Below are 72089 nucleotides of genomic sequence, written 5' to 3'. Positions count from 1 at the left end.
GTAATCAGAGATCACAAATGCAATTATCCACTTCTTACATACACATTATTTCCACTTGCTGTAGTGAAAAGAAAGAAATAATAATTTGGAGATTCAAAGCACTTCTAATACTCAAATGTTCTCTTTTAATTCAATACACTTAGTCCCTACTACAAACCTGTATAATGAAAGTTGGCCAAGAATTTATATAGTAAAGCTTTATTTTTTGCCAATAAAGTGGTACATTATATATTTTAATTTGCATTTCTAGAATTTATCTAATACTTTTTATTAAAATGCTTTCCTATTTTATTATGTGTCCATATTTTCTTCATAAGAATTACCTATTCATTTACTTTTCCTATTTTTCTGTTTTTCTAGAGCTTAATAGGATATATATATTTCCTATGTTTATACATATTTCCTATGTATAACATATATTTATATATTTTTTCCACATACATTTGTGGAAAATATACATAATATATTTGTGCAAAATCCTTGGAGAAGAAAAAGTGAAAAGATTCCAAAGCTATTCTTTGTCAATAGAAGCCTGAAAATTCAGAAGTAGACATTTTATCCCTTTTTTTCTGTGTGTCATCTTCTGAATGTTATCCCTTTATGGTTTTACCTGAAGAATAATATGGTACCACAGGTAAATGAATTATTAGTGACTTATTCATTATTTTTCTTGACACAGTTACTTTTTAATTTCTATATTTCTATACATAACTATCTGCTATTTAAATGTGACTCTATTAATTCACTGTTTAACTATTTTAATGCAATTCAATTCTTGCTCTGCTTAAGGTATAAAAGCAAATATAATTACCCTATATATATATGTATATGTATGCATATATATTCTCTTTTTCATATATATGCTACTATCTATTATAAAATTATTTAAGCTTTGTTATTTATTTTGTGTTTTTTGAAGTCTATCAAAGTTTTAAATATATTCTAATCTTTCTTCTCTTTTGGTAAATTTTTTAAAATTCACATTTGTACATATACCCACATAATAATTAATGTTCTCTTGATAGTATGAAGTGAGAAGCAATTTTATGGTTCCATGTGGATAACTATTATAGCACTTTTTATTCAATTAGTTATCAACTATCTCTTTCAATCTTTCATTTAACCAGCATCTTTCAAACACTGCTGTTCTGCCAGGCAACCTAGTAGAAAAAGTTTAGAGCAGTGGAGAGAATATGGCCCATGCTCCCCAGGAGTGCTGTGGGAATGAGAGGACAGAGTTGTACAGCTCAGTTCTTTAGACTGGACTTAGAGGAGAAACTAAGTTAAAGCCTTAGTTGTTTTGTTGTTGCTGTTATTTTATAAAATTGATAACTTAACTGGCTTTTTGAAAATTCCCTGAGGTGTGTTGTATGTTCTTCTTAAAGGGGATCACACACTCATTCAGCCTGGAGCTTTCATGGATTTTTAGCAGCTCTGATGGCTCAGGAAGGAGCATAATGATGTAGAATTGGGCGATGCCCTTTCCTTCCCCTTAAAAGTACCTTTGGGAAGACATTGCCTTGATGGTAAACAGATCACAAGGAATTCTGATATTCAGGAAAGGCAAAAAAAGCTGAGCACATAGATTTACTAAAAGAATTTAATTTTTCCTTCCCATAGTGAAGAAAATAACCTTGGGGTAAGCTCTCTGCTACCAGCTCCCTACCTTACCATTATTTCCAATGTCAAATTGTGCTGAAAACCATTATGCTTAAATTTTAAAATATTTTGTCTTTTGTATCATCAAACAATGATTTATTTTAAAATTTCAAGTTCTGTTAAGATAAAGTTCTAGTAGAATTAAAAGAACACTCTGTAGTTAGTAATAAGTTCATAAGAACAAGTATGGGAAAACATGTACTTTTGTTTTACACATGGGACCCATACCAAACATTTTTTCAAGTACATTTTTTCTAATTATGTGTTTATAGATCTTTTTTGTAAATTTCTAACTTTTTATGAGTCACCCTGAACTAAACTTCTATGGTACTTTTATTATGGATAAGAAATTGGAAGTTGTGGAATTTTTAAAATACACTACCTTTCTTGTGTGAAAGTTATATTCTTTCCTGTGGTTTGTGGTGCATAACCTCTTGCTTGTTTCTCGATAACATCATGGTTTGTGCTCAGTTCTCAGTGTTCATGTAAGTGCTCAGGATGCCAGATTAAGGTTACCAGTGAGGCCTGTGGCTAGAGAAGCAGCACAACTGGCTGAATGAACAGATAACACTGACTGACAAGTAATAGCTATAAATTAATGTGCTAACTTGTCAGAATCATCTAACTTCTACTCAAGAAAAAAGCCTTCTGTAAAGAAGGCTTTTATATATATATATTTTTTTTTGCAAAAAGATGTCTGAAGTTTCAAACCTGAAACTCATAAAGTAAGTTCCAGATGGTAATGAGGATTTCAGAAGAAAGCTTCATAAAGCCTCAATAGTATATAATGTGAGAATCAGTGCATGCCTGAGAATAAATGTTCCCTTTTTCATAAAATGATTTTTATTATCCCAGTCTTCTACATTCAATCTATAAGAAAAATCACTTCTTAAAATATTTAATGCCTAAAATATTAGAGTGAAAGTGAATTAATCTGACATTTATGGTCTTGCTGTCATAGTTTAATTCCTTCCTGGTTTTATTGAACTGATTGAATTGTGACTCTTGGGGTATTGAACTTTGATGCTTTCCCATCAATATGTATAGGGCTGTAAAAACTGTGGTGAGAATTAGACAGCAGCATTCAGCAATAATGGAAAAATCTTAATATTTTCACAAAAAAAGATTGATCCGTGCTGAATCACAGATATTCTATAATGTTTTTAAGTTGATAGAGTGGAACTGTACAAATCAAGTCTACATATTGATTTTCAGACTTTACATCTGAAAGTGATATTATAGACATACAATAAGATCTTTATTTCTTAGAGGGAAGAAAAGTATATTTGGAGTAGAAATAATTTTTTGAAATACATTATGGTATTATTAGATTTGGAATTAGAACCTTAAATAAAAAGCTATAAAACCCTATTCACTATCCAAAGAACCTTATTCCTGAATGGGTTCCTTTACTCAAAATACAGGGTGCAGCAGATGTAAGGCCTGCTGGAGTGTGGCTAGTAGGGTAATAATACAGGTGTGATAATTTATAGTTTTCATTTGAACATTTTACCTAAAATGTCATATGGTTTGCTTAAGTGTGATATTGTTATGTTATAGAATTACAGGCTTATAATTTTGTAATAAAAAAGGGGGCATTATATGTACCATGCCTTGTATACTTTAAGCAAGCACAAGTTCTACAAATAACCTCTGTGGTTCAAATAAGATAGTGTTCCCTCTATGCCATACTTACTTTTTTAAGATTTATAGTTCTTCTTTGTGTATAAAAGGTTTGGGAAGATTTGTGATGGATAATTTTATACACATTTTAAAGGTATATTTTAATTGTTTCCTAAAATTAGTTCATCAGTAAGGAGAAAACTGTTGTATCTGACAGTGGAAAGTTAAATGAGAAAAAAACTTAAGTATTCATTATTAATTGAACATAATTTCTAATATTTAGTCCCTTTGTCTAACTCAAACTTGGGTGGCCCTACCACCTCTATTGATAGAAATTAGGCCCCATGCTCATTGTTTCTGAAACACAATTTTAAAAAATGATCCAGCAAATGTTTGTTGTTTTACCTTCTTGCCTAATCCTCTCATGACTACTCTCATGCCCCTGATAATAAATAAATAGCAAGAAAATCAACTTGATTAAAAAGTTGGTAGAGGATATGAACAGACAAATTTTCCAAGAAAGACATACAGATAGGGAACAGGTATAAGAAAAAATGTTCAACATCACTAATTATGAGGATAATGAAGATCAAAATCACAAGGAATGTCACCTTTTACCTGTCAGAATGATTATTTTCAAGAAGTTAGAAAGGACAAATGCTGGAGAAGATGCAGAAAAGAGAGAACCCTCATATACTGTCAGTGGGATTATAAATTAGTACAGGCACTATGGAAAACAGCATGGAAGTGCCCCCCAAAATTAAAAATAGAACTACCATACGACCCACCAATTCCACTTCTGAATATTTATCTGAAAATTATTGTGCTGTGACTGTTCAAGGCTGGACAGGTCCACTCTAGATTCAGGCAGATAGAAGAATATTCATGGAGCTGTGGGGATGTCTGACATGCCTGTATTCAAGAGTGGGTGAGCTATGCATGCTGCAAGCTGCATGAGCCCTGCATGTCCCCGAATGACACCTGTCCCCAGGGCACCCAGCAGGGAGCTCCTGCCCCCTTAAGTACTGGATACAAACAAAGACAGCAAGATGCCAACAGATATTATGCAACAGAGCTTCATTCTACTCATGTGAGCCCACTCAAGGCTATGGGAACAGTTTATCAAAGCCGGTCTCAAGGCTATGAGAACACTACTTATCAGGCCCACTCTCAAGGTTATGGGAAATTGCTTCCTTTAGTTGCCCAGACATCTGGGTGGGGAAGCCAGACTGCCTCTGTTGACCTTACAATTAGGAAAATACTAATTCAAAAAAGATATATGCACCCCTATGTTTATTGCAGCATTATTTACAATAGTCAAAATATGGAAACAGTCTAAGTGTTCACTAATAGATAAATGGATAAAGAAGATGTGATAAACACACACAGAACAGAATACTACTCAGCCATAAAAATTGAAACAATGCCATTTGCAAAGCATGGATCAACCTTGAAGGTGTTATGCTAAATGAAATGTCAGATGAAAAAGAAAAAATATGATGTCATTCACATGTGGACTATAAAACAAACAAATAAGCACAATAAAACAAAAACAAACTCCTGGATACAGGCAACAGATTGTTGATTGTCAGAGGGTAAGGAGGGTGAGGGACAGTAAGATGGGTAAAGGGAGTCAAATATCTGATGATGGGTTAAAAGTAGATTTTGGTGGTGACATGCTATAGAGTACACAGATATCAAAGTATAATGTTGTACACCTGAAACATACAATGTTATTAATCAACATTACCTCAATTAAACAAATGTCATGAGGCAGATGTTGTGCTGACTGTGGCAATCCTTGCCTCTCTCCTGCCAGTGCCTGTTTCACCTCCACAATAGGAGACCAAAGGTGTTCTCTGTATAATCTTTGCCTTACCCACAGGCACAGGCTATTCCTAACTATCTCGGTTAATGTCCAGACCTACAGAGAAGAGAAAGTTATTTCCTAAATTGTTTCAAATTCTATTCCTCGGTTCTTATTTTCTGCCCCAGAACTTATCCTTTTTCTGGATTAATGGCAATTTTGATATACAGTCAATTTACAGAAACATCCTAAACAAGTCTAAAATATTCCTAATTTATTTTATAATATGTGAAACGAAAATGCCATGGTGCTTTCTCCCACCTGACATCACAGATTACATATAGCCTGACTTAAATGTTTTCTTTATCAGGAAAGGTGTCCCCTTATTTTCCACATGCTCCATTTATACTTAACCACCAGTGAAGCTCAATTGCAAGCTCCTTTACTGCTTTATGAAGATGTCCACAAATCTCCTTCACAGAGAAGTAATCTGGCTTATGCCCCAAAATATGCATATATATTTATTAAATAGTTTCTTAATCACTGATTTTTACTGATCTTTAGTTGAATTAATGTAGTGTGGGTTTTGTCACCTAGAGTATATGATACTTAGGGTGAGGAGCATGTCTTTGTGATTACAGTAAAAAGCACAGATAACGTAATTAAATAAACCCGAAATAAAACTCTGCCTCCAAAGTTATATAGCTATGAGACTTTGAAATTGTCTTCATGTTTTATATTAACAAATACTCAAAATACATAAAACAGGAAAAACTAATCTGAACAAGTGTTAAAAATATCTTTTTACATTTAACTACAAGTGTAGAAAGCAAAACATATCTTTTTAAAAAGATTTTATTTATTTATTTTTAGAGAGAGGGAAAGGAGAAAGAGAGGGAGAGAAACATCAATATATGGTTGCCTCTTGTGCACCTCAGTGCTCTGCACCAGGGAACATGGCCCACAACCCAAGCATGTGCCCTGAGTGGGAGTCAAACCCATGACCCTTTGGTTTGCAGGCAGGCACTCAGTCCACTGAGCCAGACTAGCCACGGTGCAAGACATATCAATAAAGGGAAAAATTAGTTACCACTGGCAAGTTTGTGGTATTCATTTTAAAAATAATTTTTATGATCAAACAAACATCTCTATGAAAATCTTTTTTCCCCAATTTAAAAAAGGATCTTGGAAAAAGTATTTTCTTACAGCAATACTTAGTTACCTGATACAAAAATTGTGTATCAGGTTTAACTAAAAATCTTCAATGGAACAGTCTGAGTGGCAGTAAGGAATGGAAAGTCAGGGAAACTTATTTTTCATTCTATTTAATTCATGGTTCAGTATTTGTACCATTTCAGGTCTGCACTCAAGACAAAAATATAGTTACTTAAAATGCTGTGTTTAAAGAAATTCTAGTGTTCTGTATCATTAAATTATTTGCCTAAAAAAATCATGCATTGATGTATTCCACAATAGGCTTTAAGAAATACATATGTTTGTGAGCCCTGACTGGTTCGGCTCTGTAGATTAAGTGCTGGCCTCTGAACCAAAGGGTTACTGGTTCGATTCCCAGTCAGAACACATGCCTGGGCTGTGTGCCAGGTCCCCACTTGCGGGTGTGCGAGAAGCAAAGACACATTGATGTTTCTCTCCATATCTTTCTCCCTCCTTTCCCCTCTCTAAAAATAAATAAATAAAATCTTTTAAAAAAGAAATAAATGTTTGAGTATATGTGTACAAAATTATGGACATACTCACACACTACAGAATAATAAGAGAGATTAGCACAGGGTTTCCTGCCAATGTTCCACATAAAACTGAATGTATATTCTTGCATGGAATGAAACCTCGGTAAATGTTTTGAATGAATGACGATGGCTTTCTTCCTTAGGCTTTAGGATAGGTCAGTAGCACTACATATACTATCATCCTTATCACTAGTGGTGAGAATTTATAAGATAGATGACCAGGATTGTACTATTAATATTTTATTGTGCAACTATGTGAGACAGAAAATAATTCAGGAAAGTCATTAAGATCTACCTCATAAACCCCACATTCCCATTATGTAACTAACCAAGCCAGAATACAAACTGCAGTGACCCAGGGATTTCATATGTATTTCAACTAGGCTCAAACCATTTACACAATAAAAACACAATGAAACCCTAATTTCTGAGATTCTACAAAAGATGGTGCTGTCTACACAGGCTTGGTTAATTACTTTTTACAATGTATCTGTGTTTGTTTATTTTTTCCTGAAAAAGCAATGTTTACTTAACATAATTTAATTGCCCGTTTCCAAGATTAATATTATAGGACATTTCACTTGAAAGTCTGCATATGTCTTGAGTGTATTTTTTGTGATATAGTCTTTCCTACAAGACAGTCTTTAATTTCTGTTTGGGTCATCTGATACCAGCCTCAATAACTGAAAAATCCAAACCACCTATACACAACCATCCATCCTACAGTGGTACAGAAAATAACAGGGAACCAACACAGGTGCCTATGTTATTTACTTAGCTTTTATTAATGTAGATTCAATTCAAATCCATACTAACATAATAACAATAATAATCACTCAGAAACAATCAGTAATAATGTCATACAAGAGAATTGGGGAATAACAAACCTAAGTCCCAAGAGTCCAGACCAGGTCTGGCTCTGAGAGGCAACAGGACTGCGTGGTCAACATCTTGCAAGGCAGAGTCAGAAGGACAGAAGTACAGCAGAACTCTTTCTCTCCTGAGGCAGACTGTGTGGGAAGTCTCAGAGTGACTTGCTCTTTGGATGCAGATGCATTGTCCATGGTCCTCTGCTTTTATGTTTCTTTGGTGGCAAGGTCATGCTGATTTTGCACAATTTCTCATAAACATGTTTTTCTTATTTCGGATAAAGTACACGCTTCTTTCCTCAGTCCTGATAGGCACGTGTTTACATCAGTTCTGATAGACATATGTTGTTTTAGGCAAACTCTATAGATACATGGGTTTTATGTTGCTCTACTGCACAAGCTCTGAGAAGGTGGTGTTACCCTTCAGATAAACACGTGTGTCTGCCACACTGTACTGTGCATGCTGAGGGGCTGCATCATCCCCCTTAGTCACTGCTCTACTGCACATGCTCTAAACACAGCTTCAGATCCTGCTCTCCACAGCATATCTTTAAGACTCATACTGTAAATACAGGAACTAATCTGTCAAAAGTTATTTGGTCAATCAACTGACTAAATAGTATTTATTTTTAATTTTGATATGATTTGTGTTTTTAAATCTTTTAAAATTGAGTTTACTTAGATGAATTTATATAACAGTAAGAATAAAGATATGATAAATTTTTAAAATATCAACCCAACTTTACTCCTAGGCAAAATACTGATGTCCTTCTTTCCAACTGTGTCATTGACTCAGAGGATAGTTATCTCATGCTCTGTTGCAAAATTTTTACTACAGTTGGTCTTTCTTCACATTACTATTCAAAAAAAAAAAGGAAAAAAATGCTAAAACATCTCCAATCCATTCTTTCGAACATCAGACTTCTCTTGAACAATACTCATCTTCCCATCATGCACCTAAACACACTTTTGCTAGCAAGTTATCTCACTAACACATTATTTTATATATATGGTCTGTCAACAAGGTACCCAGCCATGTAGTATGAAAAATATAGACATATATTGAAGAAGATACAAGTTACAAGAAACAGTTTACATAGGACAATGATGCCTCAGTCCACTTCAAAGTAAGCACTTTGGGACCTCACATAGTTCTCCCAATTGCCATCAGTTGTCCTGTTCAATTTTCCTGAATGTCACTGATAGTCTGAAATATCTTCTTTTTCTAAGGTGATTTTAGTTTTGGGAAAGGCCAGAAGTCACACGGTGCTGATGTGGACTATAGGGGAGCTGACTCACCTAGGTGATTTGATATTTTGCCCAAAACTCTGCAGACCACATGATGCATGAATGGGTGTGTTGTCATGATGAAGCTGCCAATCACCAGTGGCCCATAGCTGCAGCCTTCTGAGTCATCTGAATAGTTTCCATGGAGGAATGGTCAAGCTTAATGCAAAGTTTGATGAGATTCATTTCTCTACATGCTCAGTCATTTTGAATGCAATGGCCACATGGTACACATGCTTATTCAAATTGTCATTGTTCACACATGCAAATTCCAGTCCACTCTCCTTGGCCACCAGGTTACACGGTGTCTCCCAAACCATTCTCATTGTATTAGCAATGGTTGGAGTTTTTCCAGAGAGACCTTGTATGTGTATGTGTATATGTATACACAGGGAGATTAAAATAATAACCTGAATATTTTTAATATCCATTTCATAAATATAAATAGTATTCTATAATATTTTACAGTATATTCATTATACTCTTATTTAAAGAATTGTAGAAAATTGGCAGTGAGATTTACATTATTAGATTCCGTTGAAGGAAAATACACATGGCTCTAAATCCGGAGGTGACATAAATACATGGCTTACAGCAACTTTAAAATGACCATCCTTGAGGTATAATTTATAAAGAACAAATTTCATCTATTTTATATGTACAGTTTTATATTTTTGACAAATACACATATCTACATAACCTTCACTATAATCAAAATATGATATATTGCCATCTTCCCCAAAGTTCTGTTGATTCCCTTTCCCATCCATCCTTATGTATAAATAACCCAGACAACAAAATGTCTACTTTTACTAATAAAAAATTTTATTTTTCTAAAGTTTTATACAAATGGTACTATACAATATAATCTCTTTTTTTGTTTGTTCACATTCATTCATACTATTGTATATATCAGAGGTTTGTTCTCTATTATTACTAGGTAGTATTTTATTCATAGTTTATTTAAAAGTTAAAATATAACTACTATTTAACCCAGTCATTTTACTCTAAGGTATTTACATGAGAGAAATGGCATCATATATCCACACAAAAACTTATATTTAAGTGAATGTCCATAACAGCCTTATTGTTAATATATAAAAGGAGAACTAACATAAATGGTCATCAGCTGGACAATTGATAAAATTAGTGTAGTTTATCTATACAAGGGAATACTATTCAGCAATAAAAAAGAATGAATTACAGATGACAAAAAACACGTATAAACACTTTAGTCAACAGGTCACCATATTCAAGATGAGAATCTATAATAATACACTTTTATATTTAACTGTAGACTATTGTCTGAATCTTAAAGAGATTACTTCAATAATTTACACACTAATTAAAAATATATTTTCAGGCACATTGTCAAACATTCTAAATGAACACAAGAATAAAAATTTGCTATACTAGAACTGAATTTAGTTCACTGAAAATTGACCAGTCTCTGTTTCTGACACATAACAAATTAGGAAAGGTAATTTGATTTATAGTTGTTAAATCATCTTTGGCATAGTCTAATATTTTATTGTACATAAGAATTTTCTACGTTGTAATTAAAGATACATAAGACTGTATTGGTCCTATGCTAGGAAAGAAAATGTACTGTGCTTATTGGAAGCTTGAGACTATGACACAGTGCATGTATATGAGTATGGAGTCCACTTCTTGGCAAGGGATAAAAATACTTGGGTAATGTTGAACTTACCTCGAAATGTTCAGGAAGTCACAATCATCAATCTGTAGTTAGAAGCCTTGCAAAAAATGTGGAATGCTGAACCTTAGAGCAGTCTAATTTATGTCCAGCACTGAAACAGAGGGCTGCTAGTACCCCTTCTCACACATGTATTTTCAAGAAAATAATAATTTATCAATTGTGTAGAAATGATGTAAATTCACAAAAATTTTCCAAACTCTGCAGAGAAGTATAAAATACGGATACAAAAATATAATCTTAAAACCCCCAAATAAACATCATTCCAGGTATTTTATATATATTTATAAAAACAAAATGATACTTAAATGTATATATAAAATATATATACATATATAATTTAATAAAACTTTCCTTATGGTAATTTGACTAACATGTATTAAATTTGATTTGAATTTAACAAAAAAATAAATTTCACTGAAGTTGAAGAAATAGATGAACTTCAATGATGCATTTTCTCACTACATATGATATTTCTTAAAAATTCTTTCAGCAGGCATTTACACCTCTGCTCCTCCTTCATTTCATTATTTTCATTTCTGTAGTCTTATGGTTGTATAATTATTACAGTGGTAGCCTTACTTCTAAGCATTAGTGAGTCCTTTGCTCAGTTTAGAATGGCTTCTTCCTTTCTCTCTACTTTGATTATTTCCTTGGTTGATTAGATTTCACCATCATCTTATTTTCAAGAAGGTCAAATGGATTCTGTATGCTCTTCATGGTTTGTAGGATGTATTATCAATTCTACTCTTAAAAAATTACAACCCACTAGGGAAAAATGAAGGAAATTGTGCTCATTTGTGTATGAATATACCTAGAACATCCTCTACCATTTGGCAAATACATCTGGGAAATATACTTGAATTTTTTGATTTCTGGCAGAATTTTTGACTTTTGGGCTCTGGCAGAACCCAAGCAAATCTGAATATAATTCGAGCATGTACTTTCTGGAGAAATCAAAGCACACACATGCATGCATGTATAAGTTTTCAATGTTAAGTACAGTGAGATCTATTATGGAGAATGTTCTTAAGCAAATAAACTTTTGCAGAGAGATATCTGCATTTCTCTGTTTAAAAGTGTAATATATACCTCACCAGGTGGCTCATTTGATTGGAACATTGTACACCAAAAGTGTGGGTTTGATCCCTGGTTCAGGCACAGTCAGGAGGCCACCAATGGATGTTTCCTCTCCCACATCTCTCTGTCTCTCTCTTTCCCTTCTTTTGTCTCCAGAATCAATAACCATATACTTGGATGAGGATTAAAAAGAAGTATAATATATAAGTATGTGTATATATATATGTGTGTGTATATATATATATATATATAAAATCTCCACTGCACCTCAAAAACAATTGGAAACCATATCCAATTAAAATTTAATTTCCACAACATTGTTAACTTAAGGGTTATTTAAATAATTTAGCATACATAAATAATGAATTTGTAACTAATTAGTAGCTCCTACATTACCTTCTCATCTTTTTTCTCAAACATTTAGGAAAATTTAAAATTGTAGACTTACTGAGGGAGGGTAGAAAAGATAGCAAATTAATGAGATTCATTGTAGCTGACACTAAGGATTCTTGAAACATTTTATTTGACAGAATACAAATATTTATTCTCAAGCCAATTATATGAATTGTTTATAAATTACAATAAATCTCCCCTTCCTTCATTTTCCCAGGAGGGTCACTTTTGCACTGGAACAATGGTGAGATTCTGGTAGGTCTATAAACTCTTTAACTAAATCAAGAAAGTCAGAACTAGGGTAGATGATATATACAAAGTATCAGTTAATCTATTATTCTACAACATTTAGCATTATATTATCTGAGCTAAGAAAAGAAACCTGGAAATGGATTTGACATTGTACTTTATTTTATATTAATAATGCTAATGAGCCTCGGGGCAGGTTAGGAGAATATGATCTGTATGTAGTAACAGTTTGTAGCCCTTCCTGGGACCAGTGATCTGTTCACCAAACTGAGGCTGCAACCATTTTCCAACAGAGACAACTCATACTCCTGATACATATCATTATACTGAAATATAATTAGTTTCAGAGAAAAATATGGTCTATAGAGCCAATATTTATCTAATGGAGTAACTGAACTTACAATACCAGAAAAATGAACATTTACTCCAACCATGCGATGTCATTGAAAAAGCATAAAAATTCATCACCTGTCTTTCATGTCACATCTAAATGTGTGGTAAAGAGCATAAACACAATAAGATTTAGAAAAGGAAAACAATCATTATGGGCAAAATTCTGGAGAAGATTTTTTTTTCTGAGAAGTGAGACTTCAAGGACACAGATGGTTTGGATACATGGAAAGAAGGAGAATGTCCTCTAAATAGTGCTGGTCTTTAAATCCTTGCTTCAACAAAGGCTAAGTTTGTTTCCGACATATTAATTACCTTTGCATTTAAAGCTTTCAGATATCTCACCTTTGTCTTCTTTTCTGTCCTATTCTGAAAATGCCTAAGCCAACCAGAAATGACAACCAATAAGTAGTGTGCAAGTACACTAATATCTACATTTTATCATGATGGTATTCCTTTCATAAAACTGCTTACAAAACTACAGAAGACTTTAATTCTGTTTGCAGTGTGTATCTATCCACCAGAAGGAAGTGGTCTTTGCAAATAATGAGCACTTGCATCTACATATATATGTTTCTGATATAACAAAGTGCTATAATGGTTTATCAATACCTTGTAAACTTGGCTATTATGAAATAGTGTATCTTCAAGGTTCTATAATCTTATGTTTAGCTGATAAAATTTAGTTTGTAGTGAGACATTACATAACTTGAATACACCAAAGGCTGGATAACAAATGAAACTTGACCCATGAAAGCAAGCTTTTTTCTCTGATCATATTCTCCCACATTCTTTGACAATTAGATTAAGGGCAGTGCTTTCCCATGTTGTAGTTACTACAGATCCCAGAGTCATGGACTCTCTTCATTTATTGATTTCCTCTTGATTTGTGGTCATTCTCCTCAATGCTGCCTATGCCACTGCTGCCAGCGAGGTGTTTTTAGATCCACCTAGATGATCCTTCCACTTTCCTGACCCATCAATTCCTTAGCCTCTTTTTTTTCCCCCAAAGACGTATGTTTAACCATCCTCCAACCACTCAACACCATGATTATAATCTAGATTCTAGCCATATCACTAATTAAAGGCCTTCCAAATCTCAATTTGAAGCAAGCCATTCTTTTACTATCACCACCATCCCATTTTTCAGCTGAATAACTCAAGTACACTGACTTAATATTGAATTTTCTTTCTGTTTTCTCATTTTGTTATAATTACATGGGAAAGCAATCTGGAATCCAACTTTTCATCTCTTCCCTACATATGCCTGCACAGCTTATCAGAGTATGAGAAAAACACCACTTAATACTTTTTTTAAATTGCTATAAAAATGACTGTTTATCTCATCAAGGGGTACTATGTGCTATGTGGTAATTATATAGTTAGCTTTACCCATACTTGACTTAGTTTCCTAAAGGGGTGTTTCAAACCTTTTTCTATGTCCTCAAACCTCCAGCACCACATCACTCATCCTCACTGTTATTGGGTGGCCTTATTTTTCTGGTGGGAAAAATGAGATACAAAGGCCCATAGTTCCCAGCACCACACACATCCTCCTTGTGACTTTATACTATATTATCTTCCTCTGCTACTCTAGATCAGAACTCAGGTCCTAGATAAAATCAAATTGGCATGGTGCACTGCACTTTGTCTTCTTGCTGACCAATACACCTCTTTCTCTCTTGTCCCTTACTAACAAATCATTTTGATAATCAGAAAGTATGCAGTTATGTTTTCCATTTTCAAAAGGAAAGATTCTCAACATAACTCTCATTTTCAACATTGGCTTGTTTTTCTTTTCCTTCTAGTAAAATTACATAAAGTTTGTTCAAATTGTTTATTTTCTACCTTTGAAGTATATCAAAATTACAAAATTTTTTTGTAACCTTCACTGCTAATAATTGTGAAATTCATCAACATATTTCCATTAAATTATTGGTGCATCCTCTTTAACAGTCTCCCTTTTCCTTCTTTTGTTTCTCTACCACCTGACATCTGCTTTCAATACAAAATCAATAATAATCCTGTGTAATAACCTGACCTAAACCCAACTGTGTCATGTTTCTATTCACTGGAATCCTCTGATGTCTTCTCAGTTCATGCAGAATAAAAGCCAAAGTCCAGCCCTGGCTCATGTGACTCAGTGGATTGAGATGTGACCTGTGAACTGCAAGTTAGCCAGGTCAATTCCCAGTCAGGCACATGCCTGGGTAGTGGGCCAGGTCCCCAGGTGGGGGCATGTGAAGGCCAACTGTTTTTCTCTCACACAACAATGTTTCTCTCCCTTTCTGTCTCCTTCCCTTCTCCTCTCTCTAAAAGTAAAAAATAAAATACTTAAAAATTGATAAGGACCCCAGCTCGTGGGGTCCACCCCACTGTGGATGAGGCATGAGAAATTCACATGGGCTACTGAGTCCTGTGGAGGAAAAGAGACAGCATGGCTTTTCTCTCAGGAGGAGAAAAAGCTTTAGCCCTTGCCTTGACAGGCCTTTATTTCTTTTCTGGGCACATTACATGATGGTCCTTATTTACTATACACAGGTTTGCTTTAGGTGGTTACCTTTTACAGATGATGCTGCTAATCACATCACAGAAGAGGGATATTTGCAAATGAAAAGGGAAAAGTGGTTGAACCTGTTACACTCCATACTGGGGAGGTTTAACACAGACTTTAGGAAGTTACAGTAAGCACTTGTCACCTCAATTCAGGGTGAGGGAGCTTTAGGAAAAAGAAGTCTCAAAGTAGCCTAGATACATTGCAGGCCTGATTCCCCATAGGAAAACCTATCCGTTGGCATGGGTCCTGTCTGGGCCCACACCACGCAGAACGGTCTCCTATAAAAAATAAATAAATAAAAACCAAAGTCCATATAATATTATATAAAACTCTAATCTTCTGGAATATTACCCTCCATTTTTACCTATTAATGTCTTCTCTTTTAACTCTGCTTCAGGCTCATTATTCTCTTTAATGTTGCTCAAGAACATTTGGCTTCCTTCTACTCAGGATTTTATCTGGGTAGAAGAAATTTTCCATAAGTTAATTTTATACTTCCTTTAGAAGCTCATCTTATTTCAATCTTTGTAAAAATCTCAGTTTAACAGTGAGACTTCTGTGTTACTCCAATAAATTTAATAAAAATGAATGAACGAGTAAATAAATACATACATAATAAATTAAAAATGAGGCTTCAGACTTTGCTATTTGAAATTGACCTCTCTGATGAATGTGTTAACGAACCTTATTTGGCAACAATTTCTCAATATATTTGTGTATCATATCATCATGTTTTTCACCCTAAACTTACACAATGTTGTATGTTAATTACATCTTAATTAAAACAAGGAAAGAATAAATATTGACCTATCCCACACACACTGACATTCTCTATAATTTCTTTCTATTTTATCTTTCTTTAAGTCTTACCAGCATCTCTGAGTGTGTGTGTCTGTGCTTACATAATATAATATATATAATATATAATATAATGTATATATATAACTTACATATCTTGTTTATTGCCTATTATTACTCCCCCTCAATAAATTGTTCCAGGAAGATAAGTATGTGTATTTTTCTTTATCACTGTTTCTCTAGCACCTATAATAATCTTTCACCAAAAATAGGTACTTAATAAATAACTGTTGAAAAAACAAATAGCCCCAAGTTGATGGAAAGCACATTGAAACCAGTGAATTTGCTGAGCTTGATTTCATTGTTTCACTTTATTACCAGTAAAATTTGTTACTTGGGCAGAAGCAATGCTGTGTGGAATTTCCTGTGACAAATGTATTTGTTATCTATTGCTATATAACACATTGTGATAAACTTAGTGGCTCAAAATAACAAAAATTTGGTTCTGGAGATCAAGTATGGCTTTACTATATCATCTGCATTGAAAAATTAGCAAAAAAATTAAATACATTGATCTTTTGACATTGGTAAAGACCTAAACCATTAATTCACACTGTAATGAAATACTTCAGGGAAAAAAGTTAAGATTTCATCTGTAAGTTACTGAAAGTATGTGTATCTAACATATTTTTTCTTTATCAAATAAGAACTCAAATGCTGCTGAAAAATGTTTCCTCTATGAAAACCAATGGTCCAGAGAAATGGATTCTCTGGGAAATTTAACTTTGGTGTCTTATTTAATATAAATAACTCACTGAAACAATGGAAATGTTTTCTTTTTCTTTTAAAAGAAACAGGAAAACAGTGATTTTGTGACATTCAAAAATTTAGTGCCCACAATTTTTTCTGTTTCTTCATACAATAATGTACAATTGTTACAGAACACACAACAAGGGAGGCCTGGGATGATATACTATTATTGAAAGAAGGCCCCGGGTCCGTTATGTCCGCCGCCAGGGGAAAGACGTCTCTCAATGCCAGAGATTCATGAAAAGGAAAGGAAACGTTTATTTAATGCTATACAAACTTAAAGTAGTGACCTAATGTCTTCACCAAAATCCCAAAGTCCCTTAAAACACCCACAAACACACAGTCCTTCCTTCCTTCCCCCTTTGCCCAGTCCAGAGTACAGTATCTCAGGAAAGGAAATAGAAGTCCATGGCTCAGGTAGTCTTCTGGTTCTTTCCAGTTAGTACTCCCTCTCGACTGGGAGACCTCCCTGGGTTCCCAGCACCCTCGGCTGAGTCGCCGGGATCTCTGCTAAAACCAGGTGGTGGTTCCCCCTTCTAAAGCTGCGGGGGTCCCCACTCTGCCAGGCCGCGTGGTTCTCTCCTCCAGGGCTGCTGCATGGTTCTCCCTCTCTCAGGGCTGCAGGGGTCTCCACTCCGTCAAGTCTGTGTGGTTCTCCTCCTCAAGCAGCACGGTTCTCCTCCCTAAAGCAGCATGCTTCTCCTCTCAGGGCTGCACATGGTTCTCCTCCTCAGGGCTGTGCATGGTTTCACATCCTCTGGGCTGTGCATGGCCCTTCACTCCATCGAGTCTGCGTGGTTCTTCTCCCCAATGGCCGCCAAATCTGGGTTTTAAATCCCTGAGGCCAATCTTCCTCTGCAGCCCCATTTCCGACTCCTCCCACACTCGGCTTCACATGCCGGAACTCGTATCCTTCCAGCTTTACTGGGCTGCCATCATGAGTCTGGGCAGGCGTGGCCCCATGTCCTGGAGCCAATCCTCTCTGAGCTCCCATGCAGGCGCTGTAACGCAGGGGACCTGCCCTCCCCAGTCTGGGTGGGGAAGTTACTTCCATTCCCCTGTCTTAGAGCTGATCACAGCTACTTAACATATCTATGCAACCAGCCAAAGGCTATAGATATGTTAAATGACCACCCCAGAGCTTAGCTGCAAGGCTGTTGCTATGCAAAACAGCTTTCAATGGCCCTGCTTCATTTGTCCCTTCCCCCAACCCACACCCTGGGCAGGGGATGGAGACATCTTAAAATCTCCTGGACACCTTAAGTTCTGGACCCCATTTCAAATGCCTATTTGCCGCCCCCCCCGCTGGCTGCACCCTGTAACACAATCACAACAAAATGGAAAATTGAAACTTCGTGTGAGTATTCATTTATTTTAACTTAAACTACATTTCTTAAAAAAACAATGGATGATTGCTACCCTTTGGGTTTACTTTCAGCTTTTGTTTAAAGAGTGACTCAAAGACCCTGGCTGCTGTGGCTTAGTGGGTTGGGCATCATCCACAAACCTGAAAGTTTGCAGGCTCTTTTCTAGGTAGGGCACTTACTTGCCTGGGCTGCTGTTTCAGTCCCAGGTTCAGTCTGCAGTGAGGTTCACACAAAAGACAACCAATTCATTCTCTCTTACACCTATGTTTCTCACCCTCTCTTTGTCCCTCTCTTTCCCTCTCTCTAAAATCAATAAGCATGCCCTCCAGAGAGGATTTAAAAATGACTCAAAGATATAATAAAAAGTTTTTTCCCTTGCTCCAGGAATTGTTTGAAATGACAATAGAGGAGTCTGGAAGTAAAGATAATGCAGTTATATGGTAGGGATATAATATAATCAGCAATATAAAATTATCTCCATTAGCTGTCTTTTCCAATTGTTTCACAGAAACTAGTTACTATTGTTAGCAAACCTGGGCTGTGAAGATTTTTTAACCAGTCAAAACGGCCTTCATGAAAATTGATCAATAATAATATTTGAGACATTTAACAGGCTATTTTCATTTTTAAGGAAGCTGGCTTTTTTCACCTGATATCCTTTATTCCATAATTTGAAAACTGGGAAAGTACTGAATTCAAGTAATCTATAAATGCCTAAGGGCTCTTACAAATTAGATCAGTCAAGAGGTTTTTATTAGTCAATCTTCAATATCCTGTAGTGATTTGCTTTTCTCACAGTTTGTTTTTAGTTGCTTGTTTTTCTCCAATGAAATGATTAAGAAGGTTGTCTTTGCCTCTCATCTCCTGAGACCTATTTTTTAAGCCTGCAAATCTTTAAGAAACAAGCAAATTATTTTGTACCCCTGTACCATAGACCCAGACATTTAAACCATCACTTAGGAAACTTCACTGAAGAACTGAACTGTACTGCATTATATTAAAGAGCACAGAACCATAGTTTGGAATATCTTGATTCTGTTTTGTGCAACAACATAGAATTGTCTTCAGATAGATTACAGGGTCCTAAAGAACAGAAAAAGAAGAGAAGACATAAACAACTCAATAATCTTTAACAAATTATGAGCATTTTTGATAGTGAAGGAAAATATAAAGAAACATTGAAATAAAACCGGCATTCAAATAGAAAATTATAAATATTTTAAGGACACACTGGCTCATATGGGAATTCAAAAACCTAGAGGCTAGCATAATACTCCAAATACAATAGAATTTTCATATCTGTTTATCTCTAATATGTTAAAATTATTGGTAATTTTTTTCATGAAACCAAAAATATTGAGTCCCTTTCATATTTTTCTTTAAAAAAGTGTTTCCAGGATGTCTGTGCTATTGTTTAAAAATAAAACTGCTGATCGACATTATCTGTGCATTCATAAAGTTTTCTTGAAAAATCAAAAATGTATAACATAATTTTTACAGTGATTTCAAGTTTGAAGTATATCTTGTGTTTTATATAACTCATGTTATCAGTATTTAGGGCTTTCCTGTGGTCTGAATTGCATTATGTAATGACAGATGTAAATTGATTTTATTTATCAATATAAAATGGAAAAAAATATTTGAGTTAAAAAATCATATTGGATGACTCTTTAATTCTATTTGGTATAGTTCTCTGAGCATTATTTAAATGGTGGTGGCCTAACAGTAAATGCTTTCATAAACAGTAATTTCTCTTTATTTTCTAGAATTAGGCACTATAATAAACATATATTTGCATGAATTTGACAGAATTACATTTTGGTGAGCATTCTACAGTCTTGTTTTAAAGTATTTTGACTTCATCTCTTTAATATGTGATGAATAATCTCTATGTAAGATGGCTTGTGTCAGTGGGGGAACAATCAAGCATTATCCAATTTTCAGGAGAGAGGGCTGCCAAATGAACTGAAATCAATCATGAAAAATTTTAAGGCAAAAATAGGTTCTGCATTTAGTACACATAATAGACATATCATATGAGTCCTCCAAGAATCATTATTTCTATGGGGAAACAAGTATCTAATTATATTTATCTTCTCATCCCACCTCATAAATGTCTTCACTTACCTACATTAGATACATTTATACAAAACTGGAAAAATACCTGAACTGAAAGAGGACAGCAAAATGTTACAATGAAAGATTTGATTAGTTTTTTTTTCATCTTTAATTTTTTTATTATTGTTGAAGTATAGCTGTCTTCATTTCCCCCCACCACTCCCCTCCAATCCAGCCATCCCCACCTCCCACCGTCAATCTTACACCCCTTTGGCTTTGTCCCTGTGTCCTTTATATATGTTCCTGACAACCCTTCCCACTTTTTCTTCCATTATTCTCTCCCACCTCCCATCTGGTTACTTTCTTTGTTTCAGTGTCTCTGGTTATAATTTGCATGCCTGTTTGTTTTGTTGATTAGGTTCCACTTATAGGTGAGATCATATGATATTTGTCTTTCACTGCCTGGCTTATTTCACTTAGCATAATGCTCTCCAGATTCAGCCATGCTGTTGAGAAGTGTAGGAGCTCCTTCTTTCTTTCTGCTGCAAAGTATTCCATTGTATAAATGTACCACAGTTTTAATAATTCATATTAATGACTGTTAACTTGTTCGAGTTCTCTTTTAACCAATTAAACTGCCTCCCTTTAGAAGATAAAAGAGTCTGTGTGATTTTTAAACACCTTTGAGTTTATGGTTTTAAAGGATAAAATTCATAGCAATTATATGTAGTGGATAATTGTTATGCCATCAGAAACTGAATAGAGCTACAAGATATAGATAGTATCATGAGTATTAATATTTTTTTAATTCTATAATTTTGATATCTTTATTTGGATGACTCTTATACCTAAATGTCACTTGACCATAATTATCTCAAAACTTTGTTAAATGTGCCATCAATGTATCATATTCCTGTCATAATGGATACAAAGGTGCACTGAAGAAGTCATATGGCTGTATAAAGAGAAAAATGTGGTTGCTTCTGTCACTTGCTAAGGTGCTGGTAGATGCAGGAAGTAATTTGCACACTAGATAGAAGATTTGCATATATTAAGCTATGAATTACTTCATTTGAGTAAATTCTCAGTTTCCCTTTGCCAATAACAATGTGAGGTCTGGTGCCACAAAGGCACAGCACACAGACATCAACTGAACTTGCTCCAGCTTCACAGGGACCTTAAAGGTCAAGTGTGAGAAGGCACGGAAGGAGTGCACTCAGTTTTTTCATGCCCTTTATACCCACAAAAATATCATGCATGGGATCAGAGTTGGGGTTAAAAATCTTCCCACAATGGTTCCAATCTAACATTGTTTCTCTATACCTTGTGTAGGGTTTCATAAGCATTTCCTCCAGCACCCAATTTGGAGTACTTGTTAACAATTTCATGCATGGTTTATGGAAGCTTCTTTATCCTTTGAAAGAAGTAAATAGAAACATTTTTTTGTATTTCAGTAAAAAATATTATTTCTACATTTTTTGTTATTAAATGCAAAATAAGTACGTTAAACCATCGTTGGTATTTGGATCAGATCTAAAGACATCTGGTGGATTGATTTGCTCCAAATGTGAGAGTCACAATTATCTCCCTTCTGCTTCTATTTTCAGTTCATCAGCTCACAACCCATTGTGGGAAGTGCATACTGCTGCGGCCCATCCCAAAACACTGACGCATCTGTGGGCGCCTTTCCATGACCAGTCAGTCGTCCAGCACTTGAGAGTCTGGAAACTTCAGCAGAGCACTTGCTGTTGGGACAGGTGACTGGAATCCTTGTTTTCAGCTGCATAAAATTGCAGGTGTGAATACGGAATTATCTGATAAAAATGCCTCAATTTAGTGATTATTAAGAATAAAGTTAGGTTTTGAGAAGAAAAAAGTTGAATATCTCTACTTACTGTAAAACATGATGCTTTTCTTCATCTTTTCATCCATGTAAACAAAAAACATGAAAATATGCAAACCTGTATTTGTCTCAACTGTTAGATTCAGTCCTGTTCAGTATCACATTGGTTAACCTGTTTTCCTAAATGTCTCCACAATACATTTAAGACTTCTTATAGTATACACTATATATTTTATTCCTTCCTTTCCTCATACATTTTTATATTTTTTTAGTGGGGGTGGTTGTACTGCTGGCTCATTTGCTAAAATTGAGACTAGAGAACTTGCCTATTATCTTTTACAGAATAAGTAAATATTTTCAATTTTATATATATATATAATTTTATAATTTGATACTAATATATATGTAATTTGGCTTTAGGCCATCTTCACTTCTATATGCCATTTCCCAGTTGCCAAATAATTGTCAAATGCTTTCTTCTCCTGGATTTAGTTGACTGATTGATCTAGTTTATAGTAAATCCACATGTACCCCTGAAATTTTTAGAATTATTTTTACATCATTTGAGCTGTTTTATAAAATTTCTCATATATCTTTAGAAACTCTGAATTGTTTAAATGTCTAGCTTATTTACCTAAATACCCTCAAGTCAATGGTAACCACTGGACATTTGATATTTGAAATACTAGTCTTCTCATAGAGGAGAAAAGATAAAAAAATTCATACTAAAGTTACTAAAAATATATCAAATCTAATGTATTAGTTTGTTTTAGTGAAGTATTTTTCAATGATTGCTAATAAGATAGAGAAAATAGATTATTGGACAAATATTCCACAAACCTAAAAACCAAAATTTGCATTATTTGTGTCTCGGTCCAAAGCCACAGAACTAGTAAGTGGTGGGTTGTGCTTAAAGCGCTATGTGGACCACAAATCCCTCCACTGAATTCTAATTCCACGGAACTTCTGTATTAGTTATCAAAACATTTGTTATTTTGCCAGAGGGAAAATTTTGCCATTTTTAAAAATGGAGAAAAAAATTAAAATAGTCATAGGAATACAGTATTAAACGGAATTTCATGGTGAAACTTTGATGTTCAAAGGACCCATAAGCAAGACACATTCTAGCATAAATAATCTCCATAAGCATAGAATTTGAAAAGAGGGTTTGAATCCAAGTGCAACTTCTCAGTAGCTTTGTGACCTTTACCAAATTTGCTACTTTCTCTGAAAGTTAAGTAACATAAGTATATTGGAACATAAATTTTTTGTTAGATTAAATGATAATATTAAAAATGATAGGTCTAGTGTCTGTACATATGAGATTCATTAAGAGGATTATAGAAACAAATCACTCTCTTTCAACTACTGTCATTTTTAGATTAAAACTGAAAGCTGAAAACGAGATGTTAGACAGAAAAAGACAACTGTATGATATCATTTATATGTGAAATCTGAAAAAGCTAATTTTTAATTTTTTAATTTTGATTTATTCAATTTGTTATTGTTGTTAAATTACAGTTGTCTCAGTTTTTCTCCCATTGTTCTCCACTGCTTCACCCACCCCCGTTGTTCCCTCAGTCAGTCCCCACCCCATTGAGTCCTTTATACATGTTCCTTAAAGAGACCCTTCCCTTTCTTTCCCCCACTTCCCCTCTCCCCAGTCACCTCTGGTCAGTTTGTTCTTTGTTTCCATGTCTCTGGCTCTATTTTGCTCATTTGTTTGTTTTGTTGATTAGGTTCCACTTATAGGTGAGATCATCTGGTATTTGTCTTTCACCACTTGGCTTATTTCACTTATCATTTCACTCTCCAGTCCCACACATGTTGCACAAGGATAGGAGCTCCTTCTTTCTTTCTGCTGTGTGGTAGTCCATTACTGTGTAAATGCACCAGTTTTTTTCATCCATTCATTTATTGGTGGGCACTTAGACTGTTTCCAGCATTTGTCTATTGTAAATAATGCTGCTATGAACATTAGGGTGATTGGTTTCATTTGAATAGGTAGTTCAGGATTCTTAGGGTATAACCCAGCAATGGGATCACTGGGTTTAAAGGCAGTCCCATGTTTGTTTTTTTTTGAGGAAATTCCATACTGTTTTTCACCAGACTTCATTCCCACCAACAGTGCACTTTAAAAGACAGTGAAATGGTGGTTACCAGTGGCTTGAGGGTGTGGCAATATTGGAGCTGCTTCAAAGTACAGATTTTTAGCTAGTAAATAAATAAGTATCGGACTTCTAATGCACAGCACAGTGGACATAGGTGACAATATTGTATTATAATCATCAAACTTACTAGAAGACTACATCTTAATCACTCTCACCAGGAAAAATAAATGCTATTTATGTGATGAGATGGTGGTGCTATCACTACAATGTCAATTATATTGTTATATAAGTGTGTATCAAATCATGTTATACACCTTAAATCTACACAATATTTTATGTGAACTATATTTCAATTAAAAAATAATTAAAAACCAGTGAATCAACTCTGCTCTGAATTAATCCCTTGGGACAGTTACTGTCATTTTATCTATCCTTAAATCTTCCAAGAAGTGTTATTAACCTAAAAAGTTACTACAAGGGTCTCCAGTAACAAACCCATTGATGCTACTATAAGAAATATTAATGTGAACTGTGCATATCACTTATAAATTTAGTTTTGTCTGAAATTTTGCAGCTGGTCTGTGGAATTTCCATGCTTCTTTTTGAGGTGCCTGAAACCATGGTACAGACCCTTGACCAAGATTAGAATAAAATGTATTTTCCTGCAATTTATAATATATTGTTTAAAGTTTAAAAGTTGCCTGGAGTATTCCTTTACTAGGTTGTCTACATTATTTATAGAAAATCTATAGATTGATGGTTTTCATCTGCTTCAACAGGTTACACAGAGCTTGGTGTTTAATACAGGAGCAGTAGGCTGTAAAGATGTCTCGGGAATCCTGTGCTTTGCCTCTTCTCACATGTATCACTTAGGTTCACAATACAAATACACAATGTATCTTTGACAACTACAAAAATCCCCTGGGGAACTGTGCCTGAAGTCTAGAACCTGTATTTGCCTTCAATTTCTCCTAATGTATCAAATCATTTATCCTTCTTGAGGCATCAGAATCTCCAGTTCTTTGAATTTCGGACTCTATATAATTGTAAGTTTCAAATAAAAGTTATGTAGATTTAACACATGCTTTATGTAAAGCCAATAGGCCATGTGTTTCCCCTTCGTTAAAATGCAGAAAACTTTATTTTTAAGTGACAATAGATTTTGCATTGCTTGAGGAAGTAAACACTTAATTTTTACCTTTCCTTATGTTGTATTCTTATCTAAAATCTGATTGAAGAGAAGTCAAAATACTCATAGCAAAAGAAAATGTAGACAAATAAATTAATCACTATGGTGGATATTTACATTTAAACTCAATAAATGAATTGTTTTTGCATTATGAAAATTATATCCCTGGAACAAAAATGTTCAAAATAGATACTGCTTAGTTGTTTAAGGAGGACTTCAAAGAAAAAATTTTATATTTGTGCAAGATATATTTAAAACCAAGTGATACAAAATTAAGATTTCAAGATTGGAAAGAAGGGCAGAACAGTACTTTAAAGCAGCGATCCTCAGTCTTTTTGCACCAGGGGCAAGTTTTTCCATGGTGCGGGGGGAGGGGAAGCTGCAGCAGACAGAGCTCAGGTGAGCTTCCCTTGCTGCCTGGTTCCTAACAGGTCACAGGCTCGTATAGGTATAGGAAGGGATGGGGACCCCTGCTCTAAAGGCAGAAGTAGCAAGAGAAAAGAAGAGAGTTACCAACAAAGGAGTTCCCATAAGACTATCAGCTGATTTCTCAGAAGAAATCTTGCATGAAAGAAGGGACTAGCAAGAAGTATTCAAAGAAATAAAAAACAAGGACCTACATCCAAGACTACTCTATCCAGCAAAGTTATCTTTTAGAATGGAAGCGCAGATAAAGTGCTTTCCAGGCAAGGTAAAGCTAAAAGACTTCTTCATCACTAAACCCTTATATGAAATGTTAAAGGGACTTACCTAAGAAAAAGAAGAAAAACAAAACTATGAACAGTAAAATGACAACAAACTCAAAAATATCACCAATGGAATCTAAAAAAAAAAAACAAAACAAACTAAGCAAACAACTAGAACAGGAACAAACCCATAATTATGGAGATCACATGGAGGATTATCAGTAGGGAGGTGGAAGGGGAAAAATGAGGGAAAAGGTACAGGGAATAAGAAGCAATTGGTAGGCACAAAATATATGGGAATGACAGATGGGGAGGTTAAGAATACTGTGGGAAATGGAGAAGCCAAAGAACTCACAGATATGACCATGAACATGAACTAAGTGGAGGATTGCTGGAGGGAATGGGGATGCCGGGCAGAGATAGGAGCAAAAGGGAAAAATGGGACAACTGTAATAGCATAATCAATAAAATATACTTAATTAAAAAATAAAAGAAAAGCAGCAGTGTTTGGAATATGAGCCTGTCTGTGGTGAAGATAATGAGCACTTGAAGTGCTGCCGGTAAGAGATGAGGACAGGACTGCAGGTGTGCATTCAGGGCACTGTGGTGAAAGCTGAAGCACTGATATTGCAGCTGAAATTGGATGAGGCACATATGTTTTCTTCCAATATTTTGGGGCATTACTTAGGTATTCCTCAAAGTCTTTGATAAAATAAAAAGGTTAAAGTTTGTTTTGTTTTGCAGAAATAAATGTAACTTAGTACTCTTGGTAAGAAAGGAAAAGTATGACAGATTATTTTTTTCAACCAAGTTACAATAAAAAAATGTGAATCATAGAGTTTGGCATCTTTTAAAATTTTTTTATTGTTATTCTACTACAGTTGTCCCAATTTTTGCCCTCTTTGCCTTCCTCTTCCCAGCCCACCCCCTGCTCCCACAGTCAATCCACACACTGTTGTCCATGCCTGCATGACATTTGTACATGTTCTTTGTCTAGCCCCTTCCCCTTCTTTCCACCATTACGCCCCTCCCCCATCCCCTCTGGCCACTGTCAGTTTGTTCCATGTTTCCATTCCCCTGGTTCTATTTTGCTCATTAGTTTATTCTGTTCATTAGATTCTTCTATAAATGAGATTACATGGTATTTGTGTTTTACCCATTGGCTCATTTCATTTAGCATAATAGTCTCCAGTTCCAACCATGCTGTTCAAAAGGTAGGAATTCCTTCTTTCTTTCTACAGCATAGTATTCCATTGTATAAATGTACCATAGTTTTTGATACACTCATTTACTGATGGGGCCTTGGGCTGTTTTCAGCACCTGGCTGTTGTAAATAACACTGCTCTGAACACAGAGGGTGCATAAGTTCTTCTGAATTGATATGATAGGATTCTTAGAATATATCCCCGGCAGTGGAATTGCTGGGTCAAAAGGCAGCTCTGTTATGGCTGGGTAGAGAGAGAGCAGTCAGGAGGCTTTCCTTTTCCATGTCAGTTCTTGTCTTGCTGCAAGAGATGAATTCAAGGGAGAGACCAACGTATATAGCAGAAATGAGACAACAAGTTTATGAAACGTACACAAACAAAAAGCTGCAAGCAGACACCAGCTAGTCTAAATGCCCCCTGTATAGAGAAAATAAAGTTGTTAGTAAGTTTCTTATTATGTTTGTTCTATATACTTGAGCCAAGTCTACAAGTGGGTACTTAGCTAATATAAGTACACAGTTCAGGGGTTAGATACCTAAGATGGTTTCTAGGTTCCCTCCCTTCTCTTTGGCAATAATGTACAGCTACAAGCCTTTTTTTCTCTGTTAATACAAGTTCTTTGCCTTAGTGAAATTTTTACACAGGCCCCCTGTCCCAGCATAGGCCATATCTTCTTTCTCTTGTGCAATTCTAGCTTCTGATGTTCAGAACACCCAGCAATCTTAGTAAGATTGTTACAGAAGCCTCCCTTTCTCAGCACAGTCTCAAGGGCTCCCCTTCTCCTGTGCTATTTTTGCTTGTAATACTTAGGAAACCTGGCAATCTTATCAAACCAAGCTCAGGACCACTGAGTTAATTGGTGAGACATGTTTTCTTTTTGCTTCTGGTCTTCTGTATTAAGTACTTTGTTAGATTGTTATGATGGGGGCCTTGCCTTTATTTCCCCTCTAGCTGCTTATTCTTAGCTGCTAGCTAACAGTTCCATTTTTAATTTTTTGAGGAAAATTCATACTATTTCCCACAGTGGCTATGCCAGTAAGTATTCCCACCAACAGTGCGCTAGGGTTCCCTTTTCTCCACATCTTCACCAGCACTTGCTGTTTTGTTGATTTGTTGATAGACATTTGGACTGGTATGAGGCTGATATCTTATTGTGGTTTTAATTTACATCTCTCTGATGGCTAGAGATGTTGAACACATTTTCATTGTCTGTATGTCCTCCTTGGAGAAGTGTCTATTTTATTTATTTATTTTTTAAAGAGGGAAGGGAGTGAGAGAGAGAGAGAGACAGAGACATCAATGTGCAATTGCTGGGGGCTGTGGCCTGCAACCCAGGCATGTGCCCTGACTGGGAATCAAACCTGTGACACTTTGGTTTGCAGGGGTTGTTTGTTTTTAATGTGTTTAGTTTTATAAGTACTTTGTAAACTTTGGGTATTAACCCCTTATCAGATTTTTCAGCAAATATTTTCTCCAATCCTGTGCATTGTCTTTTTATTGTGTCAATTTCCTTTTCTGTACAAAATCTTTTTCATTTGCTGTAGCCCCATCTGTTTATTTTTCCTTTGGTTTCACTTGCCTGTGGAGATACATCAGAAAAAAAAATATTTCTATGATCATTGGCCAAGATTTTACTGCCCATGTTTTCTTCCAGGATTTTTTATGGTTTCCCATCTAATATTTAGGTCTGTGATCTATTTTGAATTTATTCTTGTGTGTGGTGTAAGAAGGTGGTTTAGTTTCATTTTTCTGTGTGTATCTGTCCAGTTTTGCCAACACTGTTCATTTCATAAACTATCTTTAGCCCATTGTTTGTGCTTGTTTTTCCCTTGTCAAATATTAATTGACTATAAAGGTGTGGGTTTATTCCTGAGCTTTCTATTCTGTTTCATTGATCTATTTGTCTGTTTTTAAGTCAGTACCATGTTTTTTGGATCACTATGGTCTTATAGTATAGTGTAATACTATGTAGTGTGATTCCTCCAACTGTGTTGTTCTTTCTCATGATCACTATTGTTATGTGGGCCTTTTATGGTTCTACATCAATTTTTGAAATATTTGCTCTAGTTCTGTGAAATATGTCATTGGAATCTTGATAGGAATTGCATTGACTATATAGATTGCTTTAAGTAGTATGAACTTTTTAATGATATTAATTCTTCCTATCTATGAACATGGTATGTGCTTCCACTTATTTGTATCTTCTTCAATCTCTTTCTTCAGTGTCTTTTAATTTTCTATGTACAGGTCTTTTACATCCTTGGTTAGGTTTATTTGTAGGTATTTTTTTTTTTGAAGCAATTGTAAATGGTATCGTTTTCTTGATTTCCCTTTCTGTGAGTTTGTTATTGGCATATAAAATGCAACACACTTCTAGATGTTAATTTTGTATCCTGCTACTTTGCTGAATTCATTGATCAGTTCTAGCAGTTTCTTGGTTGAATCTTTGGGGTTCTATATACAGAATCATATCATCTGTGAATAGAAACAGTTTTACTTCTTCCTTTCTAATTTGGATGCCTTTTACTTTTTCTTCTTGTCTGATAGCTGTGGCTGGTACTTCCAATAATATGTTGAATAAGAGAGGTGAAAGCAGACATTCCTGTCTTATCGCCAATCTTAAGGTTAACACTTATAGTTTTTGCCCATTGAGTATGATGCTGGCAGTGGGTTTATCATACATGGCCTTTATTATGCTTAAGTATGATCCCTCTATTTCCACTTTGCTGAGAGTTTTTATCATAAATAGGTGTTGGGTTTTATCAAATGCTTTTTCTGCATCTACTGATATAATAATGTGGCTTCTAGCTCTCACTTTTTTATTTGGTGAATCATATTTACTGATTTGTGAATGTTGTACCAACTTTGTATTCCCAGAATAAATCCCACTTTATCATGGTGTATGATATTTTTGATGCATTGCTGTATTTCATTTTCTACTCTTTTAGAACCTTTAACATTTGTTAATAATATCAACCACATGTAAAATGTCTCTATGATTGTGAGTGAAGACTAGAATTCACCCTTATACATAGAAAAACCCAGTTCATAGATGTGACTGTAAGTGAAAAACTGTTCTCATGGGGAGTTGAAGAACCATTTGTTACTTAACATGTAAGCATTTGATTATTTATTTATTTTTGATATATAATAAATTATATATAATCAACTGTGTACAAATATTTGAATCCCTTTTACATCTTTTCTATGTGGTGAACAAACAGCACAAAAAACTTACATCTAATATCAGGGTAATAAAAAATTCATTTAAATGTCAGCTTTTTATTCATCTTAGAAATTTATTTTGTATATTGAATACAGATTAACCTTGTTCATGTATCAACTCAATCACTTCATCCATGGGTATTTATTGAGAACTTAATCTCTATTTGCCATAAGCTAATAATAAAACAAAACTCACTGATTCATTTTAGAGAGAATTCAAATTATAAAAATAAAATGTGTTTTATAAGTGTATTTATAAACACAAATACACACATTGTGCAGTTTATTTTTCTAGGAACAAAATAAAATAAGACCATGTAAAGAAGATGATAATAGCAAAGCTTTAACTGAGGATACAAATATGAGAAATAATCAAGGAAGAGAATTACCTACATAATAAGCATCTTTCTGTTTCTGGACATAGTAAAGAAAGCCTACTGTTGTTGGTTTTTGGTTTTCTCAGTGAGGTTTCTCATAATACTTCATAATCATTATTTTATCTCTAAAATCTCCAGCTTTCTTCAGGTTTTCAGCATATAAATCAGTTTTCTGCTGTAGAATTTTGGATTCTCTATTTGGATCATATCCTTTTTCCTCTGGCCAATAGAACAAAGATATTCCAGATAAAGAAGAATATGAACATTATCATAGAATAGGAAAAAGATAAAACTTGCTTATTTGTAATGAGGTTTATACTATTTTTATCTGCTTTGTAGCACACATTGACATCTGATATGTATTAATTTAATAAGCACGGTAAACAAACCTTTTATTAACTATTAATTCAGTATAATATGAAGTTTAAACATTAAACACTTCAATACTTACAAACATTTCCCAAAATCTGTATGTTTGTCAAACAGAGCTCATCTTTGTCTTCGCCATATATTTCCATTGTTAGTATAGTCAGAGTAACTTGAATGCATTATCTTCATGTGTAATCAAGTTACTCTGAAACTGTTGATTTTTTTGTTTTTAAACCTAATTCTATTTTATTTTATCATTTTAAATTGTTGTTCAAGTACAGTTGTCTCTATTTTCTTGCCACCACTTTTCTCCATGGCACCCACCCATACCTCCCACCCTTAATCCTTCCCCTGTTGCCTTTGTATATGGGTTCTTTTTACATGTTCCTTGACTTGACCCTTTCCCTTCTTTACACCATTATCTCCCTCCCCCAAACCCCCTGGTTACTGTCAGTTTGTTCTCTATTTCACTGTCTCTGGTTATATTCTAGTTGCTTATTTGTTTTGTTATTAGGTTCCACTAATAGGTGAGATCATATGGTATTTGTCTTTCACTTAGCATAATGCTCTCCAGTTCCATCCATGCTGTCCCAAAGGGTAGGAACTCCTTCCTTTTTTCTGCTGTGTAGGATTCCATTGTGTAAATGTACCATAGTTTTTGATCCACTCATTTGCTGATGGGCACTTAGGTTGCTTCCAGCACTTGGCTATTGTAAATTGTGCTGCTATGAACATTGGGGTACATAGGTTCTTCTGGATTGGTATTTCAGGGTTCTTAGGGTATAATCCCAGCAGTGGAATTGCTGGGTCAAAGGCAGATCCATTTTTTGTTTATTGAGGAAATTTCGCTGTTTCCCACAGTGGTTGCACCAGTCTGCATTCCCACCAACAATGTACTAAAGTTCCCTTTTCTCCACAACCTTGCCAGCACTTGTTGTTTGTTGCTTTGTTTATTACGGCCATTCTGACTGGTATGAAGTGGTATTTCACTCTGATTTTAATTTGCATCTCTCTGATGACTAGTGATGCCGAGCATTCTTTCATTAGATACAAAGTTGTTTATATCTACCATCAATACAAAATAATTTTATTAATCCAACTATGGCTGTAATTCCCAGTATAAATAATAGAGGAAAATTGAGAGATAAATATTTCAACTGTGAGAATTCATGAAAGTAAAATAACCGCTCCACTACTTTGGACTCAATGTACTTTCAGTCAGATATTCCCCAACCATTAGTTTACAGTTAAAGGAAGTCCTTGATGTTTTCATCACTCCAGCATTACATAACCTTTCAGAGCTCTGTGATCTCTGTGTTCCGAAATAACTCCTTCGTCATCTTTGTATTCTTCTGTGGAAGAACTTGAGTGTCATTAGATAGCTATTTTAATTTTGCCATTCCTTACATCAAGTAATATTAGCTCATTGCTTTTTAATATCTTTCAGTTTTACTTCATAAAAACAAGTCAACAAAGTGAGTTTTCTTCTGTAATTTGTTATGATAATCTTAAGTGGTAAATGATGAATGCATATTTACTAAGAAAGCAAAAATTCTTAGAAAGAAAAGTAGTCAAACTTTAAAAAAACATACCTTAAAATATTTTCAGACAGCCTGCTAAATATTTACTTAGAAAATATGAAATTGTTCATGTTTAATATCAAGCATATCAGTAAAAACATGTATTAAAAATTCATATCAGCCCGGGCTGGTGTAGCTCAGTAGATTGAGTGTGGGCCTGCAAACCAAAGGATCATGGTTTGATTCCCAATCAGGGCACATGCCTGGGTTGTGGGCCAGTTCCCAGTGGGGGATGCACAAGAGGCAATTGTACATTGATACTCCTCTCCCTCTCTCCTTCCCTTCCCCTTTAAAGATAAATAAATAAAAAATTTTAAAAAGATTAAAAAAAAAGAATAACAAACCATTTCAGAAAAACTTCATAAAAAAATTCATATTAATGCTCAGTATTACAATTTGCAAAAGACCACCAAAATCCAAAATCTTTCTTCTTAAACCATCCTTAAATCCTTGTAAAATTGATAGCAGTGGCTTATTCTGTTATCATGTTAAGATTAGCAAATAACATAACTGATCTATTAAAAGTAATTTATCAATCTGCCAAGTCATTCATAAGGTACTAATCATGTATAATGAATAGTTATATCTATTGATTACAGTGTTGTATTAAGCCAGCACAATCAAGGGGTTGATTAACATATATCAAATTGCTTCATGTAATTACATGGTTATAACCTCAGGCCTTATATTATTAAAGACTATGGCTTCAAAGGTTAAGATAAATGGTTAGCATTGCACATCTGCATTCATTTTGGGGAAGCATATATATCTTATAGATGATGAATAATTGGTTAGCCTTAATGTGATAACATATTGGTCTGAGGGAAGCCTTTTCATTTGACCTTTTTGAAAATGATAATTTGGAATTACTGCGAATATATATTTTTATATTTATATAAGCATGTGTGCATAAATGTATATATGAGCATATGTAATATATACAAATATTATATATATGTTTATGCTCACACAGTGAATATAATGATTTATGTATTTAAAAATAGATATAGCAGTCTGTTCTTATCAGAATTATTAACTTCACTTTACATGTATGAAATGTGAAATAATATACAAAAGAAACTTAAAAGTAGTATGCACACATTGATTACTTCTTTTAACATAGATTTTTTATAACTTATTTTTTAAATCAAATTATTTTTGTCTAATTGTAAAATAATTGTTACTGCTTGAATGTATTGTGTTTCAATGAGTGGGCTTATGATAATCTCAATTATAGGAGAAGATTACATTTTTGGGTTTTTTTACTCATTTTCCTATAACATTTTAAAAATTTCATTTAAACCTAAGTGCCCATCAGTAAATGAATGGATAAAAAACTGTGGTACATTTACACAATGGAATACTACACAGCAGAAAGAAAGAAGGAGCTCCTACCCTTCACGACAGCATAGATGGAACTGTAGTGCATTATGCTAAATGAAATAAGTCAGGCAGTGAAAGACAAATACCGTATGATCTCACCTATAAGTGGAACCTAATCAACAAAGCAAACAAGCAAGAAAAATGTAACCAGAGACACTGAAATAAAGAATAAACTGACAGTAACCAGAAGGGGGGGAGGAGGGATATCAAGGGAAAGAAGTGAGGGTCATAAGGAACATGTATAAAGGACCCATGGACAAAGTCTTTCTTTTTTTCTTTAAAAAATCTGAATATAATTTTGGACTACACTATAAATGAATTCATGAATAAAACATGGTGGGAAAGATGCACAAATGCAGAAAGACAACACTGATTACATACTTCACTACCCAGAGGAAACCAAGTTTAATATGTAAATTTTCCTTTTATTTTTTAAATTTATATGATTGCATAGAGATTACGCATTCCCATTATTTTTAAAGATTTTCCTTGTAATTTTAATAAATGTTTCCATAAATTTCTTAAATTAAAAACGTGCATTCTAGAATTACAAATCTTTAAACAATATATGTATGTATTTGTCCTAAATTGTTTTTTTTTTTAAGATTTTATTTATTTACTTTTTAGAGAGGGAAGGGAGGGAGAAAGAGAGAGAGAGAGAGAAATATCAATGTGCGGTTGCTGGGGGTCATGGCCTGCAACCCAGGCATGTGCCCTGTCTGGGAATCGAACCTACAACACTTTGGTTCGCAGCCTGCACTCAGTCCACTGAGCTATGCCAGCCAGAGCCTTGTCCTAAATTGTTTTAAACACACTTTCAATTTAAGAAAGTTTAGTTTTTTAAGTTCGTAAAATTCAATGCATGTTTATTAAGCAAAGTCAGAAAACACAAATGTGTAAAATAAGAAAAAATATATAACCAGGCTTGTAAAACAAAATGGAATGGCACAGTGAGTTTACACTTCAAATATCTTTTCAGTTCTAATGTCAGAATAGCAGCTATCCAATAAAAAGAAACAATGAGAAATAAATATTCGGAATCAAATGCAAAATAAACTTTTCCAAGACCAAGGAATGCAATGGACATACAAATCTGTGAATAAGGCTCCAGCTGCAGATTAGAAGTTGGGCAGCTTTGATGAAAATGTGAAATAAAGAACTTAGCACTGACATAAGGCCTAAATCATGCACACTACAACTGAAAAATAAATAAACAAACAACACTTAAGTGCTGAATGGAACTAAATCTTATTGGAAAACTGAGACCAACAGATACTGAGTTAAGCCAAGTTATGCCCCTCTCACTGCAGTTTATCCAGAGAGAGAAAATAAGTGAGAAATGGAAAATAGGAAAAAAAATCATTCTCTGAAAATGAGTTTACAGACCAAAATTTCAAAACATATTAAGACTACTACATAGTGAAAAAATTGACCAAAATTCATATTAGGAATAGGATTTGTTATCCATAAAATTCTTGTATAAATCTTGGAGGTGAAAAGAAGTCATGTAACTAAGTCATGCTACTTAGCCATGCACAGAAGAGGTAAGTAAGGCTGAGGGCAAAGCTTAGTCTAACTACAGAATTGCAGTATTGATTAGCGCTTAACCTTATGAGTTAATTTATTTTTATTTTTATTATTTTTCAACTTATTTTTTATTGTTGGCATTCTTACAGTGTCCCCATTCCCCAGTCTACATAGTTCCATCCCCCACCCCTCTCCCTCTGGCCATCACCATACTGCTGCCTGTGTCTATGGGTTACACATATGTATGTTCTTCAGCTAATCCCCTTACCTTCTTCATGCGGTCCCCCTCTGCTCAGACAGCTTTCACTCTGTTCCATGTATCCACGCCTCTGTTTCTATTCTGTTTATCAGCTATTTTGTTCCCTAGATGCTATATACCCTGAGGTAAGGACACTGATGGGGATGGAGAAAGAATTAGGGCGTGATATGGGGACGTGTGAGCAAATTTGAATGAGGAAGAGAATTATTGCATCTAAACATCCCCTCCAACTTTCACATCAGAATTTTTCAATGACTAATCTTGGGGCTGTGGATTATTAAAATGGTGAAATATCTTAGAATTCATTTCTATCAACTCTGATTTTAAGTCCAAAATGAGAGTTAATTCTAACATATTATTTTTCTTTTTTAAAATTGATGTTTGAATACAGTTGTCTCCATTTTCTAACATACTCTTGATTTAAAAAAGATAAGGACTGGTTTTCTATCTTACTTACAAAGAACCTGGACAAGATGATTGCCTACAATTAACCAAGTGGAAGGGCCAGGGTCTATCTGAAATACAAAGTGTGAGAAATGTAAGTTTACAATTGTTTGTATGGAAAATAATATAATAATTAATTAATAATAATAGAAGAATAAGCTCTGTATTCCCCTTACTCATAACTGTAAGCTTACTTTGCCCAACCTCATATACATAAAGGGTTTCAATATTTCAGAGAAATGGAGATGCTCAAATAAATTTTCTAATCAAGTTTTCTGCACATCCTCAATCATTACCACCTTGAGGACCCAGAGTTTACTAAGGCATTGAGAAATTCATTTGGTAGTAAGGGAAGCAATATCATCCCTGGGGAGCTCTGTGGTAGCTGCTGACTGTATCAGGAGATAACACTGGGTGATTATTTAGTGAAATTTTATTCCTAAAGTTTGTGGGAACAATGGGATCCCAGAGTAGCAGAGCCATGCAGAATTGTTGTTCATCCATCACAGGGCAGTTGAGTGTAACTTACAACTACACATCTAGGGAACAAATAGCTCTCAGATTATTTTGATTTGGAGAGTTCTTGGCAAATGGCTGATCAAACACAGGATTTCTAGAAATAATATAACAAGTAGCTTACTAAGATTCTATGTAGAACGTATAGGAGGAAAACTTCTAATTTGCCGGATAGAAATCTAACTGAAATCATCTGTGGAGATTCACACAGTCATTTCATACCTTAGTTCACAGACTAATTCATAAACTGAAAGGCAGACAGCCTGCTGATTAGTATTTTAGGCTTATTTTAGGAAGCAATCTTCAGTGTTCTTTCTCCAACTCTTTCCAAGACAGATCTGCAGTGATGTTCTAGGAAGAGGGAAATCAAAAGTTAATACCAGAAATTATTTATAGATTGCATCTGAACTTATCCTAACTTCTAGGAACCAAAAATTAGAGTGTAGTTCACTAGGACAAATTTAAGGAAGATAAAGGATAGATCAAAATTTGAATCAGCATATTTAATAGTAGATTTCATGGAATTATCAATATTTTCCATAATTATATAGTTTCAAAATGTATGTCAGAGATAGAAGTAAATGACAGAATCTTTAAATTGCTTCCTGACACTTGGAGTGTGACTCTCGATAAGAATGGCCACCTGGAAATTCTTTGAAACATCCTATTCAGTCCTGCCCTTTCTCCAACCTATATTCTGGCCCAGGAGCTGAGATTACATGGACTTCCTTAATAGCTGTTTCTGGTTGAGAACCTTTGTGGACAATTGAACAAAGGGAGGGGAATGGATCCAGGTAATAAGTAGGCTATCCTCCAGGACTCCAAGAAGTTGACTATGAGGGCTTTGCCCCTGGAATGCTTCCCTCAAGATAGTGTCTTCTGCTTCTTCCCCTCTGTTCTATGTCTTGAGGCCTTCTTTTGACTGTGTGTTCCTGCATTTTCCCTTAGGTTTTCTCTAAACTGTTTCTACTTCTTTGTTATTAGTTGTGTTTGTAAATGAACTATATTTAATTTTATTAATTAGATAACACATCATTTGGTTTTGACACAACTGATATAGGACACTACATAATAATGAAAAGAGTTAAAAACAATTATTATGTGTATTATGCATTTATATATACTCTAAAGAAAGCCTCAAAATCTAAGCTAAATTATGAAGAAACAAATTCTAAAAGAATTATGAAGAAAAAGTAAATGAGTATGTTTTCTTATTTCCCCATTGCTTTTATTTTTATTTTATTTTTATCTTTATTGTATTTTTTCCATTACCATTTAGTTCCCTTATACCCCTTCCCCCTGCAATCACCACCCTGTTGTCCATGTCCATGAGTCCTTTGTCCTTTTTTACTTAATCCCTCCACCACCTAGTCTATCCTCCCTTAGCTGTCATCCTGCTCTTTATGAATCTGTCTCTATTTTGATTGTTAGTTCACTCTGTTCATCGGATTCCACATATGAGTGAAATCATATGGTAGTTGTCTTTCACTGATTGGCTTACTTCACTTAGCATAATGTTCTCTAGGTTCAAGTTCCTTTAAGTGTGAAGTTAGATTGTTTATTTGAGCTTTTTCTTGTTTGTTTGTTTGTTTGTTTTTGAGATAGTCCTGTAATGCTATGAATTTCCCTCTTAGCATTGGTTTCCCATTGTCCCAAAGATTTTGGATTGTTGTGTCCTCATTTTCATTTGCTTCAAGGTATCTTGCAATTTCTTCCTTGATCACATTGTTGACCAATTCATTGGTGAATAACATGTAATTTAACTTCCATGTATTTGTGTGTTTTTCAATGTTCTTCTTGTGATTGATTTCTACTTTCATAGAACTGTGGTCAGAGAAAATGTTTGATATGATTTCAATCTTCCTAAAGTTATTGTAACTTATTGTGTGTCTTTTCATGTGATCTATCTTAGAAAATGTTCTATGTGCAGTTAACAAGTATGTATATTTTGCTGCTTTGGGATGAAATGCTCTGAAGGTATCAATTAAATCCATTCAATCTAGTGTGCCATTTAAGGCTGCTGCTTCCTTGTTGATTTTCTGTCTGGAGGGTCTACCCATTGAAGTCAATGGAGTGTTAAAATTCCTGACCATGACTGTATTTCTGCCAATCTCTCCTTTTATGTCCATCAAGACGTGTTTTATGTATCTAGGTGCTGCTATGTTGAGTACATAAATGTTTACTAGGGTTACATCCTCTTGTTGTATTATTCTCTTTATCATTATGTAGTGTCCTGCTTTGTCTTTTATTATTGTCCTGGTTTTAATCTATTTTGTTGGTTGCTGCCCCAATTTTTTTTTCTCTTCCATTTGCATGAAATATCTTTTTCCATCCTTTTACTTTTAGTCTGTGTGTATCTTTTGTTCTGTGATGGGTCTCTTGGAGGCAGCATATATATGGATCTTATTTTCTTATCCATTCAGCTACCCTATGTCTTTTGGTCTGAGCATTTAAGCCATTTACATTTAAGGTGATTATTGATAGATATGTATGTAGTGACATTTTACTGTTAGACTGTTTTCCTCTTTTTTTCCCCCTTTCTTTCTCTTCTGCTTCTTCTTCAAGTAGGCCATTTAACATTTTTTTTTTTTTGCAGTACCAGTTTGGTGTTAACAAACTCTTTTTTCTTGTTTAGGAAGCTCCTTTTTTCCCCTTCAATTTTAAATTATAACTTTTCTGCAATTTTGCCCTACCACAGTGTCCCACTCCACCCATCCCTGCTTCCCACCCTTGAACATACCCCCTTTGGCTTTCTCCATGTGTCTTTTATACATGTTCCTTGATGGATCTTCCTCTATTTCCCCCCATTATCTCTCTTCTCCCACCCTTCTGGTTACTGTCAGTCTGCTCTTTATTTCAGTGTTTCTGGTTGTATTTTGCTTGCTTATAAAAAATAAAGTATCAATTAGATCAATGAATTTTAATCTAACAGAAAATAAAATTTTATTAATATAATTTCGGATTCTATATTAGTTGCAGATTCTGCAGCTACTCCTTTAAGAAACCACCATATACCAAGTTTTTGTATAACATCACAGAAAAATAAGCACAATTATCAAAATATTCCTCATTTCCAATTAAAAAATAAAAATAAAAAAAAATAAATGGCAGCCTTTCTGGATAAAATAGCCTTGGTTGTAGGTCCTTGCATTTCATCACCTTGAATATTTCTCGCCATTCCCTTCTGGCCTGAAACATTTCTGTTGACTAATCAGATACAGTCTAATAATTAGTGCTCCTTTGTAGGTAACTACCTGCTTTTATCTTGCATCTTTTAGGATTCTCTCCTTATCTTTAAGCCTTGTCATTTTAATTATGATGTATCTCTGTTTAGGCCTCTTTGGGTCCAACTCATTTGGGACTCTCTGAGCTTCCTAGACTAGTGTGTCTTTTTCCTTCAGCAGATAAGGGAGGTTTTTGGTCATTATTTCTTCAAATAGATTCTCAATCCCTTGCTCACTCTCTTCTCCTTCTGGTGTTCCCATGGTGCAGATATTGTTATGCTTCATATTGTCCAAAATGTTTCTTAAGCTTTCTCATTTTTTTAAACATTATTATTTTTCTTTTTGTTCTCTGCCTGGGTGTTTTGTTTTGTTTTATACTTTGTCTTCTAAAACATTGACTCAGTCCTCTGCATCATCTAACCTACTGTTTATTCCTTCCAATGCATTTTTTTTAATTTCAGATATTGCATTCTTTATTTCTGACTGGTTCTTTTATATGGTTCCTATGTCTTTTTTCATGTTTTTGAGTATTCTTACAATAATTCCACTAAACTCTCTATTTGATAAATCAGTTGCATCCATTTCATCTAGTTCTTCTGGACAATTCTCTTGTTCTTTCATTAGGGGTCTGTTTCACTGTCTTCCCATTTTGGTTGCTTCTTTGTATTTTCTGTCTTAGTTGTTAAACTAATCAGCCACAAAACTTATCAGCTGTTGATTTAATCAAGTTGTAGTCTAGTTTAAGAATCATGGTATGGGCCAGAGTAATTCCTGCAGGTTGGATCTTCCTTCATATCAGTCTCATGCCACCTGGAGAAGAGTGATATCCCTCTGCCTAAGAAATATGGCACCTGAAGTATGAGGAATGACTCAGCCCAGGGATCCTGGATGCTATTCCTTCAGACTATTCCCCCAGAGCCATAGGCCCCAACTTTCTTCAAGTGTCTCTAGTCCACCCTTCCCTCCCTCCACTGGAGCCCAAGGTAAGTGGCTAGAAAGGAAATTTTGTGTGTAAGCTCTTTAAGAGGCTCTCTGCATCTCCAGCCTTTTCTTCCTGTCAGATAGAAATCCTGCAGCTTTTCACAGCTGGGTATTATCTGGGTTCCTTTCTGGCTCTGGTGCCAGAGGCTGCAGAATCATTTTGGGTTTTAGACCCTGCATTTCTCATGGTGAATGCCCCTTGAAACATCCCTCTGGAACTTCAGCTGACACCTGTGGAAGCCCAGCCAGTCCTCCTGTGCCTCCTCCACACTGTCCGCCAGTTTTGCTGTAGTGAAATTCTTTCTTCTGTCTGTCCTTGGTTATAAGGCTTCTCTCTACCTAGTGTTTAGTTGGTTATTCTGCATGATTTCTCTACAATTTAATTTTAATTCCAGATTGGCCCTGGGAGTTAGTTAGTATAGCTTCCACTTATTCCTCTGCCACCTTAGATCCTTGAATATAATGGTTTTGAACATCTTTATCCAAAGTTGCTGAATCAACCTTACAAAAATGGTAAAAATATAAAAGTTATGAACATCAAAATTAACAAGGCTATTGCATACAAAAACCCTGCATTCCAGAAATAAAGACATGTTTTCTTCATGTGTACATTTATAAGATCTAAAAATTATCATTCAGGATTGTGAAAGAAAATCCCAAATATTTTCTTAGTAGAATCCAGAAGCAGAAATTTAGTTAAATATATCATGCATGTTTAGAAATGTTGACGTGAACTCAAAATAAACACATCTAAATTAAAAAGAAGACAGACTGAACAAAAACTCGACTAGTAAATATATAAATAAAAATTAAAATGAAGCAAGATATACATTTTAGTGACATTAAATATATATGTACTGAATTTTATAAAAATTATATATAAATGATATAAATGTATAAAGCAAAAATTATAGGGTTTTCTAATGTAACTATTCAAACAATTCAAAAGCAAATATAATTAGAAAAATGTAAGGACTATCTGAACAATATAATGTACATGATTCAATTAATATAAATATGAAGAACTTTGTATGCTACATTTAGAAATTATAACTTTTTGATTGCTCATGCAACTTTTAAAACATATAAGCATTTTACAATCTATATTAAGAATTCTGAAAACAATCAAAACGCCTTTTACAAAAAATGTTTGGATTGCAAAACCAGGTACTTGAATAGATCACAAAACAGATGGTGATTGAAATTTATTGAATATTTTCTTGTGAGCAAAACATTAAAATAATAAATAGAAACGGGGAATTCAGCTCAAGTGGTAATTCAAAAGAAATAAACTTAGATGTTTATATGTTTAAAAATTATGAACATCTTTAAACTAAGCATCTAATATCAAGATTATAGAGAGAAAGGGCATAGAATAGAATATATGAAAATGGACAACACAGATACAATTTTTGAAGGTAAATTAATAAAGACATAATAAATATAAGACCAAATAAAGGCTTAACAGAGCTGAATGAATTTTTTCATCGAAATAATAGTAGACAACAAGTCAATCTAAACAATAAGCAAAAATGACTAATATTAGGAATGAAAATAGGACCTAAGTAGAAATATCAGTGAATAATTTTTATTAAAAAGAAATATGAAAATAATATATTTCTTACAATATATACATTGTACATCAGATGCATTAGAAGTAAAAACAATGTGTAACATAAAACAAAAAACTCAGAAGGTTTGGAAAGGGCATATTTGGTTTGAAAGGCTCTATTAAATAAAATTCTAAATCATAGAAAAATATAAATCATATGTAAAAAAGCTGATTCATTATACTAATATACTGTATTAAAAATTATTTCCATGTTAAAAAAGAGGTAACATTGGAAAATTAGTGATCAGGTATAGATTGTAAAAATTTTTTGTCAGTACCTATATCATCAAGAGATCACCAATAATGCAAATATGAAAAAAACTTTTGCCAGTCAACAGAAACATAAGTGGGGAAATTCAATAAAAAAAGAACCAATAATCAATAAATTGAAGTTTTAAAGAGAAAGATTAAAGTGAGTAACAAATACAGTATTTGAAAAGATAACCAATCTGACTAGTTAACAGGATAAAATAATTACACCTGTCTATTTGGAAAAATTTGAAAAGATAGATAATACATATTTAGTATGGCTGTAGAAATGGGAAAACAGGAATTTTTTCGCTGTGGATGAAAACACAGTCTTCACTCTTCTGTACGCAGAGCATTATAAAATTAAGTGTATTTAAAGGACATCAAACTCATTCCTGGATATTGTAGCAAATGCAAACTATCACATAAATCCACAAGCATAACGATTTTGTGGTGTCTCTGTTTATGATAGTGTAAACTCGCAGGCTATGTTTCAGAATGCCAAACAAATATATGATGTACTATTAAACATATTTCAGTGTTCAGATCCAATTTTATATTCTTCTTAAGTTGAATAGAGATGTCTATTTTCATTTGTGTTAACCTTGCTTGTGTACATATTCATATACATATTCACATACAAATGGGTTCTTAGGTTGTTCACAAATTCAATCAGTGGATATTTGAAAGTATTAAGATGTAACTGATTGGAACAGTTTTCCTACTTGACCTTTCAATTATCTACTGATGAAACACTGATTACCTAAATACTCACACAAAAAAGATTTCCACATATAATGCTTTATGAAATTATACTGTACATTTTATTTTGTCTTTATTTTCATTTTTGTCTGCTTACCTGAAATTTTTCTCAATTTTTATATATTTTGAATAATTTTGTTATAACTTTATTTCCATAGCAATGTAAATAATAGTTATTTAAATGTTTACTTTCTATACCCTTAATCTATTATTATTCATTTTTTAATATATTTTATTGATTATGCTATTACAGTTGTCCCATTTCCCCCTTCACTCCCCTCCACCCTGTACCCCCTCTCCCACCCACGTTCCCCCCTTTTAGTTCATGTCCATGTGTCATACTTGTGAGTTCTTTAGCTTCTACATTTCCTGTACTATTCTTGCCCTCCCCCTATCTATTTTCAACCTACATTCTATGCTATTTATTCTCTATACCTTTTCCCCCTCTCTCCTCCTCCCACCCCCCTGCTGCTAGCCCTCCATGTGTCCTCCATTTCTGTGGTTCTGTTCCTGTTCTAGTTGTTTACTTAGTTTCTTTTGGTTTTGCTTTAGGTGTGGTTGTTAATAATTGTGAGTTTGCTGTCCTTTTACTATACATGTCTTTTCTTTATCTTCTTTTCTTAGATAAGTCCCTTTAGCATTTCATAAAATAAGGGCTTGGTGATGATGAACTCCTTTAACTTGACCTTATCTGAAAAGCACTTTATCTGCCCTTCCATTCTAAATGAGAGCTTTGCTGGATAGAGCAATCTGGGATATAGGTCCTTGTCTTTCATGACTTGGAATATTTCTTTCCAGCCCCTTCTTGCCTGTAAGGTCTCTTTGGAGAAATCAGCTGACAGTCTGATGGGAACTCCTTTGTAGGTTACTGTCCCCTTATCTCTTGCTGCTTCTAGGATTCTCTCCTTTATTTTTACCTTGGCTAATGTAATTATGATGTGCCTTGGTGTGTTTCCTCTTGGGTCCAACTTCTCTGGGGCTCTCTGAGCTTCTTGGATTTCTTGGAAGACCATTCCCTTTGCCAGATTGGGGAAGTTCTCCTTTATTATTTGTTCAAATAACTTTTCCACTTGTTGGTCCTCCCCTTCTGGTACCCCTATAATTCGGATGTTGGAATGTTTAAAGGTGTCCTCGATGCTCTTAAGCTTTTCCTCGATTTTTTAAATTCTTATTTCATCATGCTTTCCTGCTTGGTTGATTCTATCTTCCTTCTGGTCCACTGTATTGTTTTGAGACTCAGATTCCTTCCTTTCACTATTGGCTCTCTTCTGTATATCTTCCTGCATCTCTTTTATGGTAACCTGCATCCTTTCATCTAAATTGCGCCTAAAGTCAATCAATTCCCTGAGCTTTCTGATCACCAGTGTTTTGAACTGTGCACCTGATAGACTGGCTATTTCTTGGTCACTCAAAAGGATGAGTCCTGGGGGACTGATCTGTTCTGCTGGAAACATGTCTTATGTCTTTCCCTGTCTCTCCTATTCCCCCCCCCCCAAGTCTGGTCACTCTGGTTATGGTGGGGGGCGGAGCCTTAGGTGTTCACCAGGGCTGGGCACCCCAGTCGCTAGATTGTGACGTTGTATGTGGGGGTGGGGGCAGGGGCGGGGGCGGGAGTGGGGACAGGAGGGAACAATGGTGGCAGTTCCGTTCTCCTGGGCTCAGACACTTCCCTGGGCTCCTGGGCTGCCAGCTCTGCCCTGGTCCACAATTGCTGCCCCACTGGTTCCCCCAGCCGCTGCTTGCGTACTTAGGGATCACCGCTGCGTTCTTGTGCCCCAGATGGCTGTCGCGCCGATTTTTCGCCAAATTTCCCTGACCTCCATGCTCCGCCGACCCGCGCCAGCCCCGCACCTGCCCGGTTCGTCGTCCCCTACCAGTCCGGATGTACGGGTCTACTTCAACTTCTTGGCTGTCCGACTTCCATTCAGATAAATCCTCTGACAGTTCTGAGTGATATTATATCTGTAAATTATTGTTGTTCTATTCTTGGTTGTGCGAGGAAGTACGGTACATCCACCTATTCCTCCATCTTGCCGGAAGTCCCCTATTATTATTTTTAAACTTCATTATAAATATATATTATGCATGGATTACTCATCCTACAATTTTTCAAATGATCAATATTTTGAAATTGGTAAGTTATAGAATGTCATTGGTAAGCAACTTAATATAGCAACTTTCACAGGTAACCATATCTACACTCTTAATTAAAATTACACAACCTTAGGGTATAATCCCAGAAGTGGAATTCCTGGATCAAAGCACAGTTTATTTTTAGTTTTTTTTGAGGAAATTCCATAGTATTTAACACAGTGTCTGTACCTGTCTGCATTCCTACTAACAGTGTACTAGGGTTCCTTTTTCTCCACAATCTTGCAAGCACTTGTTATTTGTTGATTTGTTTATGATGGTCATTTTGATTGGTGTGAAATGGTATCTCATTGTGGTTTTAATTTGCATCTCTTATTATAACATCACAATGAGATATTATACCCTAACAATCCTGAAACACCAATTCAAAAGAACTTATGCACTCCAATGTTCATAGCAGTATTATTCACAGTAGCCAAAAATTGGAAACAGCCTAAGTGCCCGTCAGTGAATGAGTGGATCAAAAACCTGTGTTACAGTTAACACAATGGAGTGCTATGCAGCAGAAAGAAAGAAGGAGCTCCTACTCTTCTGACAGCATGGATGGAAATGGAGACCATTATGCTAAGTAAAGTAAGTTAGGCAGTGAAAGACAAATACCATTTGATCTCACCTATAAGTGGAACCTAATCAATGAAACAAGCAGGCAAGCAAAATATAACCAGAGACATGGAAATAAAGAATAAACTGACAGTGACCAGAAGGGAGCTGGGAGGGGGATGACAGGAGAAAGAAGGGGAGGGGTCTTCAAGGAATGTGTATAAAAGACACATGGAAAAAGACAACCAGGAGGGAGGATTGAATGTGGGAAGTGGGTATGGGTGGGGCAGAGGAGAGCATTGTGGGGAAAATGAGAATGACTGTACTGAATAACAGAAAAAAAGAAAAAACTTACATAATCTTGGTAAGCGAAGGCACAACAGAAATTAGACTGACATTTCTAGTTTCTGACTGTGTGTGTGTGTGTGAACAGTTCATGTTGTCTGAGAAAGCTGTAATAAATTAATTAACACTTATGGATGCTATGACAACCCTTCATATTCTGTACTGCCATATTATATATGACTAAATTTTCTAAAGATTTTATTTATTTATTTTTTAGAGAGAGGAGAAGTGGGGGAGAAAGAGAGGGAGAGAAACACCAATGTGTGGTTGCCTCTCGGGTGGCCCCCACTGGGGATCTGGGCCACAACCCAGGCATGTGCTTTGATTGGGAATTGAACCAGTAATCGGATCCTTTGGTTCACAGCCCACACTCAGTCCACTGAACTACACCAGACAGGGCTATATGAATAAAGTTTAAGTGATATAAAATTATTGCCAGTGAATTCATGATTTTTTGCATAAAAGTTTCATATTATTTTTCTATAATTCTATTTCGTAGTCACATGGAAGTAATCTAAACTTTATCTTCAACAATCAGCTGTGTTTCATTTCATTGACTGGTCACACAATGGAGGTTAAGAAGTGTTTAGAATAGAATCAATCACCCCTGACTTGTTTTTATCTGTAAAAGAAGATTTGGGCCATAGTAACCTATATGTATAGCTGGTATGTGGTTTCTGCAACAATATCCTATTTTCATAATCTCATGCTCAATTTGCTTCAGATATTTAAAAAAGAGAATTAGTCCCACTCTAGTTGATCTGCATTCTCATCAATACGTGGGACAATTCCACATGGACTTATACTTGGCCTTTTCCATTATGCCAATTTCATGCCCTTTTAGAAATCTGGTTTCTAAATGTGCTTTATGATAATACAGCTATGCCAATGGTGTTCTCATTTAGTGCATTGATGATAAAGGTCACACATCCTCTCCAAGGAACCCTTAAGGACTAAATGTGACTTTGGAACCCAGGAATATTTCAGCTACTGAAAGTAAAATAACCCCTTTAATAAAACATTCACAGCTTAAGCATATGTGAAAGTTTTGGGGAAAAAACTTTCTGCTTAATTGAGCACATAAAGTCTCTACTTGAACTCAATTGCCCTATTTTATGGGTGTTTGTATCATTAGAGTTTTCAGAGAAGACAGATTTTTTTTTAAGAAAAATAGATGTATACAAAGAAAGACTATTGGGATTTTTGCATTTGTGACTCAGTAAATAACCTAATAGCAAAATGGCAGCCAGAAATTTGTAATAGTCATGGAGCTTTTGACATATTTCTACTCATTTGGCATATGGACATGCAGTGTATGTGACTAAATGAACAGAAAAAAACCTGTAATGCACAGATATACAATAATTTGTGTTATGCATATCAAGAAAATTGAATATTAAGGGATGATTGAGACAGTCATCTATAAAGAGAAAATAAAGGCCCTGGCTGGTGTAGCTCAGACTGAGGGTGGGCTGCGAACCAAAGCATCGCAGGTTCGATTCCCAGCCAGGGCACATGTTTGGGGTGCAGGACAAAGCCCCCAGCAACTGCACATTGATGTTTCTCTCTCTCTCTCACCCTCCCTCCCCTCTCTAAAAATAAATGAATAAAATCTTAAAAAAGAGAGAGAAAATAAGCATCTTAATTAAAAGTGGTTAATTTTAAAAATAAATATATTTCCAAAAAATGTCTTGGTCAATTTTCCTCACCATTTTCTTTTACTAGACAGTAGTTTAAAATATATAAGTCCCTATAGCAAGTTTGGAATTATTACTGCTGATGTATTCATGTGGCTCAAAAGTGTTATAGATTGAATGACAAAAGTCATTAACTCTAACATTACAGAGATGTGATAATCATTAAATCTAATATAAAAATTAGAGGAAAAAGGAGAATGCCCTGCAGGTAGAACTTGAAATGAGCAAAAAAAGAGGAAATGTGATTTAAAATACTATAACATGTAACATTTCAGTAGACCAAAAATTACCAATACCTACAAGGTGATGTGATTATCATGAACTAACCTACTGGGGGCTGTCCAAAATGATAGAGTTTGAAATATGTCCACTGGACATTGAATATACATGATTCTATCAAGAACCTTAAATTCAATTCAAAACAGTCTTATAAACCTAACTTTGATCAAACTGTATCATTCTGGAAGAATAAACTGGAAGATATTAGGAAATTTTCAGAGATGAATGGAAAAAAAACATAGGCTTTAATTACTTTAAATACTTTTACCATTCAGATTTATTTATGTTATGGCCTGCAGCAAAACAGCCAAATTAAGACTAATAAGCAGTGAAAGATTTGATTCAGTATTTAAAGCTAATTTCCCTCATTGGAGTCACTAGCAAAATCCCTAAAATCAGATTCTTAAGGCCATGTTGGTTGTTTGTCATGGGTTCAGGTGAGAAGATGTGGTAAATAGTATGATGATCACTGTGATTTTTCTTATTCTAGGAATCTAAAATGATATACGGTATTTTTTTAGTAGAATTATCTATTTCTACAACAACTTGTGGAGTGCTAAGTCAACTATTTTTTTTCTTTTTCTGTTAATAGTTGTTCAGTTGTCCCATCTTTTTCCCCATTGCTTACCTGCACTCCACACCCTCACTCCTACAGTAAATCCCACTGATTGTCTGCATCCATGAATCCTCTATTTGTCTTCTTTTGCTTGTCCCTTCCACCTCTTTCCCCCATTATCACCCTCCCCTCACCCCTCTGGTCACTGTCATTTTGTTCTTTACTTCCATGTTTCTGGTTCTATTTTGCTCATTGATTTGTTTTGTTGATTAAGTTTGTTTTATAGGTGAGATCATACAGTATTTGCTTTTCACCACCTGGCTTATTCATTTACCATAATACTCTCCAATTCCATCTATGCTATCATGAAGCATAAGAGTTCCTTTCTTTCTGCTGCATAGTATTCCATTGTGTAAATATACCACAGTTTTTTTGATCCACTCATTTACTGATGGGCACTTAGGCTATTTCCAGCTCTTGGCTATTGTAAATAATGACTCTATGAACACCGGGGTACATAAGTTCTTTTGAACTGGTGATTCAGTATGCTTAGGGTATAGTCTCAGAAGTGGGATTGCTGGGTCAAAAGCAGTTCCATTTTCAGTTTCTGGAGGAAATCTCATACTGTTTTCCATAGTGGCTGCACCAGTCTACATTCCCCGACAACAGTGCACTAGAGTTCCTTCTTCTCCACAACCTTGTCAGCACTTGATATTTGTTGATTTATTAATGATGGCCACTCTGACCAGTATGAAGTGATATCTTGTTGTGGTTTTAACTTACATCTCTCTGATGGTTTATGATGCTGAGATTTCTTTCATATGTTGGTGGACCCTCTGTATGTCCTCCTTGGAGAAGTGTCTGTTCAGATCCTTTGCTCATTTTTTAATTGTGTTTTTTGCCTTCCTGGAATGGAGTCCTCTGAGTTCTTTATATATTTTGGAGATCAAACCCTTGTCTGAGGTATCATTGACACATATGTTTTCCCACAAGGTTGGTTCCCTTTGCATTGTGTTGATGCTTTCTTTAGCCATGCAGAAGCTTTTTAGTTTCATGTAGTTCCATTTGTTTATTATTTCCTTTATGTCCCTTGCTCTAGGGGTTGTATCAGTAAAAATATTGCTGTGTCATATATCTGAAATTTTCCTATTTTTTCCTCTAGGACCTTTATGGTGTCATGAGTTATATTTAAGTCTTTAAAAACAAGTTATATTTAAAATACATTAAATAAAGTGTGTTTTATTTACACATTTTGTTTCTTGATATCTTCATAAAAGGAAATAGATTTTTCTAAGTAAAAATATGTAACAGTGAATTCAATGCAGCTTACTTTCTAATAATTCTGAATAAAATTACATTTGGAAAAATGTTAGTAAATAAAATATAGAAAATAACTATAGAGATAACTGTAATAAATTTAGCACATCATTTATTGACAGATGTGTATAAGAAATTATAATATTTCATTTGTTGAAGATAATTTCTGAATACTGCCACCTGGATTGAGGACACAGAGTAGGTTTTCCCAAGAAAATGGATCTGAAAAATTAACTAGGAGGTAATGAGGAAAAGGTGGAGGAGAGAGATAGGAAGGGGAAGGGCTTTTCAGGCAGGGGTGATGGTATGCAAGAGCTTCCTTTTGGGTGAGGGTATGTTAAGATGGGGAACTGAATGATTTCCAGTTAGGAAACTACAGAAATCGAAGAGAAGACAGAAAAAAAACATACAAGTCAGCAGAAACACAATACTAAGGACCTACTATAACCTAGTAAGGCTTTTAATTATTACTCTAATTAAAATTAGAGAGCATTAGAAGCTTTTGTCTGTTTCCTTGAGTAAGATTACTCTTTTTACAAATTCCATTATTAATTAAGCAGGAATATTCTAGATAAAATGGAGTCTGATTAGATGATGATCAAAAGTGAGATCGTTTTTATTGTGATCATTTCTTCCATAATGGAGGAATAGAGACAGGAGAGTAGGAGAGATATTTAAGTTATAAAATTGCCAAGAGATGGAATATTTTTGTATTTCCAAATTTAAAACTTACATTCTCTCAAAATTTTCTCAACTTTATATTGAAACCTTTCTTTTTTTAAATTACAAGTTACTTTCAACATTATTTTGTATTGGTTTCAGGTGTATGGCACAGCAGCCAGATTAACACCAATTTTTCAAGGTAGTCTTAAATAAGGCTGACCACAGCTGTAATGTATAGTTTCCATGGAAACAGTAGTCCTAAACAAGTTCTGGTTTTTGTTGTCTGCAAGATAGGATGACCTATAGTTGATATGCATCAACTCTAAGTGTGCTTACCATTTCTGAACATTTCCCACATGTTGGAAAGGTATATTTCAACAATCATCTTTTCATTACAGTTACAAAAAGTACTGTTTGATGGCTGCCCTTGTTAGCTGTCTTGTAACCTTGCCTGTAGCCAGAAAAACTGAATATTGATTATGATGAATTATTCAGAATTGTACCATACTGTGTTCCTATGTGTTGGGAACATCAAGGAGAATATATTCACTGATTGTGATGGGTCTTCCCTGCCTCACTTGAGTTGATTCACTCACTTGTTCAGTGAATAACATAGCAGAATGGAAACAATGAAACTAGCAGGGCAGGCCACAATTGGAAGGAGTAAGTTTCAATGTTTTCCCTTCCTATGAGGAAAGGAAAGAAGAGTTTAGCAGGGCTTACTAGAATTAATATTGTCTCTTACTGAATTCAGTTGATTTAGAAAACCAATGTATCATCTCCTGTACATCACTTTGATTACATATCATCTGCAATTATGTTCCTGGCTTGCCACTGTTTCCAATTTCACTCAACAGTGGTTTTATACTAATATTAATTCCTCATAGTGCTAGTTGAATTCTCATGATGTTGTCCCTATGGTAAACCTTCTAAATACACCAGCTATGTTGCTTTCCATCATTTGCTCTCCACTTCCATGTGACTATGGCTTTTCTATATGAACACTGGGCTTTTTTCCTTATTTTCAGTCAGTGTTGGCCTACTCAATGAAGATAGCTGTCATGGTTAATTTTAAGTGTCAACTTGACTGGAACACAGGGTGCCCAGATGTTTGGTTAAATATTATTTCTGGGTGTGTTTGTGAGGGTGTTTATAGATGAGATTAGTATGGAAATAGTTGGACTCCATAAAGCAGTTTGGCCTTCCTGAAATGAATGGTTGTTATTCAATGTATTTAGGGCCTGGATAGAACAAAACATAGAGGGAGAATTGTTTCCTTCTGCTTGCTCTCTTGAGCTGGAATATTGAACTGCTATCCTTGAGACTAGGATTTACACTATTGGCTTTCCTGGATCTCCAATTTACAGAATGCAAACTGTGGAACTTCTCAGTCTCTATAATGGTGAGAGTCAATTTCTTAGAATAAGTTTATCCTCATCCACCAGTCCAAAGCAGGGTTGATAATTAGGGAAGAAACCAAGAATTCGTGTAGCATTAGTCATGTGGAAGCAGAGAACAAGTGATGGAAAGCCACATATGAAGTTTTGCATTCTGAAGGTATTGGAGACAACATTGTGAGACTGCAACTAGTCTAATGGGGAAACATAATGATATATAAAGATTGCTGAGTGAGGCTGGAATGTATAGATATAGACTATTGGTTCCAGTTTTTTTTTTCCTCTGGAAAATCCTAAGATAGTTCATTATCAGAATACAATAAATAAATAAATAAATAAATAAACAAACCAAAAAACCAAACTATTTTTGTAAACCATGACCAAAATCTGTATACACAGAGAGAGATCTGAGCAATACCAACTCTACCCTTTTGTTTACTATAACCATTTTTTATTGATACCATACAAAATGTTCACAAAATTAGTGATTTAAAACAACAAACATTGATTATCTTACTTTTCTATAGGTCAGAAGTGTGACATGTCTCACTGGGATAAAATCTAGGTGTCATCAAGGCTGTGTTGTTTTCCGAAGACTCTAGAAGATCCATTTCCTTGATTTTTCTAGATTGTAGAGGCTCAAGATATTCCTTGGTTTGTTGTCTCTTCTTCATCTTTAAAGCCAGAAGCACAAGTTGAGTTCTAAGTGTGCCATTTAAATGACTCTGCTTCTCTATTAAAGTAAAAATGGCATATTTCACAGATATAGAACAAACATTTCAAAAATGTATATGGAACTATAGATGACTCCAAATAGCAGCAATTTTAAGAAAGAAGAGCAAAGTAGAAGGGGTCATAATATCTGATGTCAAACTGTATTACAAGACCACTGTAATCAAAACAGCCTGGTGCTGACATAAGAACAGACACATGGACCGATGGCACAGAATACAGAACCCAGAAGTAAACCCAAGTCTCTATGGTCAATTAATATTTGAGGAAGAGGACAGCAGCATGAAATGGAGCAAAAAAAATGATGTTGGGAGAGCTGGACAGCTCTCAACAATGGTGTTAGGAGAGCTGGACAGCTACATGCAAAAAATGAAGCATTTCCACCAACTTACACCATACACAAAAGTAAATTAAGGTAAATAAAAGACCTAAATATAAGTCATAATACCATAAAAGTCCTTCAGGAGAACATAGGCGGGAAAATCTCAGATATTCCATGCAGCAATATTTTCACTGATATGTCCCCTAGAGCAAGAGACATAAAGGAAAGAATAAACAAATTGGAGCTCATCAAATTAAAAAGCTTCTGCACAGCTAAAGAAAACAGCATTAAAATGAAAAGAGAACCAACTCTATGGGAAAACATATTTGCCAATGATACTTCAGACAAGGGTTTGATCTCCAAAATATATAAACAACTCACACGAATCCACTCTAGGAAAACAAAAAAATGATTAAAAATGGGCGAAATACTTGAACAGACACTTCTCCAAGGAGGACATACAGAGGGCCCAGAGACATATGAAAAGATGCTCAGCATCATTAACCATCAGATAGATGCAAATTAAAGCCACAACAAGACATGATTTCACACAAGTGAGAATGGCCATCATTAATAAATCAACAAACATCAAGTTCTGACAAGATTGTGGAGAAGAGGGAACCCTAGTGCACTGTTGGCAGGAATGCAGACTGGTGCAGCCACTGTGGAAAACAGTATGGAATTTTGTCAGAAAATTAAAAATGGAACAGCATTTTGACCTGGCAACTCCACTGCTACGATTATATCCTAAGAACTCTGAAACACCAATCCAAAAGAACCTATGCACTCCAATGTTCATAACAGCATTATTTACAATACCCAAGTGCTGGAAGCAGCCTAAGTGCCCATCAGTAAATGAATGGATCAAAAAACTATGGTACATGTACACAATAAAATAGTATACTGCAGAAAGAAAGAAGAAGCTGCTACCCTTTGCGACAGCATGGATGGAGATAGAGAGCATTATGCTAAGTGAAATAAGCCAGGAAGTGAGGGACAAATACCATATGATATCACCTTTAACTGGAACCTAATCAACAAAACAAACAAGCAAGCAAAATACAACCAGAGACTTAGAAATTAAGAACAATTTGACAGTAACCAGAGGGGATGTGGGGGAAATAATGAGGGGAAGGGGGGAAGGGTTTTCAGGAACAACTATAAATGGCACGTGGACAAAACCAAGGAAATGGGTGGAAACAAGGGAGGGAAGTGGGGATGGCTGGAGTGGGGGAGAGTGGTAGGGAGTAAATGCAGATAACTATAAATGAACAACAATAAAATAATTTTAAAAAGAGAAAGGATAGGTGTTGACAAGGATGTGGAAAAAGGGAAACTCTTATACAATGTTGGCGGCAATTGAAATTAGTACAGTATTATGGAAAATAGTATGTCAGTTTTTCAGAGTTAAAAATAGAAATACCATATAATTGAACATTTCCACTTCTGTGTACACACCTCAATGAGATATCTGTATAGCCGTGTTCATTGTAGTATAATTCCCAATAGCTGATATATGAAATTAACCTATATGTCTTTCAATGGATGAATGAATAAATAAAATTTAGTATATACAAAAAAATAAAAATTAAAGAAAAATAAATGAGCCTGCTTCTGCCATCAGATCTCTTTCTCTATCCAGAGCCAGGAAAATTTCTTTGCTTTTAAAATTTTATGAGATTATATTTGGTTCATCAGGATAATTCAGGGTGCTTTTCCCACCTCAATTTCCTTAATCTTAATCATATCAGTAAAGTCCCTTTAGCTGTGTAAGTAACATATTACAGATTCCAGGGATTAGCACCTCAGCCTTAGGGGGCCATTGTTATTCCTACCACATGTATAAATTTCTCAACTCATAATTTGGTGAAATTCTGAATAAAATTGAGAACTAAAAATAGCTCTTTCAATGCCAGAACATATTGTGAATCATAAAATCATGATCCAGAAAATTTCCATTGTCATCATCATCATGTACATTTATTGGGATCTTACAAAAGGCAATGACTTTATAAGAAATGTAATTATAACATGTATCATGATAACAATTGTAATTCTCAAAATAATCCTGTGAAGTTTGATACCATTATTAACTCCATTCACAGATGATCTAATAGTAGCATGAATGAGTAGCTAAATAAATTGTCAAGATCACACTGAGTTTATTACATAAATATTCATACTGGATAAAACACTAGACTTTCCTAAAGGACATGTGAGTTTGGAACTAAGGAGTAAACTGAGCCCCTTTCTGGGGGAGACAAATCCATGACACAAGAATGATTTATGTTCTGCTTTTGTTCCAGAGTGATCAAGTGCTTTCCTTTTTTTTTTTCTGCTATTTTTCTTTTCTCTATCTCAAAGAAGGAAAAATTCATGTACAAAAAAATCAGTATTAAGCAAGAATTTCTTATGAATATGCCCCAAGACCCTATGTCTAAACGGGTCTCACATAGTTGGGATTTACACTGAAAAAATCAAATCATAATTGCAACTATGATATGGTAATCTATTCCATTCAGTTCCTAAAGGTGTTATGTATTTAGATTTTATGAATAAAATTAAATTATACATTAAGAATATATTAAAAATATTAAGGTCTATGTTATATACAAACTTTAAACCATTTATTTAATGATAATAATGCATGTTTAGCAGGAAAAATTGTGATCAATATACAGACTTTTCTTTAATTCCAACCATTTCCATAGCTATTGATGAAATATTATTGCTAAATGTACTTGAAGAAATATGATAGCATTGTCCTACTTGGAAAAATGTCTATTATGGAACTTCTGCATATGTGAATGATCTTCTCAATCCTAAAATTCTGTGTGGACAAGACTATTTTCTGATGTCAAGTTTAGGTTTGCACTAAGTTTAAATCATGCCCTCACTCTTAGGCCAAATTCTCCCTATCTTCAACTTCAGCCCATTTAATGAGCTAATCACTGCCATTTCTGTCACTATTGAACAGATATCTGAATAAATGTTGTGGGGTAATGTGGATTCAATCACACCTAATCAGTATAACACAGTCAGTGGTGGCAACAAGGCAGTCTTTGAACAAGATGATATTCAAATATTTCTTTTCAAATAACATAAGCATTCTAAATATAATGAAGAATAAAACACATCCTTATTTTTGTCACATGTTTAGAACGTCCATCAGTCAGTTTCATTACAAACATATTTATATAGCACAAATATAATGCTTCAAAATTATTGATTTTTAAATTAAAAAATAGTTTTAATATAAAACAAATGTCAACAATTTTATAATAAACACTAAATAATAACAGTTAATAAGATATTAACAGAATGCAATATCTATATACATTTAAACACAAAATATGTAAACCAAATATAATATATTATAAATAATACTATACAATAGAAGAATGTAGAATACATTAAAATATAACTCTAGTCTGCGGAATTACTTGGAGTACTTAATTAAAAAATTAAGTAATATAAGTTTCAATAACTCTAGGTTTTAGTTAATTTTGTTTAGATAATAAATCTTTAAGGGAAAAAGATATTTCACAACTAGTGAGGATGAACTGAAGGTACATTGTTCAACTGGCCACTTCAAAGTTTAACAAAAAAGAAAATGCAAGAGCAAGATCATGTTGACAAACTCTTCTTCAACCTAGGCACATGTAATAATACTAACAAATATGAATAGCAGGAGAAAGTATACTAGAAAAGTGAAATGCCTAACATTTTGCTTTTTGTAATCAACTTCAAAGTAAAACGCTCCAGAATTCTTCATAAAGACAATTTTTACCAGTCTTGATATAGGGTCTTTATCTTAATTCATTACTATTAAATGCAAAGAAAAACCTAAAAACTTGATGGCAGCACCTATATCACTGGTGCCCTGTATTAGAACAGGAAGTTAGAATGCTTGCTGTCTCACTAATACATTGGAAGGCGACCATCATGAATATTACAAATGTTTATCATAGTGCCCATAGGCATAATCCATTAGGAGATAGTAAATAGAGACTTCAAATTGGACTACTAAATTGTAATTTAGCCACAGTAGTTAAAATGAATACTTCACAAATTTAGTCTCAATCCTGTTTATTATAACCACTTATTTTCACCCTGTGTTTGGTATGTAGCCATTTCTACAATAATAAACAACTCAAGGCAAAAATTAGTTTTATTTGTGTACAGCTATCCAACTTGCTTTGAAAAAATACGGTGATCTCCATGACAGATTCTTCTGGAACAGGGCAGAGTATGAATGTAACTCAGAGAAGAGACAGACTGTAACCACCTATGGTCTGTTTATTATTGCAGGTTATTTATGGCAATGAGGGAAGAGTTCAGGAAGATGACTAATTGAAGGAGGGAAGGAAGGTAGGAAGGAGAGGAAGGAAGGAAGAAGGAAGGAAGGAAGGAAGGAAGGAAGGAAGGAAGGAAGAGAGAGGGAGAGAAAGGTGGATATAAGCAGTTATGTCCTGGATGTTATCTTCCTCTGACTCCTGTAGTACTTGTTAAAGTCCTCTTGTATCATTTTTTTTTCTTTTTTCCTTATATCATTTAAACACTATATTCTTTATAAAACTCTGCTAATTAGATGGTTAGCCCTAGTTCCTGGCATGAATACCAATAATGTAAAACATTGCAACTGTCCTTTGTCAGCAGTTTTGTAAGGAGATGGAAATTCACACACACTCAGTGGAGCAGTTAAGTTGGCCAGCTCTTTTGCAAAGCTGCTTGGCAGTATGCACCATAGTTTTAAACATTCATACATTTTTATCTAAGCATTCCACTTCCAGGGATGTATTCTACAGTGATAATTAAGCAAATGTTGAGACACTAAAATGAGGAGGTTCACTGCAGTACGACAAAAAGTAAAATAAGACCTTAGATACATAATTAAAAGTGCATTTAAGGAATCTTCTATCTAAAATCGCCTTCTATCTAAAAATAGTGATATAGTAAAATATAAAAACAAAATCAGGCTAGAGATTATCATATATAACCCCATTTCTGTAAATTCATATACAAACAATGCACACCCATCACACATACACAAAAACACAATATATCGAGCCTTGAATTTCATGAATATGTTAATTTATATACCATGGGTTATTTGCACTAATGCTACTCTCTTTTCTGTGATTTTCTTCTGTTTTATTTAAATATTCCTCACTTTAGAAAATAAATAAATATTCTAAGTCTAAAAATGTGTTTAAATTATCTGATATTTAGTAAAGTTAAATATTGTTTAAAATGTTGTTGACATATTTATTTCCTGGGTAAACTCTTTTGCCCATTTGCCTTTTTTAAAAGATTTTATTTATTTATTTTTAGAGAGGAAAGGGAGGGAGAAAGAGAGAGAGAGAAACATCAATGTGATCAATGTGTGGTTGCTGGGGGCTGTGGCCTGCAACCCAGGCATGTGCCCTGACTGGGAATCGAACCTGTGATGCTTCGGTTTGTAGCCTGTGCTCAATCCACTGAGCTATGCCAGCCAGGGCGTCCATTTGCCTTTTATAAAGAAAAAAGTTACACTTACAAGAGAACAATTATTCACTGCTTTTGAGAGAGAGAGAGAGAGAGAGAAGTGGAAAGAGAGAAAGGGAGAGAGGGATAGAGAGAAACATCAATGTGAAAGAGAGAAACATGGATTAGTAGTCTCTCCTAGGTTCCTGGACCAGGGATTGCACCACATCATAGGTGTATTCCTTGACAGGGAATTAAACCTGCAACATTTGGTGCATGGGACAATACTCCAACCACGAGCCACACTGGCCAGCATCCCATTTGTCTTTTGGTATTATCTATATTCTTATTGACTTACAAATAATCTTCTTATATTAAAGATGTCAATGATTTATTTGAATATCATAAAACAAAGTTATACCACATTTTTATGTGCTGTTTGACATTCTTTAAGGCATGTCTTCCACATTGAACTTTTACTTAAACATATTGTAAAAGTTATTACTCTCGTGCTTCAAAGATCTTGACTTTATGACATAAACAGAAAGTCTTCATTGTTGTTGGTAATTTATCATTGTTTTTTCTAGAATGTTTGTGATTTTTAGAAACTTATTAGAATATCTATTTTTGTTAAGGAATAATGTATATCCACATAGTATACTTTATACATAAATGTATAACATAGTATGTATCATATTGCATTATGGTTAAAGTATATCATACATTATGAGTATATACCACTATGTTACTTTCTACTTTTCAAACTTATACCAACATAGCACGTTTTCATATTTGAAAATTTCTTACTAACTTGAATTTCTGTTCCTTACATACTAAATTTACATATATTTGACCTCTCAAAAATTTATTCTAATATCTGTTGCTTTATTTTTCATTTTTTTTTATTATTTATTGTTTTTTCATTACAGTAGTCCCACATTTTCCCCTTTGCTTTGTCTTGCCCCACCCACCCTATCCCATGCTTCCATGCTCCCACAATCAATCCCCACTTCATTATCCATGCCCATGGATCCTCTATATATGTTCCTTGACTTCCCCTTTCCCCTTCCTTCCCCCATTATCCCCCTCCTTCATCTGCTCTGGTCACTGTCTGTTTGTCCTTTATTTCCATTGTCTCTGGTTCTATTTTGTTCATGTGTTTGTTTTTTTGATTAGGCTTTACTTATAGGTGAGATCATATGCTATTTGTCTTTTACCACAGAGCTTACTTCGCTTAGTATAATATTCTCCAGTTCCATCCATGCTGCCAGAAGACAAGGAGTTCCTTATTTCTTTCTGCTGCATAGTATTCCATTGTGTAAATGTACCGCAGTTTTTTGATCCACTCATTTACTGAAGAGCACATAGGCTGTTTCCAGCACTTAACTATTGTAAATAGTATTGCTATGAACATAGGGATGCGTAGGTTCTTTTGTATTGGTGTTTCACGATTCTTAGTGTATAATCCCAGCAATGGAATCACTGGATTAAAAGATAGTTCCACTTTTAGTTGTTTGAGAAAATTCCATACTGTTTTCCACAGTGGCTCACTAGTCTGCATTCCCACCAACAATGCACTAATGTTCCCTTTACTCCACAAGCTCACCAGCACTTGTGTTTTGATTTGTCAATGAGGGCCATTCCGACCAGTGTGAAGTAGTATTTCATTGTGGTTCTAATCTGAACCTTTACTAAAATTAGGATTATATGGAATTTAAGTAGATTATATAGAAAGATATCTGCTTTGAGTTTTAGTAACAGTTGTTTAACTTTCTGATAAAATAACTTGAAACTTTTATAATAGATATTTTTATAAAATACTAAATTGACTTCACTTTCCCAAAGAATATTATTCAAATACCAGTTTTACTACTTTTTTCAATCAAAATGCTAAAATTTGACTAATTCTAAATATGACTTCTTATTTACTTCATTCACGTTTAATTTGTTTAATTATTTTTTCTCTCATCAAATATTTTTTATTGCTTGCTAAGTGTCAGGCAGTATTCTAGATTTTTCATTTTCAGAGATGAGCAAAATAATGTAGACTATCTTTGTGAAAAAGGCTAGTGATGTTTTTAGCTCTCTTAGATTGGTAAATTTTATGAAAATATTGTAATAAATTATGACATATGGTATAGACATTGCTATATTTGTTTTTCCTTAGTAGAGTATTATCTCCCAAAGACAGAATGTGTCAAAATAATGTCTCTATAAAGTATTTTAAATTTTGCAAATAGTAGCTGCCAAATTACATTTAGTTAATAGACTATAGTTTCTAGATTAGCAGGTTCTCTGTAAACACTGAACTTTCTTAATAATTTAACAACATGCACATAGTATGCGTTCAGCCAGGAAAATATACTTAGGTAATAAGAAGTGATTTTACACATATGAATGAGAAAATAATATTTGAAAAATGTTAAAGTGTAGTACTTAAATATAAGGGAGACAGAATTTCAAAAGCTAAATATGTTATGATTAAAATTCCTTTAAAAAGAAATGTTGAAATTCAGTATTTGAAAATTTCATGGCAGGTAACAACTTAGATATTGAAATTTCACACTTTTAGTTCTATATTTAATACAAATTTCAATTTCAAACCACACACAAACCATAATTAAACAACAGCTAAGATAAAAATAGACATTAAAATCCTCAAAATCTAAAAATCATGGTTTAAAATCTGATTTAAGTGGTTTTGCGGATGATCTACCATTTTTTTATAGCAGATTTCATTAGTAATTTCCTTCTTCTAATGACTGTAATAATTAAACCATAATGGGAATTGCAAGCTTATGGATATTTATAGAGAATTTATTACAACTAACCATAATTAACTAAAACTGAAGACACATTTTAATGTTTATAAAGTTTTATTCCATACAATTTATTTTTGTTTGTTAAAAAGAAAAACAAAGTAATAAATACTAACTTCTTGATCTAATGGATCACATAATTGAAATCCTTTTTTTTTTTTTTTACTCTGAAGTTATTTAGACTGTATAACAGTTTAATTAATAATTAAGTTAATATAATTGTTTCTTAGTATTATTGTGCTTGTTAGAATAACAACATAGAGAAAATTTTCACATACAGGGAAAACAAATTTTTAGTTCTTCAGTGAAAAAAATATGGTGCTTACATATAAGTGTATGTACAAGTTTTATACTTGATATAAAAGAATTTAGGTACTAAAATCTAAAACATTTTTATATGAGCTGACAATTTGTTAGCCACCATAGCTTGCAATTGACATTAACTTCTTTTGTAAGCACAGATTGACTGTGACATGCAAATTTGAAATGAAAACTGTATAATGGAATATATAAATAAATGGGTTACATAATTAATTTTTCACTATGTATATACTCATACCAACTACAGTCATGTATCAGTTAATAAATAAGTTCTAAGAACACCTCATTAGGCAATTTTGTCATTGTGCAAATGTTATAGATTATACTTAAACATTGGTGGTATAGCCTACTACATACCAAAGCAATATGGTATAGCACACTTTTATATGTGGTCTACCATTGACCAAAATATTATTACATGGAGCACAACCACACTTCATTATTTAAACTAAAAAAAAACCAACAAAACAAATTTAAAACAAGACCATGATGATATTTTTTCCTTCAATTGTATTTTTTGCAGGAGTAAGTTAAATACATTTCTTAAAAGGATATGTCCATCTTACCAATTCATATACTAGGGGCTATAAATCAGGTGTTCTTATACCAGAGTATGAATGTCATGGACATGCCATGATACTAGGAACAGGAAATTGGGTACTATAGCCAGTTTGTGGGGATCACTAAACCTCAAAGATAACATAGTCTGCAGTGTGAAGTTTATGTGCAAGAAGTAAAACGTGTGTGCACACACACAGCCATACACCATGTGATGATTTGAAACATTCTGTGACTTCATATATCTGAGATACTTACCAAGTCTAGTGGTTTGTCCAAGCAGAATAATAAGTTTAAATATCTATGATCTCCATGTTTTCATCTAATTCATTTCATTCATCATCACTGGGCACATTTTCATTTTCACTAAAAGAAAAAGTGAAAAACTAGAAAGGAAAACAATTGACAAGAAAGCAGAACCTCTCTTCTTACACATTCCCCAAATTATCTTATTAATTCCTTAATTAATTGATTTAGCAAATATATTTCATAAGATATTTTGGCCCAAGAAGATTTTCTTCAATATTTTGCTAAAATGAAACCAACTATTCTGGATTCTTCATTGCAGAAAGATGATTGTCTTTGCTTGGCCCCAGACACTGTTCCTATTATAGCAGCCTGAATAAAACCTTTGTGGCTCTCTAAGCTCCCAATTTAAGAAACTGCATTATTAGGAGGCAGCTTAATTTCCCAAGTTGCTTGGCATGCTTAAGGATTAAGCCCCAGAGACAGGCATGTTTTTCTAACATCACCTTTCAAAGTCACAGCTCTCTTGAGGAAGGCTGGCAATGAATGGCTCTGCTAATTAGACTTTATGTCAGTTGGGGAAAGAATTTTAGCAAAATAAATCTACAGACATAATTATCTAAAAGAAGGATGTGGCAATCTTTTGAAATATTAGGCAAAATAATTGGATCAATTTTAAAAAAAAATAATTTTCTTTGGGGTAATTAATAAATTGATACAATGATGGCTTTGGTAATTATAGAAAAGATGGTACCAGAATTCATAACATGCACATCTTAAAACATTGCATCTAGCACTTTGAATGTATTGATCCATGTGTGCATTGTTTGTTGCTGTCAGCAAGGAATATAGAATGGACTAGAATTAGAGAGGCAATACCACAATAGTTACAGAGATAATTTGGACTATCTCTTTGTATGTATATTTGTATGTACATATTTATTTATTTATTTGAGCTGACACTAGTTAACAAAATTATACAGTTTTCAGGTGCACAATTCTACAATACATCACAGGTAGGTAGGTAGGTAGGTAGGTAGATAGATGATAGGTAGAAAAATGAGGTAGTATTTCAGTGGTTCCATAAAGATGAGTAAACTGTCCAGTGGATGGAAACATACTGAAGTTTATTGTAAGCAGGGAATGCAGAAGTAGGATAAATATGGTGAGGTTGAATGGAGTTATAGTGGGATATGACTTCAATACAAAACAAGTATTTGGGGCATTATTATGTAGGATTTTTGTCAAGTTTGTATAGCTGTAATTCATAAAGAGTAAAATTTATCCCTTTTAAAATGGGCAGTTTGATGTTTTTAACACATGGATACAGTTGTGAATCCACTATCCAGGTACAGAAGATTTTTTTATCACATAAAAATTGTTTGTGTCTTTTTAATCAATCTCATGTCTTTACCCCCAGAATCTGACAACAACACACATCTGCTATATAAATGTTTACCTTTTAGAAAAATTCCATGTAAGTAAAAGGATACAGTTTATATTGATTTGTGCCTGACTTTTAATCTACTTATTCTCATTTCCTTCCCTCTTTATCTTCAAACACTAATTCCAAATACAGGAAAAAAAAGATCTAGAAAAAAATCAGCTTACCATTAGTCATCTGATAAACTCCTTGAGGGAATAAAAGGTAGGCTGTTATACCTGGGACATGAATGGAACTATATTTAAAGACTTAATGATAATCTGAAATATAGCCACTAGAACAATGACTACAAATTAGTTTAAACTCAGTAATATGAATCTGAATACATATATGGAAGTAGGATACACATACAAAAGGATGTTTTAGAGTGAGTTGTCCATGGTATATTGTAAAATAACTAGTAGGTATTGGTATTCAAACGTTTTGGGGGATTCAGATTAACCTCAAAGCCACACACATTTGGAAAATAAGGAACATCTGTTTCAGAGAAAGACTTCTCTAACTGAATAGTTAGACTTTCTTTTACTTTTGACTAGGAAAGAACAGGTAGAATGCTACAGGAAGAAGTGTATTAGTTAATATTCTAGGTAGCAAGGAAACAGTTACCAATTTAGGTTTACTTAACAAAAATAGAACCACAATTGAAGTTTTTGGAATGGTTCATAGAATTTAAACAACAGTCTATGAACCTCATTTGAAACTGCAGTTCCATGGGGAATTCCATCCTTGTGAGGACTATTTTTAAGTCATATTCATTAGAAGGAGATCCTACATGGTTAGAAATGTCGATGGGTATTGCCAAAATAGTATCATCTTTTAACACCTTCTTTGAAGAAGAGCTAAATTATGTTCTGTCACCTGCATGGAAATTATACATGACATGTGACCAAGATTTAATGAAAGGAATGACGGAAACAACAGTCATCATATCCAGGACCAGAACCTTTAAACTTCCAACACATTGTTTCCCCTATTTTTTCTGACTTGTTGAGATGTAGACAACCCCAGAGTAAACTGGGAGCCCAACATTAAGGAAGTTGGGGCTACAATATGAAAAGAGTCTGTGTACTGAAATCACCATTTGGAGGAGAGAGTCCAGCCAGAATTATTCACATAAACAGCTGCATGAGAAAAAAATATTTTTTATTGTATTAGCCACTTAATTTTGTGGTTTTGGTCTTTTAATCAAGTCACCATAACTTTCACTAATAGAGTAGCATCCATTTAATTATAAGTCAATACAACTATTCTAATTTTTTTTGATCTAGGAAACTATGTAAGAAACATTTTTGAAAAAAATTACATATTTTGCTGGGTATAATGTGCACTCTTTCTTTGCCAACATTTTTGAAGAGAAAATAAGGATGTGCATTATATGTAGGTAGTACTAATTCTGTATCTATATAAATGTTTTCAATTATTTTATTTATGCTTATGCATTAAAAGTTTGACTCAAGAAAGCAATAATGATATGTGTATGCACAAAAATAAATGCTAAAGTTCCTTTATAATACAAAAAAAAATCATCTAAATATAAATAAGTAAAAAACATTGATCCTGTCTGCTGTGGCTCAGTGGATTGAGAACCAACCTGAGAACCAAAGGGTTGCTGGTTTGATCCCCAGTCAGGACACAAAACATGTCCCCAGTGAGGGACATGTGAGACACAACCACACTTTGATGTTTCTCTCCCTATCTTTTTCCCTCTCTTCCCCTCTGTCTAAAAATATATAAATGAAATCTGAATAAATAAATAATTGAATTAAAAATTTAAAAAAAAATTCCTGAAAGTTTGGGCCAAAAATGTGGGTGTGCATTATATACAACAAAATACAGGCAAATGAGGGTGAAGAAAGTTGGAAAACACAGCTGACTATTTTACAGTCAATTACATAGGTTGATATGTAGCTTATGACCTGAATTATGAAGATAGTTATAGGACAATAGAAGATAGATTCATTGAAAGGGACTTTAATCTAAAAGAATGTTTAGATAATTCTTTATGTATTCATTTTTACTAAGGACAAATGTTATTGATGAAGCACAGACATCATTATTTTGAAATGTTAAATGAAATTCAGGCTATCAGTTAAGGCTTAAAATTTTCTGATTTATTCTGTCAGACCTTTTGAATCTCAAAATATAACATATTTATTTGAATACTTTCTTAAATAATTAACTGTGTTCAGTCCTGTGAATATTACAAAATGTCAATAGCATCCCCATTCTCAGGGACTTTGCTCTTCATCATTAATTTACTACTTTGTTTATTTCTTTATGATTGAAGAGTTACTAGGTTTTTTCCACAGTCTTATATAGGTGTGAAAAAATTTGAAAAAAAGAATTTTAAAGTGGAAAAATTGTTTCTTATTTCTGTTCTCATCTTGGGTATGATTATTGAACCAAATTATGCTGTTTTTCAGAGTTGGGAGAAATTTTATTAAATAGAATATTTTTTTTGCCACTAAAGAAATGTAAACTCTTTTTTACCAGTCATAGTGTTACAGGGTGCAGCCAAGAGGGGGGACCCCAAATAGGCATTTGAAATGGGGTCCAGAACTCAAGGTGTCCAGGAGATTTAAGGTGTCTTCACCCCTTCCCCCACAGGTAATGAGTTGGGGGAAGGGGCACACAGAGCAAGAACATGCAGGGCAGCTTTGCAGCTAATCCATGGCATGGTCATTTAGCATACCTATAGCCTTTGGCTGGTCACTTAGATATGCTAAATAGCTATGGCCATGCTCAAGGCCAGGGGAATGGAAGGGACCTTCCCCCTAAGATGGACCTGGGAGGTAGGTCCCCTGAGTTACAGCGCCTGCGTGGGAGCTGGGAGAAGATTGGCTCCATGACATGGGGTGACACCTGCCCAGACCCACGATGGTGACCAGAAAAGCTGGAGAAGACAGCAGATCGAGGGCAAGTGTGCCCAAGTATAGGAGGAGTCAGAAATGGGGGCTGCAGAAGAAGATTGGTGCGGGGATTTAAACCCAGACATGGCAGCCATTGGGGGAGAAACCACGCGGCCTTGACGGAGTGGAGACTCCTGCAGCACTGAGAGAGGAAGAACCACGCGGCAGCCCTGGAGGAGAGAACCACGCGGCCTGGCAGAATGGGGACCCCCCACAGCTTTAGAAGGGGGAACCACCACCTGGTTTTAGCAGAGATCCTGGTGACTAAGCCGAGGGTGCCGGGAATCCAGGGAGGTCTCCCAGTCGAGATGGAGTTCTAACTGGGAAGAACCAGAAGACTACCTAAGCCATGGACTTCTATTTCCTTTCCTGAGATACGGTACTCTGGACTGGGCAAAGGGGAAGGAAGAAGGACTGTGTGTTTGTGGGTGTTTTTAGGGACTTTAGGATTTTTTTGATAAAGACATTAGGTCACTACTTTAAGTTAGTATAGCATTAAATAAACATTTTCTTTCCTTTTCACGAATCTCTGGCATTGAGAGACGTCTTTCCTAGGGTGGCGGACATAATGGACTGGGGCCTTCTTTCAATAATAGTATATCGTCCCAGGCCCCCCCTTGTGTGTTCTGTAACAATAGGATGGCAGTGAAAGTTCTAAGACGAGAGAATGACTTGTTTATTGACTCTGTATTATGAAGACAATCATAGTCCTTAGCATATCTATAAACTGAGATGTGGGCTTCAGGAACATAGGACTCAAAAAATATGACAAGAACACTAAACATGTACCCATCATAATCAACAGAGCGTAATAAATGAGAATCTATCTCAAATATAAATCCTTCATTTGAGTTTAACAGAAACACAACTCTCTAAATTTATTTTTACTTAAAAATTTGGGATTTATTCATTCATTCTTTTATTCATTCAGTAAACATTTGTCTATTTTATATCCATTATAGATGCTGATAATTCAGCGATAAGTAATACAGTGACAAAGCCCTGCTCTTTTAGGGGATGTAGATAAGATTGATAATAAACTAATAAATAGTAATAATAACCAATATAATTTCAGAGCTTTATAAGTGTTAAGGGAAAAAATAAATACAAGCAGAGAATAATGTTTTCTGGAGAATGAGAAAATGAAGAGAGCAAATGTAGAGAGAGTAATTGAGAAATTTCTTTTGGCAAAGATGATATTGAAGCATAAACAGTTATGGAAGATGAAGAACAGCATTACATTTTGAAGTAAAGTTTTCCAAGAAGAGGGATCAGCAAGGGTAAAAATATGGAGATAAAAATGAACCTAATATGTTTGTGAAATAAGCATGAATTTGGAACAGTGGGATTGAAGAATACAGGTTGAAAAGACAACAAATTACTACAGAGCAACAATAATCAAAATATCATGGTATTGGCAGAAAAGCAGACTCAGAGACTAATGCAACACAATTGAGAGCCCAGAAATAAACCCACATGTATACGGACAAATAATGCTAGACAAAGGAGCCAGAAAATTATAGTAGAGAAAAGGAATTCTATTCAATAAATGGTTCTAGGGAAATTGAAAAGCCACATGCAAAGGAATGAATACAATCTGTTCCCATGTACAAAAATTAATTCAGAATGGAGAAAAAACATAAATATAACCTCTGAAACAGTAAATTACATAGAATAAAACATGGGTACTAAACTTATGGACCTTGATCATAGAGAACATTTTATGAAATTAACCCCAAATACAAGGTAAATAAAAGCAAAGATAAATGAATGAGACTATAGCAAACTAAAAAAGCTTTTGCACAGAAAAAGAAATGGGCAACCAACCAAATGGGCAAAGATATTTGCAAACAAAAGCTCTGAAAAGAGGTTAATATGCAAAATATATAAATAACTCATACACTCAACACCAACAAAAGTAATTAAATTAAAAATGGAGGATATGGAGAAAAGGGAACCCTGGTGCACTGTTGGTGGGAATGCAGACTGATGCAGCCACTATGGAGAACAGTATGAAATTTCCTCAATAAACTAAAAATAGAACTTGTTTTTGACCCAGTAATTCCACTGCTGGGATTATACCCTAAGAATGCTGAAACACCAACTCAAAAGAACTTATGCATCCATATGTTCATAGCAGCCCTATTTACAAAAGCCAAGTGCAGGAAAGAGCTTAAGTGCTCATCAGTAAGATGGATGGATCAAAAAACTGTTGTACATTTACACAATGGAATACTAGGCAGCATAAAGAAGAGGGAACTCCTACCTTTTGCAACAGCATGGCTAGAACTGGAGAATATTATGCTAATGAAATAAGCCAGGCAGTGGAATATAAATACCATATGATTTCATCTGTGAGAGGGACTTAATGAACAAAAATAAACTAATGAACACGGAAACATGGGAACAGACTGAGAGTGACTATAAGGAAGGGAGGTAGGGAGATCATGGTTGAAATAAGTGGAAGGGACTATCAAAGAACATCTATGAATGACCCATGGGTATGGGTATGGACAATGATGTGGGGATTGGCTGTGGAAAAAGGGAGGTAGGCTGGATGGGAGGAGGGTAGGGGGGAAAATTTGGGACAACTATAATAGAATAACAATAACAATTTTTTAATAAAAGAAAGTAAAAAAAATGGGCAGAGAACCTGAGCAGATACCTCTCGTAAGAAGACATACAAATGGTCAACAGTATATTAAAAGATATTCAATTGCACTATTAGGGAAATGCAAATGAAACCTACAGTGGGGCAAGGTGAAGAGAGAAAGAAAGTAAAATTACATCATAAATAAAAAAGGGAATAAACAAGGTGGAAGGACCAAGAGAAGGCAAGACAAAGGGAAGCATATTAGTATTAGGTTTAAACAGAAATTAAATATATATATATATATATATATATATATGTATATATATGTATATATAGTGAGAGGGAAAGAAAAAAGGAAATAAATAGGTAAATAAGTAAAAAAATAGGAACCAAATTGGAGAAAAAGATCCACCACTGCACTATCAAAAAAAAGAGAGCTAAGGTTAATATAGGTGGAATGGGAATAAGAGGGGAAAAGGAAAGATAAAAGATAAAATATGTCTATAGGAAAGGGAAGTGATTTTGAGATGATACAGGGAGAAGGAATATAAGAGTGAGGAATGAAAACCAGGCTAAGATGGGAAAAAATTAAAATTTGAGGTAAAAAAGAAAGGACAGGAGGAAGGCCAAATGGAGTAGGAGTGAGGAATAGTGAACTGTGAGGATTTGAAATGCCAAAACAGTGGAAATCTAGAGATAAAATGAAGGAATATGGCAACAGCCATCCTATCCACAACCAATGAGCAAAGGTCAATAAAGGTGGAGAAAGAACAAAGGTATTTTAAGAGTGTGGAAAAAAGAATGTGAGATGACCAATGACAAGAAAAATGGTCCTGAGAGGCTGGAGTGGGGAGAAATAGTTAGAATGTGGAATGGAAACTAACTGAAGCAAGAAAGAAAACAAAATTTAAAACAAAAATAAGATGAGGAAAGAAGGTAAAATGGGGTAAGAGAAGGGAGGAGCAAAACATGAAGTTTAAAATAAACTATAATATGAAATCTAGTGGCAATATGCACAAACTTGAAGGGCAAGATATCAATGTTAAAAAGCTATGCAGGAGAGAAAAATATTGCAAATCATGAAGAAGATTGAAGTGGAATTCATCTCAGTAACCTGTAGCATTTAGGACTCTTTTCTCTTTCTGGACCCACCTCTGGTAATTTCAGATGGTGTCCCAGTCTGACTTTAGGGAGCTTTTTCTGAGATGACCAGGGATCTGGTCTGTAGCTGACTCTTCTCCTTTAGTTGTTAATCTATTCACTCTGTAATCAGCAGGCAGGCTTAAGCACCACAGGGTGGGGCCCAGTAATTCCTGCAGGGGGATAGGCTGATGCCACTTGGTGGGGATTGGTCTGCCTGAGCACTATGGCTCCTGAAGATGAGGGATGACTCAGCACCAGGATCCTGGTGGCTGATCCCTCAGCTATCTCCCTAAAGCCACTGTCCCCAGTCTCTCTTCAAGCATCGCTAGTCCACTCTGTTCCTACCTTTGCCAGAGCCCAGGGTAAGTGGCTATGAATGAAATTTTATGTATTGGCCCTTTAATAGGCTCTCTGTGACTCCAGTGGTCTCTCCCTGGCAGAAAGAAATGCTCCTGTTTTTTTGTAGCTGGATGTTTTCTGGGCTCTTTTTGGGCTCTGGTGCTGTAAACTGGGGAGACCAGCTTGAGGTTGAGAACCCACACTTCTCAGGAGTAATCCCCCTGCTGCTGAAATATTCCTCAAGGCACTTCAACTGCTGCAGTGGCAGGCCAGCCAGTCCTCTCACATTTCCTCTCTG

Source organism: Phyllostomus discolor, chromosome 6, assembly GCF_004126475.2.
Source record: "Phyllostomus discolor isolate MPI-MPIP mPhyDis1 chromosome 6, mPhyDis1.pri.v3, whole genome shotgun sequence".
Lineage (NCBI taxonomy): Eukaryota > Metazoa > Chordata > Mammalia > Chiroptera > Phyllostomidae > Phyllostomus > Phyllostomus discolor.
This window is presented reverse-complemented; position numbering follows the sequence as displayed.